At 40.9% G+C, this 60,948-nt stretch overlaps 1 protein-coding gene across 4 annotated transcripts; it reads left to right on the top strand.

Moving 5' to 3' along the window:
• The first annotated feature begins 18,229 nt into the window (after positions 1-18,229).
• Positions 18,230-59,836, top strand: NOCT (nocturnin). Of its 4 annotated transcripts, XM_043973448.1 has the most exons (4): positions 18,763-18,889; positions 44,262-45,774; positions 55,388-55,657; positions 57,756-59,836. In XM_043973448.1, the coding sequence occupies exons 3-4, from the start codon at positions 55,396-55,398 to the stop codon at positions 58,589-58,591; spliced, it is 1,098 nt and encodes a 365-aa protein (XP_043829383.1). In that variant the 5' UTR covers positions 18,763-18,889; positions 44,262-45,774; positions 55,388-55,395; the 3' UTR covers positions 58,592-59,836. The 4 variants fall into 4 exon arrangements, with proteins under 4 accessions (XP_043829380.1, XP_043829383.1, XP_043829382.1 ...); XM_043973445.1 differs by lacking the exon at positions 44,262-45,774 and having other exon boundaries at positions 18,230-18,889; XM_043973447.1 differs by lacking the exon at positions 18,763-18,889 and having other exon boundaries at positions 42,836-46,389.
• The last annotated feature ends 1,112 nt before the right edge of the window (positions 59,837-60,948 follow it).

A 60,948-nucleotide genomic window follows, 5' to 3' on the forward strand; every position in this document is an offset into this window, starting at 1 on the left:
AGGGAATTTCCCTTTTCAAGTTTCCCTGAGTTTTCATTTGTTGCCTGGGCCAACTTCCTTCTCTCAATTCTCCTCCTACATGTTCACTATTCTTCGGATCATTCAAGTTTACAACCTCAGAGGCATCCTCAACTCTCCCCTCCCTCCCCCTTCCCCCATACTGATTAAGTTGCCAAGTGTTATTGATTCTATCCCAGCTATTTCCTTCTCTCTACTCATATTGCCACCATCATCGAGGCCCTCATTATCTCACTGCCATCGCAATAGCCTCCTAATTGATCTCTGCCTTTTCTCTCCTGTTTCCAGTTTATTCTACACACAGCTGCCAAACTGACACCCTTAAAATATCATGTGTATCCTGTCACTCCCCTAATAAACACCATGGTTCTCCATTGTCTCTGGCATAAAATGCAATCTCCTCTGTGTGACATTTGAAACCCTTCCCAAACTGGATCTATCCAGATGATTTCACTTTACTCCCCAAACTGCACTACCTACTATTCCCATCCATGACAATGCAATGTCTGGCTCTATTCATTCGCACAGATTGACCCCTGTGCCTGAAGTAAACTCCCTTTTCCCCTTGGCTTCTTAGATTCCCTAGCTTCCTTCAAGGGTGAGTTCAACTGCTCCCTCCTACATTCCCCATCCCAACTTGCACTCTGCCCCACCCAAAAAAATTTCCATTTACTTTCTATATACTTCATATTTACTTATCTGTGTACAAGTTGTTTTCCCCTCCCCAGAAAAATGCAAGCTTCTTGAGGACAGAGACAGTTTTGTTTTTTGCTTTGTATCCACAGTGCCTGGTACAGTTTCTAGCATGTGGCAGCTACTTCATCATGCTTTATGACTGAATGAATGAAAAGTGATTTCTCTCACCTGACCTCATTTCCTTTTATACATGTATTTCACATTTATTTGGTTTTTAGTCTACAAATCAGTGTAGGAGGCACGTGTTCCTGGAAGCGCCCCTGAAATACACAAGCATAGGCAGGTCCTGGGAAGCTGGGAAGGCTGTGAGTGCTGGCCCAGAGATGCGCTACATGTCTGTTGTCCAAGGATCAACCTAGCTGTGTTTGGAAGGGGTCGTCACCGGGTTGGCTGCATGGTGATGAATTTTGAGGTCACAGCAACTTATGAAACTCCCTTTTAGGTCATTTGTGGTTGTGACCTTTATTGATGGATAGAGGACCCATAGGGATGAAATCATGGACTTTCTGGGATGGCGGCACGGAAGTATGCCCCCCCCCCCCAATTTGGGCAAAAGGAACAGTGTGTGTCAGCACCACGGAGAGAGACACGGTAGGATTTGTATCACTTGGCTAGGTCAGCACTATATTCTGTACAATGGCAGAGCTGGCCATATGGCTGCACTTTATTTCTACTATGGGTGTCAGGAGACAGAGAAATTAAACGAAGCAAAAGAAAATTGTTTGCTGTTTTGTGGTAATTGGACTGGTGGCAACTATGAAGTTCTTAGGCCAATGAGTTTGTTTGCAGGAAGATTCAGACCCAGGTAAACCTTTGTATAAACCTCTCCATTCTCTAGTGGGCTCAGGAAGGACATGACTGCCTTGTTTACAATGCCCAGGAGACCCTCTTGACATCAGCGTATCCCCTGTGGCTCTCTCTTAATACCGGTGGGAAGGCACAACAGGAGAGTTGTATTCTAACTTAAATTCTCCCTTTCTTTAGAGAACACTGTTGCTGTGCCTAAAAACTTCCCAGTGTGGGGCAGCTAGATGACACAGTGGATAAAGCACCGGCTCTGGATTCAGGAGTACCTGAGTTTGAATCCGGCCTCAGACACTTGACACTTACTAGCTGTGTGACCCTGGGCAAGTCACTTAATCCTCATTGTCCCTCAAAAAAAAAAAGAGAGAGAATTTCAAATCTTCTCAGTGTCTGAAGGTTCAACCTAGTACAGATGAGTATAATACAATGGTCTGGCCTGCATCTCGGGACGTTTATCTGAGATTCTACCTCATTAATCTAGGGGTATATTGAGAACTCAAATTCATAGATTTTCAGGATGCCTGAAAAAGAGTCCCCTGTGTGTCGTACTGGATAAGGAATCATTCTGACTGAAGAATTCCAGTGAGGGGAAACTCCTGGCCCCTGGAGAAAGCCCCATTATATTTGTTATTAGTTCTAATCATTAGAAAGCTTTTCCTTTTCTCTCTCTCTCTCTCTCTCTCTCTCTCTCTCTCACACACACACACACACACACACACACACACTTACTTTCTTTGCAACTTCCATACATATCTCCCCATTCTGCCCTCTCACCCTAAGCAGAGAAGATAACAATTCCTCTTTCACCTGAGGGAAAGTTCTAGCCAAAGCAGGAAGATAAGGGCCAAGAGTGCAATGAGGAGCAAGGGAAGCAGAAGAAGAGCAAGGTTGGGAACTCATCCCAGAAATCACAGTCCTGTGTTGTGCCTGATTAGACTACATGGATTTTTATATTTTTTGCTCAGAGCTCCAGCAACATTCCATGTCCCCCTGCACAGCTCCTGTCCCAACCCAAATTATCTGCTCAATGAAACACTGTCACTGATGGTCACAGTTCCAAGTCCTAGTATTTAGACCACATTTTATATGTGAAGAAATTGAGGTGAGAGACAAAAATAAAACCATCTTAGAGTCTCTCAGAGAACTTACTTGTTAACATGGAAACAGCAGAAGATGGACAGATGTACCTTACAGATTTTTTTAATGTTCATTTTGGTTATTTGGAGAATAAAATAAATTAGGCTGCAGAAAATAAAAAAAATAATAAAGATATAAAATACAACTTAGCATTTCTTTGTACTACCACTAGTTACCATCATGATGATAGATGACCTGAAGCATGGAAACAATGGTGGAAATTTTGTTAGAGGAAAAATATCCAAACATCAATTTTTCTTTCTTTTTTTGTTTTTGTCTTTGTTTTTTTTTAGTGAGGCAATTGGGATTAAGTGACTTGCCCAGGGTCACATAGCTAGTAAGTGTTAAGTGTCTGAGGCCGGATTTAAACTCAGGTAGTCCTGAATCCAGGGCCGGTGCTCTATGCACTGTGCCACCTAGCTGCCCCCCATCAATTTTTCTTTCTAAACCTATAAGGTGTATTTGTCCTTTTATATCACACCATTCTAATACCATTTATTTTTTGACTCTGTGTCCCCATCGCCTAGCGAAGAGCCTTGCACATAGTAGGCACTTAAATGCTGGTTGGATCCAATTGAATTAAATGCTTGGTTGCTAGATAGTCAACTTTCTTTTTGCTAACTAAAAAGCATGGCCTCAGCTAGAAGTTACTAAAGCCACAACACTAACCTCACATGAGTTCCCAGCAGTCAATTTGTGCTTTTTAAAATTATTACTGTCATCTATTCAAACACAAAACAAAACAAAGCTCTGACACAAGGCTCTGAATACAGCTCTCACTGTAATTGGTATGTATGTATGTCAAGAAGCAACATTCCAACCACCTCCTTGTATAATCCCCTCCCCTTCCTAGAGATGAAAATACTTGGCAACATGGACTGGATCCTGGGTGAGGAGATGGTAGACCTGACTTTGAAAGCCTTCTGTATCACTCTAGACCTTAACCCCTTAATGTCTTCTCATCAGGTAAAAAGGGAGACTTAGGGCACTAAGATCATGTGATTTGGGGGTCATAGTTTTAAAGTCAGAAGAGATTTTAAATTCCATCTAGTCTCAGAAGAAGAAACAAATTTCAAAGTGGCTAAATGACTACCTGTGGTCACAGAGCTAGTAAGCATCAAAGGCAGGATTTGAACCCAGGTCTTCTAGCACTCTCCACCATGGTATGGAAATGCAAGTTTGCCTAAAAATACCATCATAGTAAAAGGACAATATTTCAAAAGTAAATTAATGCTATGGAAATTTGTCATTCTAGCAATGAAACAAAATTATATTCATAATATCCTATTATGAAATAAAACTATTATGAAACAAAACTTTCTCAAGCACCTATCCATGAAAAGATGCACAAAATCAGCATCCTATTTGAATACTGATGCATGGAAACTTGAAATCCTTGTAAAGCTGACCAAGAAAAAACACAATAGGAAACTTGACTTTTAATGACCACACCTTTATTACAGTGTGTAATACTTCAATAGGATGTACTTCGTTTGCCTTTAGATTAACAAACTACTGAATAGAGCTATTGAGAAAAACTTTCCAATTCAGTGCCAAGTACGAAGTTGGTAAAGGCTTTGTTGGTGGTGTGCCCCCAGGACACCACTAGTGGGGCATTGGATAGGGCACTGGCTCTGAAGTGCAGATGACCTCAGTTCAAATCTGCCTCTGGAGCCTTGCTATCTTTCAACATTCAGAGACATCTCCAGTCCTTTTGCTACTTGACCCAGGTAGTTCTGCAAGGAGACTAAGGTTGGTAACCTTGCATAGCCCTGCCTGATGTCATGGTCCTTTTTGAGAAGGAAGGAAACAGCAACAGCAACAGTGTTTCCTAATAAATGCACATATCTATTATCCAAGAAACACATTGATTCAGTTCAATAGCAAAACAGAAATAAGAGAAAGAATACCTAGGATAATATATAGCAGACAATACAAAATGAAGGAGCTCTCCTATTGGTCACCAATAGGAAGACTCATCTTCCTGAGATCCAATCTGGTCTCTGACATTTACTAGCTGTGTGACCCTGGGCAAGTCACTTAACCAGGTTTGTTTCAGTTTCCTCATCTGTCAAATGAATTGGAGAAGGAAATGGCAAACCACCCCAGTATCTGTGCCAAGAAAACCCCAAATGGGGTCTTGAAGGACATAACTGAAAAGTTACTAAACACAAGCTCCTTAAAGGCAACGACTGTCTTTCTTTGTGCTTGCATTTGTATTCCCAGCATTTAGCCCAGGGACTGGATCTGAGTAAGCCCTTAATAACTGCTTGTCCACGTGAGTAAACATCTTTGTATCTCCAGAACTTAACACAATGCTTGGCCCATGGTTTGTGTTGATTGATGGCTTGTTGATTGACACCTCTTTTGGAGAATGTTCGGGAACTTTTCTTGGAAGAGTTTTGCAGCTCTCTGTCATCCTCAGTTGTGATCCAGCTGTGTTGTAGTGGATAGGGCCCTAGACTTGGTGTCTAAAGACTAGAGTTTGAATCTTGATTTAGAAACTTCTAACTTTGTGACTGAACAACCTCTCAGTCTCAGTCTTTCCATCTGTAGAGCAGGGACAATAATAACATATATCTCGCAGAGTTGTGAGGACCACATTAGATAACATATGTGCATTTCAAACCACAATTTCATTGTTAGTTCTTTTTATTAATATGAGCTTGGGACTTTTTCTTTTTTTTTTGCAGGGCAATGAGGGTTAAGTGACTTGCCAAGGTCACACAGCTAGTAAGTGTCAAGTGTCTGAGGCCGGATTTGAACTCAGGTCCTCCTGAATCCAGGGCCAGTGCTCTATCCACTGCGCCACCTCGCTGCCCCCAGCTTCACAGGGATTTCAAGTTTCCACGCCCCTAAACATTGGAATAGGATGATGATTTTGTGCATCTTTTCATGGATAGGTGCTTGAGTAAGTTTTATTTCATAACAGGATATTCAAGTGGAATTTTTTTTTTAACTAGCTGGTGTTTCTGTTAAAGCACGTTGATGCCATTTTAACCTTTTTCCTTCCCTTAACATCATTTTGTTTCATTGCCAGAATGATAAACTTCCAGAGCACTCATCTACTTTTAAAATATTGTCCTGTTCCCAAATAAATAGATAGATAGATAGATAGATAGATAGATAGATAGATAGATAGATAGATATTGTCCTGTTACTATGATGGTATTTTTAGGCGAACTGCATTTTCATACCAAGTGTGACTTCTATCAGAGCCCACCTTAACCTTCTGTCTTTTTTTTTCCTTCCTGAAGGGTATGATTACTGTTACAGTAATCCCAGCCATATCCCTCCAATCCCAGCCAAAGATAGGGTCACAGAAACCCCAAATCACAACCAATTCCTTACACAAGTAATCCACTTCGGCTGAAGCATAAAAGGAAATTAGGCTGATCCCTAGTGTCATTTGCATGATAGGCAAGAGAGGCATAACAGGTAAACAACCAGTGTTCCACTCGTATGCTGAAGATTTTGAAAGAAACTGAGCAAATCCACCCACTGTGGACACAGAATGATCTTTTGGGAAAACACAGAAAAGGGTCACCTTGAATGGGCAATCATGGACGGACTGAAATCTTCATTGTTGGAGGGAGTTCCCAAAAGGATGAGATCATAGATCCATTTGAGAGGTTCTGCTGCCATTAGTTGTGTTACTGTGGGCATCACTTAACCTCAAAGGATGTTAGTTTCCTTATTTGGGCAATAAAGTAGCCAGACTAGAACATTTCCAAGATCCTTTCCAACTCTGAAATTCTTCTAAGTGTAATTCCCAATGACTGGTCTTGAGCCCAGATTTAACATTCTGAATTTCAAATTGAGTTGCTTTCCTATAAAACTAAACCTGCCTAAATCTAATCCACTGCTTGTGGAGCTGTGAATTCATTCACCATTCTGGAAAACAACTTAGAATGATGCAAGAAAAAATACTAAATTCTTTCTACCCTTTGACACAGAGATTCTACCATGAGCACTATATATACCCCAACAAGTTAGCAACTGAAAAGAAAAACATAGATGTATAAAAATGTTTATAGCAGCATTATTTATGTTCACAAAAAGCCAGAAACAGAATGTTTCCAGTGAGGGATATGTGCCCACATTATGAAATATGAATGTAACAGAGAGAACTATAACTAGAGCAGAGTGACAGGAGCCTTGCCCCAGGGCACTATAATTTAAAGGGCATAATATTTAATGCATTTGAAATATTTCAGCAGCATAGAAGGCATAGACTATGGTAAGTAAATTACTTTTCCTCTCAACTAAATTTGCCTTAATTAATCCTTAAATTACTTTCCCATCATGTAATGCAAAACACCATGTGTGGTATTTACCCCAGGCACATTTCTTGCTAGTTGCCTTGGGTGCCAAAATTACTAATTATAACTCTACTAATGAAACATTACTGTGCCATAAGGAATTATGAATATGAAAAAGAGAAATATGGAAAGACGTGTACGAATAATACACAATCAAGAAAATAATCAAAAGAACACTGTGACGATGTCTACAACAATCTAGATGAAGACAACAGAAAGAAGTAAAAAAAAAACCTGGTTAAACACAAAGATTAGCATCTAACCATAAAAGCTGAAAGACACATCACTTTTCTCTATAAACAACTGATAAAACTGTTTTGAGAGAGAATGCACTTTGTTGATTTGAAACAGGGTCAAGTGCCATTATGAGACGTTTGTCATAAAGGGTCTGTTGTGTTAAAAACAAAATGTGTTGGCAATTTTTTTTTGGTGGGGCAATGAGGGTTAAGTGACTTGCCCAGGGTCACACAGCTAGTTAAGTGTCAAGTGTTTGAGGCCGGATTTGAACTCAGGTCCTCCTGAATCTAGGGTCCGTGCTTTATCCACTGTGCCACCTAGCTGCCCCCTGTTGGCAATTTTTAATGTTAAACATGTTTGTGCTCTTATAGATCAACTCTTATTAAAGACTGTTTGCTTAAATCTCATTATTGACAGACTATACTCTGCTTCATACATCTTTCATCTCTGATCTAAAATGTGCTGCTTTTGCTTGTGTCAGTTGCCTGGTGTAGATATATCACTCACTCTAACCTTACTTGTAGGATTGGAGAGAATATATTTGTTCCCCAAAGTCCAGGTCTGAATTCCTTTCTATAATCTTCAAATTGCATGGGCAATTCTGATTGATGTCTAACAGGTAATGAAGAGAATGACCAGACTAGAGTAGAAAGTTACTAATAAATGCCACAAAGAGTAAGTGAAATGGAAAGAGAATATTATATACATTAACAGCAATATAGTTTTAAGAATAGTTATGGGTGACTAAGTCATTTTGACTATTATAAATACCCAAATTTACAACAAAGGACATGTGAAGGAAGACATTCTCTGCAACCGGAGAAAGAACTGATAAATAAAAGTATGTACAGAATGTTTTATATATATATATATATGCATGCATGCATGTATACATACATACAAATGTTTTTAAAGGTTTGAGAGACATAGTTTCTGGGTAATTTAATAATCTTATTAATAAAGACAGCAGATTATCAATAAAAGAATGGTCATTTGGACATATCTCTTAGACCAAAGACCAACATGGTGGACTCACAGTTTATTTACCCTTCAAAACAGTAGGTGTTCCATCAAACAACAATTAAATCTAATTGATTAATGTGATTGGAGGTAGGCTATATTAAAATAAAGGGCTGAGGGGGCAGCTAGGTGGTGCAGTGGATAGAGCATCAGCCCTGGATTCAGGAGGACCTGAGTTCAAATCCAGCCTCAGACCCTTGACACTTACTAGCTGTGTGACCCTGGGCAAGTCACTTAACCCCAATTGCCTCACCAAAAAAAAATTTAAAAATAAAAAATAAAGGGCTGAGTATCTGTTGGATAGGGAAGGTATCTCTATACCAGACCACCCATAGCTTTATGCTACCAATTCAAAGAATATACACCCCACCCGAGCTTGAATAGAACACAATGGGCTTCCCCGCCTTAGATTAAATTCCTTGTAAATTTGGGGAGGGTCTGACAAAGATCAAGGAGAGTTAATACAACCTCATTATCAATAATGTCCTTCAGACTGAACTTTTAAAGGACCTAAGAAGAAGGAGAGAGCTCTGAATCTCTCCCCCAAATTGTTGTTATTAATAATCATTTCTCACTATATATGTGTATATACATATATATGGATGTGTATGTATATAAACACATCTATGCATGTATGCACTATATAAATGTATACATATGTGTGTGTATGTATATGTATACCTTTGTGTCCAGTGGTAGCCATCTCAAGGAGGAGGAAGGAAGGAAAAAAGAGGGTAAAAAAAGTTACATGATAACTTTATTATATATTTAAAAGAAATAGCAAGCTATACATAATAGATTTACAGTTTCACATATAATCATATTTTTTTCTATTCTACTATGTCATGAAAATACTTGTTTTGTTTCTTAAGTTCAGAATAAAATATATATTTTTTTTATCAAAGTGAAATGGATGCAAAGAAGATAGTAGTGGACTGGTATATGAGTCATAAAGTCTGTAAAGTGTATTGCAAACCATAAGTACTATGTGAGTGTGAACTACTCTTATAATTATTATCCCCTCTCAGGAATTTACTATATGATACTGTATATTTAAGTCACTTAACCTCTCAGAACCTCAGGTTCCCTATCTGTAGAATGGGGATAATAATACTTATACTACCTAACAGGATTGTTGTGAAGAGATCAAGCTCCAGTCCTTGAGGTCTTACCATTCTCCATCTTCTGCCTCAGTGTCTCAATGTGGACCCTCCCAGATGTCTGTGATGATCTCCCATTTCACCTCTGCCTTTTGGAATCCCTCGATCCCTTCAACATACAGATCGGCAACATATCCTACCTTAGACTCTTCCTGATTCTCCTAGTTGTTCATCCCTCTTGAACTTATTTATATTTACTCATCTGTGTATATGTTGAGCCCCTCAAATAAAATGTAAACTCTGAGGATAGAGACTGTTCCATTTTTATCTCTATATCCCCAACACCTAGCACAATGCCGCGGACCAATTTTACAGTCAAAAACAGGATCATATCCAGAGTGACATGGTGAATGAAGAAGGCAAGCATGATAATGGTTGGTGTACATAGAATGCTTTAAGTTTTGCAAAGATGATGACATCCCAACCCAAAAATCTAACAAGCTCTTGAGCTATTTACCCTTTATTTGTTTTGGTTTTTTGATTTTGGTTTTGTTTTTTTTAGTGAGGCAATTGGGGTTAAGTGACTTGCCCAGGGTCACACAGCTAGTAAGTGTTAAGTGTCTGAGGCTGGATTTGAACTCAGGTACTTCTAACTCCAGGGCCGGTGCTCTATCCTCTGCGCCACCTAGCTGCCCCTTTTTTTGGGGGGGAGGGGGGAGGGGGTTGTTATTTGTTTTGTATAGTTGCATCAAGAGCAAATAAAATTCTGTCCATTAGTAAATCACAATACAGTGTTTTTTTTTAAGTTTCCTAGTAATTTCACAGTTCCAAGATCACTCTTTCATACCTACTGCCATTTAAATGGGATTTGATCTTCCATGGCAACTTCCTCTCTAGTCCAACAAGATAAAGTATGTACTGGTTTAACCTGCCTAGTCCATTATGCAAGATTACATATGAGTGGACTCCTTTCAGGCTTGTACATAAATGAAAAAATATATATATATGTGTGTGTGTGTCCCTAATAATTAAGTATCTGAGTGATTTATACATGAAAGATTATAAGCTTCTTCACAGCCAACCAAACAATTTATCATCACCAAGAATGTTGAGCACTTGCTTCAAAAGACATTTGTTAAGCTAGAAGCCATGTCATGTCACTCTTCCAAGAAACAGGTTAAAAAAGAGAGCTGACTGATTCCTGGCATGAAACCTAGCTTTGAATTTCAGCTCTGAAGTATACTAACTAGCTGTCACATCTGTGAGCCTCAGTTTCCTCATGTGTCAAATGAGGATGGTAAGGGAGGTACCAGCCTTTTATCATGAGGCTATTGAGGGGAAATTTCTTGGTAGAACTTAGATATTTAGATATGAGTAAATATGATACATTTTAATTTATAGCAAAACCTTCTTAATGTACCAGCTATTAGTCTTTTTCTTACTGAAATCTTTAAGTCATTTTGTAAGATTTTAATATTCATAACAAGGTAAGTCAAGTCCATATGGAGCTCTATTTTCCCAGAAACCCTAAGTTCCTTTGCAATAGTATGTTAAATGCTGCTGGAGCTGCACGAATTTTTATATTCTGGCTATGAGGGTAACATTTAGTCCTTTACAAGGAGTGACTTAAGTAATATAGCCTAATATTTTGCAAGAACCCAAGTGGGAGAAAAGTTCTTTCCCCTTGTCATCAGTGCCAATTGTCACATGGAGATAATAACGCTGAGAAACATGAAATGACTTACCCAGGGTCACATAAATCAGTGGAAGAATCCTCTCCATAGGACTTACATTGGTTTCCAATCACTGGCATCACAACCATCACACTATAACTGATCATTGAATCTTTCTTTCATTCTAAGATATTTTGAGATTGAAGCAGAAAAAAGGTGGAGAGAAGGAGAGAACTTCCTGACCTTTGTTTTCCAGTTAAAGCTAATTGTTCCTATGTTTGTCATTTGTAAATCGTGTTGTAATGATGGGGACACGAGGAATTAATAGTGAGAGCTAGCATATATACATATAGTGTTTTATAGTTTACAAAGGGGTTTACATACATGATCTCATTGAATCCTAATTGAAGTAGTTTAACTTTATTTGTATATAGTCTGTCTGTGCTGATTTATATACAACTGTCTCCTCTAATGGCATGTAAACTCCTTGAGGTCAGGAACTGTTTTATTTTTGTCTCTGTAACCTCAGTACATTGCACAGAGCTTAGTAGGTGCTTTTAAAATACTTGTTTGATTAGTTGTTTGATTACCCTGAAACAAAGGTCAATCTTTTTTTTTTTTTTTTTTGGTGAGGTAATTGGGGTTAAGTGACTTACCTAGGGTCACACAGCTAGTAAGTGTTAAGTGTCTGAGGTCGGATTTGAACTCAGGTCCTCCTGACTTCAGGGCTGGTGTTCTATTCACTGCACCACCTAGCTGCTCCAAAGGTCAATCTTTTTAACACCCAATTTGTTTTAGTCATACCATACTACTGCTAGTCATGGGATACTCATGTTTACAAAGAATAGAAGTTATATATTGAATTGCTTGCATTCTTAAGGGGGTTGGGGAGAGAGGGAGGAGGAGAATTTGGAACACAAAGTTTTAAAAATCGACGTTAAAAATTGTTTTTACATGTAATTTGGGAAAAATAAAATTCTAAGTAAATGGGGAAAAAAAATAGAAGTTATAGATTACCTTTAGGGCAAAAGAGAATCATGTGGTGGGTGAAGGCAAGAGTGACCCATTAGAAAAAGAAAAAGGCATTATGTGGGAAAATTGAGATAAAATACATCATTGGAGAAACGTATGACTAGAAAAAAAAAAAGATAGGCCAATCACATAGTAAGAGCAAGGGATAGCCAGCTGATGGACATCTAGTGTGCTCCACTGTTATCCTCGAAATGTCAAGAGAATGAAAAGAATGTCCATGGCACACTGGGTGCACTCTCCTTGGGGCAAACTTAGGGGAGGATGGATAGGCAAAGGATCATAGATTTAGATCTGGTTAGAAGTCATCTAGTTAAACCCACTCATTGTATAGCTAAGGTAATAGAGTGACTGAAACTTAAGTGATTGCCCAACATGGGTACAGAAGTTAGAAACAGCTGTCTTTTAAACATGGGTCACATTCATTCTACTTATATTTACAATTAATCACATTTTTTGAAAATAGGCCTTCAAGACTCGATCTGGTTTTAATCCCTTATTAATCTCAATCTCTTTTTTAAGTCTCGAAACTAACTGATACTATGAATGATATAAAAAAACATAAGAAACAGGAAATATTTTTGCTTTTGCCCTTTTATATCTATTTCCATCCCGGTTTTATTGATATGTTTTGTTTTTACATTAATTCATTTCTAAATACATTCCTTCTCCCCAGTACTACATTCCTTGTTTAAAACAACAACAACGAAAAATCTGAAGTTTTGTTTTTTGACTGTTTTCTCTCATAACCTAGCTAATGTGGGAACGTTTTCCATGACTACTCATGTGTAACTTGTTTTGAATTGCTTGAGTTCCTGTGGGTGGGGGGTGGGAAGGAAGGGAGGAAGAGAAGTTGGAACACAAATTTTTTAAAAATTGATGTCAAAATTTGTTTTTACATATATTTTGGAAAATAAAATTCTATTCAAAGAAAAAATTTAATAAAAAGTTAAAAAAAATTAAGAGAAAGAAAGCAGTTCAGCAAAACTGAAATATCAACTATGTCTGATAATATTCTACACCCATAGCTGCTTTTGTCTTTTTAATGACCTCTCAAATAAGTGAGATATACATTTGTTTATTCCAGGGTGAGTACTATCCATTCTTTTAGTCTCCTAGAGGATTTTCCATCCCTATTCATCTGAACAAAATAGGAAAACATAAAAAAGACTAATTTTCCAAGAATTAGAATGAATAATACTATGACCTTGAAAGATTTCTTGACATAGTATGATATATTCAGGAAGGGTGGAGAGGGGAAAAGGAAGTTTTGTGGTCTTTTTAACTCATCTGAATGAAACTCAAAAATAGAACCTAAAATTTTTACTTCTACCCTGATACAAATTACCTCTAAATTATATAGACTAGAGTTTGGGTGTCTATTATTTCTTCAAAGAAAACAAAACAAAACAAAAAAGCTAAAGATCTTATAGATGCTAGAATACAAAATACCTGCTGCAAGGATCCTAAAAAAAAAAAAGGAGGTCTTTGAATTAAAAGGATGTGAGAAGAGAGAGAGTCTCAGAGGGATTCTAATGCAGATATTTGCAGACCATTTCTACTAGTTTCCTTTTCTTTTTTTTTCTTTTTTTAGTGAGGCAATTGGGGTTAAGTGACTTGCCCAGGGTCACACAGCTAGTAAGTGTTAAGTGTCTGAGGCCAGATTTGAACTCAGGTACTTCTGACTCCAGGGCTGGTGCTCTATCCACTTCGACACCTAGCTGCCCCTAGTTTCCTTTTCAAATCCAAAATAGACTCTCCTAGGACTCCAGTTTTCTTGGGCTCCACCCGGCATAGGTGCACACCAAACTCTTCCAGCTAAGGTCAACTGAACCCCAAATTCACAGGAAACTGAGAGCAAGACCCTTCTCCCAGGCCCTTCAGAATGACAGATTTCATCCTTACTCTTTGATGTCACAATTTTTCGATCTGTCATTGGTGCATCCCTTTCCCACGCCCACTCCCTCCCCCCAAAAAGTAAAAGGAAATCCTTGAATTTTCTGGATAATGTTCAAGATGTTTGTAATCGTGTCTTGCTTTAGTTGGCACATTTGAAACAGGAATAAGTTGAGTAGTAGCATATAGCATCCAATTTTTGGAACCACAATTTTAAACTTCACCTCCTGATTTTTTGGTCTGTTTTCTTTCACAACCTTACTAATATGGAAATGTTTTACATGACTACACATGTATAACCTATATTTAATTGCTTGCCTTCTTAAAGGAGGGGCGGGGAGGGAGGGGAGGGAGGAAGGGTGAGAATTTGGAACGCAGTTTTTTTAAAAATTGGATGTTAAACCATACTATTTCTTTTGTTTTTGATGCTGTTGGTTTTTTTTTCTATTTTGAGGTTTTCCATCATTGCTCTGATTTTTTTCTCTTATAACATGACTAATGCAGAAATAGGATTAATGTTATTGTGTGTGTGTGTGTGTGTGTGTGTGTGTGTGTGTGTGTGTGTGTGTGTATAACCTATATCAGATTACCTGCTGTCTAGGGGAGGGGGGAGGGAGGGGAGGGAGGGAGAAAAATCTGAAATTGTAAAGCTTGTATAAACAAAGGTTGAGAACTATCTTTACATGTAACGGAAAAAAAAAATAAAATACTTTATTAATTAAAAAAAAAAACTATACCACATCCGGAATTGAATGTGGTGGGGCAGATATTTGTAGCAGCTGCTCTAAGTTGAAACCCACTTACCCCAGGGACAGAGATGAGAGAGTGCATACTCCCAGTTTGCAGGGCAGGGAGGGGTGGGGTGAGGTGTCCAGGATGGGAAACGGGAGTATTTTTGTTTCTGTTTTTACTATCTTCTCAGTAACTATCCCCTTGTGAAAGCAAACTGATGTTAATTCATTAATCAATTTTGAGGAGAAATAGATTGGTTAAATTGATAGTGGAAATCACTGAAACAAATTATAATAAGCAGTATTAGCTAACATAAGGCAGGTAGGTGCTACTGGAATTCGACATCTGGAGTTAGGAAGACCTGAGTTCAAATCTGTGCCCAGACTTTACTAGTTGGATGGTCCTGGCTAAAACACTGAACCTTTGTTTGCCTCAATTTCCTCATTTGCAAAATATTCTAGGGTCATTGTAAGAATAAAAGGAAAGCATATCTGTAAACTGCTTTGCAAACCTTATAGTATTATCCTGGTCCTAATTGCTGCTGCTGCTAGTATCATTATTACTGATAATGGGGGAATTTGTACTAAAATGTTAGCAGAAGGACCTCACTGTCCTTCAAGGGTACTACTACCTTGAAGGGGAGATAAGAATACCCAAGCTTTGGGGAGGCAACCCGATAGTAAGAGTGAGACTTGGAATAAGGACCCTTCCCCCCCAAAAAAACTTACTACATTTTTTGTGTGTGTTTAAGTTTGTGTTTGTTAAGTTTATAATTAAAACAAAGTAGGAATAAAGTGATCTATCCTTCAAAAAAATGGATGTTAAAATTGTTTTTACATGTAATTAGGGAAAAATAAATTTCTAAATAAAATATATATTAAAAATAAAATAAACCCTAACTCCTTCATGGGTTTTGTGTGTGTGTGTGTGTGTGTGTGTGTGTGTGTGTGTGTGTGTGTGTGAGGAAAGTGCTTTGAAAACCTTAAAGGAATAGAGAAATGGGAGTGGATCAGGTGTCATGGGCAGACTCCAGCTCAGTAACTTCTTCCTCAAGAATCTGGGTTTTCACAGATGTGGCTGCTTCCTTCATCTATGCAAATTGCAACTCCCTTTCAACATGAGAGAACATTTTGCTAGCTGGCCCAAAATGCCATTAACCTGTGAGCAACCCCATGATAAGTCTTTCAAAACAGAACATCATGGTTTGACTAGTCCTCAGAGGGAAGTGCATCAACCACTCAGCCCACATTCAAATGCTTTTTAGCTTAGTAATAATATTAATATTTAAAACAATCACAGATATTTAAATAGCCCTTTAAAGTCTGCAAAGTGCTTTTATATACATGATCTCATTCGAGCCTCACAATGAGGCTGCTATTATAGATACTATTATTCCCATTCTATAGATGAAGAAACTGAGGTTAAATGATGGTAAGTGAACTTGCTCAGAGTCACAACCAGTAAGTGTCAGATTTGAACATAAGTTTTACTGAGTCCAAGTTTAGTTATTTTATATCTGCTACACCATGTCACTAGGGCCTACAGGATGGCAGCATAGATTTCAAGAACCCAGGATCATCTCCAAGCCATAATGAGGCTTCAAAGGAGAATTCTGGTGGCAGATTCCAGTAACTTTAAAATCCATAAATCTTGATAAAAGCGTTACCCACTACAAGAGAAAACAAATGCTCCAATTTTTCATGTTTCTGCATGAAAAAACATAGCATGCTTCCTATATGTGTATGTATGTGTGTATAACAATCTCCTAAGGAAAGCATATTTCTTGAGATGCTTTTAATAATAACTGCACTTTGAAAGAATACTAGGAGAAACTTTTTGAAAATTTGTGTCAATTTGACCCCAAAAAATCTACTTGGTCCCTTGAGGTATTCTTCAATTTCATTTTTTTCTTAATTTTTCAAAGATCTTATTACACACATTATCCTATATAAAGCATAACTGACAGAGCAGTCATTATTCCCATATTACAGATTGGGAAATCCAAGCACTCAAAGGTGATGTGATTTATCATCTCTTTAGACTCCCAGGCTCAGGTGCTGGGTTTATAGTGATCTACCTACACACTCCCTTTAGTATTCAGCTATTATTAGAAGCTTCCAGTTCATGTATACCTTAAGACCCTGTAAGATTTTATTTTTTATAGACAGAAGAACAGAGATAACTTTGTTTGATAATCCTCTCTGGTTACTAATATCAACGGAGGCATAAAACAGAAAGACACAGGCTTGCCAAGGGTCTCTGCTGCTGTCATAAAGGAGGCCCAGCACTAAGTTCAAATAGAAGGATTTTTCCTAGAGATCATAGAATTCAGAGCTAGAAGAGATCTCAGAAGTCATCTTGTCCAAACCTCTCATGGTGCAGAGGAGGAAATGAAGGCCTAGAGAGGTTAAATGATTTGCACAAAATCTCACAGGTAACACATGTGACAGAGTTGTGACTGGAATCCAAGTCCTCTGATTACAGAATCAGTGCTTTTCCACTTTACCCGGGTTTTTTTTTTCTCCTGTGGGAATGGGGATGGAGTCTCTCTAAAATGCTCCCATTTTCAAACGGTTTTGTGTTGCTTGCCTTATAGCCTCCTCAGCTTGGTTCTGGTCTACTTTCCCAGAAATTTGACATTATTCTCCTTCATTCAATTTATCAATCCAACTATCTGCATTCAGGAGTTAGCACTCACTATAAGTTCCAACAAACTAGACTACTTGGAATTCCATCTCCCAAGTTTAACTTAACTATCCACAGGAGAAAAATCAAGTGGGTGATGGGCAATCAACAGACTGCAGTATATTACCAGTGATGATTTGGAGGACAAAGACAGGGAAGGGGGGTAAAATACTTCATCCAAGGGATTTATAAAGAAAAAATGAGGAATATCAGACAGCCCTAGGGCTACACTGGTACTCTAGAAGAATCGAGGAGCCCAGTACGTTGTCTGGAAAGATTTGGGGGGGAAAGGATAGACGGGTTACTCTGCATCAATGAGATCACAGATCCATCAAAGTATTAAAGTATTAAGGTGCTTAGAAAAGCATTCCGGAGAGTTTATGGCAAGGATGACCCGTCGGCAACTTAATAGAAAGGCCACGGACATGTAATGCGTGCCCCGGGGCTGGGTGACCTTTGCTCTAGTTCACGCTCAGACACACAGAGACCCACACAGACACACGCACGCACTTTCTCTGGGCCCCTGCTGCAGAACCAGCTTGGGACACCCGGCCTGGGGAGAGCACTTCCATTCCAGCGACCGGAAGGGGGGAGGCGTCACTTTGCAAACCCCGAAACCTGCCCTTTATACTCCCAGAAACCTAGTAGCCCGTCAGACTTAATCAGTTAAATATCCTTTCTTGCTAGTACTGTGTAGTTCCCCGCCCGGAAAGCCGAGTCCAGCTGGGGCGTGGAACCCATCTTCCCGGAACACCCCTCCCCTTCCTGCTTGGTAGCAGCCCATTTCGTCAGGGCCCTGCGCTAGCCCTCCCGCTTAGCCTTCTAGCCTTCGAGGTGCGCCAGGCAGACGTTGCTGCTGTCGCCGCCGGTGGTTCTGCTCTCCCTGCTGCCGCTGCTGCTGCGCCCGCTCCAGCTTCTCTCCGTCCTGCTCGGCCTGGAGGAAGAGAGGAGCTTCAGAGGGGAAGAAGAGGGCTCGCCTCCTACGCTCCCCAGCGCAACTTTGCTCCTGCGCTTGCATTCCCGGCCCCGGCTCCATTGTGCGGGCGTCGGGAGCCGAAGGTGAATGCTGACGGAGGAGGCTGCGGGGGCTGCGGCAGCAGCCCGGCAGCCCTGAGCCCAGCCCCTCCTGCGGCCCCCGCCTCCCCCAGCAGCAGCAGCAGCAGCACTAACAGCCCTCCATCCCTCCATTTTTCCCTCCCTCTCTGGACCCGTGCTCGGTGGTGCCCCGGGTCGTCCGACCGTCCGGTGCCAGCGGCCGGTTCGCGTCCTCGCGGAATGTATCAGAGCCCGACCCGCTTTTGCTCGGCCCTGCTCCAGAGAGACGTGTCCAGCCTCTGCTGCGTATCCTCCTCCCGGCTGCGGAGGCAATCCCCTTCTCCCCCCGCGCCTCCGCGATCCCAGTCCCCTCGGTCCCTGTCTGAGACGGGTGCTCCTCCTCCTCCTCCCCCTCTCCATCCCCCTCTCCATCCCCCTCTTCCACCACCTCACCTGGCGGCGACCGAGCTGGCTTCTGGTCCCGGGAGTGCATCCTCCAGGACAGGTGAGTGCGTGGAACGTTCGCGGCGGCAGGGTTCCTTTTGTGGAACTCAGCCAGCCCGCGAGTAGAACCCCCGGGACAGAATGGAACGCGCGTTCTTGCCCTGGCGACTGGGAGACGCCGGGGAATGAATGGGAAGCCCCTGTCTGCCTGCCAGTCAGCCAGCCTGGCTAACCAGGCTGAATGGGAGTCAGATTCTCTCTTGGAGAAGTCCGAAATCACATAATCAAAGCTTGTTTGTTGTTGGACCCTACCTACCTTTGCTTAGGTCTTACTTCACACATGGTAAGAACAGGAACAGGGTGTCCCTTATTCGGTACTTGGACACAGTGGTTTCAGCAATGGGTTTGCTCTGGGACCTTTCTTAAATTTCCTCTTTGAGAGAAGACAGTGTATTTCTCAAAACTGTGTTGGTTAGCTCTTCTATACATCCATAGCTGTAATTTAGTGTTTAATATCTTTTCTGCGGTGATTGCTCTGAGGGTAAGTTAAGGCTAGCGTGTTTGATTCTGAAACAATCATTTATCCTACTTTTCCCTGATTTAGTCTCAGTAGCATGATCCCATTTATATGACAAATATTGGCCGTGTCACCCTAGGCAAGTCATTTAACCTCCATGCTCTGGGCAACAGAGACTATAAATTGCAGAGAAGGTGCCTTATTAGAGGGAGTCTCATTACTTGGGAGTTCCCCCTATGCCAGTGAAATCACATGTCCAGTCTCAATCCCTAATTTTTAAACAATGAGTTTCTTTTGACTACTATTTAGTTACTACCCTACTTACTGATGTGTATCTAGTTTAGACTAAGTCATTTTGCTGGTGTTGGATTAGTGAGTATTTCTGATGATCTTCCTCTTCATTCAGATCATTGTTCTTGGTTGTTCATAGTTCCCTGATTAAGAATTTGTAAAGGTTGAAATGTCTATATCCTGAGAAATTTTTTCACAGTTATCTTAATAAAACCAGGAACTTCCCTTTCCTTTTGTCTCATTCCACCTGGGGGGAGGAGCACACTGAAGGGTCTACTAGTCCCATACCTAATAAGCATATTTTTTTTTCATTTGAGAGATTGTTTTACTTTATAGGATGGGTCTCATTTGTCATTAACTTTCCTTCCTGTTAAAACTAAGGTATTGGTATGTAAGACTTAAGAAATATGTGAAACAATTCTTTGGAGTTTCATTTCCAGCCTCAGTCCTTAAAAGGGACAAGTCTGCCAAAATTGCAGAACTGGGAAAATGTAGTAAAATAAATGTAGCTTCCTTTTAGTAACTAAAAATTATCGTCTTAGGTTGGATGTAGCAAATGCTATTTAAATGTGTTCTGAAATTGTTGATAAATGTTGGGGGAGAATATAACATTTCAGGGTAAGAATCTCATTCAGCAGTAACTTTAAGAATGAAGCTGTTGAAAACCTTAAATGGACACCAATGTTGCGTTGTTGTTCTGAAGGAAGCTTGTGACGTCTGTAAATTATAGTTGAGCTACTCACACTTAGTGTTTCTTTCCTGGCATTGTGGCAAACAAACCTCTTAACACCTTTTTGTAGCCCACTAGGAGAAGCCTGCACTTTAGGCCAACTTGATGCTGTAGAAGAGGATGCTTGTCTAGTCATTCCCTAGGAGGCAGAGACAGCCTTACCCCACACACACCCACACCCCCTACCCCCCACCCAGCATTGGGTGAAGGGCAGGAGAGACAGAGTAACAGTTATTAAAGAGGCATCCTGCTTATGAAAGGAGAGTTAATTAAGACATCCAATGTTGTCTTTTTGTTAGTGTGGGATGCTTTTCCCTGGGAAATTGAAAGGAGTCTTTACTGTGGAAAAGATCTGAGGTCAGGAAAAGGAAAAGAAGGAATCTTGAAACTAGAAGAGACCTCCATGCTTAGACTCATGTGGAGGGCTGCCCTAAACAGTGAGCAACTATGAAGAAGAAAGAACTGTTTAATCAGTGTGCCAGACCGTTAAACAAGGACGAGCTTTGATGGACTCGTGGAGGGTTGCAGCTTGAAGGGACCTGAGAAATCATGCAGTCTAGCCCCCCTTCATTTTACAGAAGAGAGAATTGAGGACTAGAGAAGGGAAAATTACTTAAAAGGCCTGATGAAGCAGCACAACTGTAACTTGAATCCACATCCCCAGACTGCTGAGTCCAGTCACTGACTTTGTTAGGTGTAAAAGATACAAAGACCCCTCCTCCTCCCCCCCACCAAAAAAGGGAACAGTCTATACTGGAACTATTAGAAAGCAAGCCTTGCAGCTTCCAGTTATTTTTTACATGTTGATTTTTCTTTAAATAGTCATTTCCTTGTTTGAAATCTCTCTAAAGGGAACGGTTTGTACCATGTATATTACACTAGTTAGATTCCCCTCCCCCCTCAAGCTATTGATCCCATCCTTGTCTGTTAAGTCCCATTAAGATGGTACATCGTGGAACCCCGAATTCCACAAGGCTCTGGAGCCCAAGCTCTGTCAGCAGATTCTATCCACCTGGAAAGGCTTTAAGTATGAGGTCTGAAGAGGAAGTGAATGTCTCTTGACAAGCCTAGCTAAAACTCAAGAGGATGGTTGAAGATTCATGGATGTTTTACCCTCAACATCTCTTGAAATTCATCCACTAAGTTATAAAGTAAAGGTACCAGCCCTGATGACATCACCCTTCCTTGAAGGATGAACTCAAAATGCTTGTCAATTCCATTTTACCTCCATCTGGTGTTGGGATTAACATCCATTCATTCATTTATTCACCCACAACTGTGCAGCACCTGAAGTATATAAAAACACATTGAGGGCTGTGGGCTTAAGTTATATAAGATAAAACCCCCACTCCAAGGAACCTCAGCCAAGGTAAGCTCAGAAAAAAGGGACACAAACAAGAAACATATACAAAGGTGTCACAAAATGATTGCTGTGGGGTGGGGCCAGGCCAGGCTCCATTCAGGAAAAGACTTCATATAAGGGATGACTTTTGAGCTGGGCAGGGAAGGATGAATAGTGTGTCAATAGATATAGACTGGGGGAAGGTGATTTTTTTTTTTTTTTTTGGTGAGGCAGTTGGGGTTAAGTGACTTGCCCAGGGTCACACAGCTAGTGTTAACAGTCTGAAGTCAGATTTGAACTCAGGTCCTCCTGAATCGGGGGGGGGGGGGGGACTGAAAAACAACAAAAAACAAAACTATATTTTCATAAGTATTTCAATATAATTGATTTCTTGGTTGTCCTATGTATTTTATTTATGCATTTAAGCACATTCTCATGAGGGGTTCATAGGTTTCACTAGACTGCCGGAAGATTCCATAACACAAAAAAAGTCAGTCAAACTTTTATTAAATGCCTGCTAGGAGCCTTGCACCATTCTTAGTACTGGTGATACAAAAAGAAGCAAAAGACAATCCCTCCCCTCAAGGATCTCACTCCTCAGTGCATCAGAATCAGATTAAACTGTAATTGGGAACACCTTAAAATAAAAATACGATGCAATCTAGATAATGTTAATTTATGGTTTTCTAAGGGGGGGGCCTGCGGCTGGGATCTTTGTCTGGAGTTGTGGCCCACCTTTTTATTTGAGTTTGACCCAACTGCTCTAGGGATCCAACTGAACCTCATACTACCCACTTCCGTGGACTCTTTGTTCCCACCAAACTGGTCTTCTACACACACACCCTAATGATCTGTATCCCCATCTGCCATTCCCCATCACTAGACCTTCTTCTGTTAAATTCTTCTCAAGCTTTTAAAGCCAAATGAAAATTCTTTCTTTTCATCTCACCATGACCATTTCCCCTATTTGGACCCCACCGAGCACTTTGTTATACACCTCTCTGATAACAATTATTTATGCTCCTTGTTCATTATCTGTGTGTCTATCCTACTGAGTTCTATGAGGACTGGGACCGTATTTCATCGAAATCTTGTGTCTTCCTCAGCCACTAGTGCTGCACACAGTAGGAATTCAACGTTTGGATTGTCAGATGGGCCTAATAGTAGAATAGAATGGAAGTTCTTTGAGGTTAGGGGCAGTTTCCAGTCTTTCTTTGTACCTCCCCTCCCCTTTCCCCCTACAGCCCACTTAACAGGGGCTTAATAAATGTTTGTTGAATTCTATTGATGTTGATACCGTGAATGACGCATCTGTGAACAAGCAATCATTGGAAAGAACAAGACATTTTGCAACCTTAGAGAACTCTATAAATGTGAGCTTGCATTATTACTTCCTCTTGTTGATAACCATTTTCTCTTCACCTTCCTGCATTACAGTCATGATTTACAGACTATAAACCCCAGGATTGTCACCTTTGACAGAACTCGAGGTCAATAAGCAGTTTGCCTAAAAAGCAGATTACTTCAAGAGTGCTGGACAAAATGCAGATTAGAGAAAAACTTTGGCCTTCATATAGTGCTCTTGCCATACTTCCTCCTCCTCCTCTTTCTCATCCTCTTCCTTCTCCTTCCTTCTTCTCCTCTTCTTCCTCCTCCTCCTCTCCACCCATGACAAAGGCATTGGCTGCATTATTCCTCTTGTCACTTTCTTAGTACGAACCTAAAGGCAAATAATGTCTTGGTTAAGCAGCCAAACTTAGTTTGTGTGAGTCAGCAACTTGGGAGGGAGGGGGAGGTGATGGACAAGGTTGTGATTTATCCCTAGTTTTGTTGAGAGTAAATTGTTCTGGCCTGTGGGAGGACTGTGTCCCTAGCCTGCAAGCATTATTCATGAGCTCTCTGGCTGGATAAGCTTTTAAGTTGGGTTCTTTGTTTTATAAAAGGATAAACACTCTGTGAACCTCTGAAACATCTGGGAGGTGATGTGGTGTGAATGCCTGGAGATGAGAAGAGTAGAAAGATAGCTTGATAGACCAAGGTTACAGATAGAGACCTGGAATATGGTTCAACCTTACCCCCCCACCTCTGATTTTACAGAGGAGGAAACTGAGGAAATGAGTCACTTACCACTAGTAAGAAACAGAAGCAGGATCCAAACCCAGGTCTCCTGACTCTGGCATCCACATTCACTTCACCACACAGTAGTCCACCAGAGTTGGTTCTAGAACCAGACAGCACCCTGTGTGACCTTGCTTCAATTTGCCTGCCTCCAGATTTTCTAGAAAAACATATAGAGATTATAACACCTACAGGACTCTTTATCCTCATCACAAGAAAATGAAAAGAGTGAGAGAAATGGTTATCAGCCAATCTACAAACATTCCTTGGTCACGAGCAGGTCTTTCCAAACTTTTCCTTTAGAGAAAATTTCCCTAAAATAAGAACGGGGAGGAGTGGGGAGCCTAAGCTTGGAGATCTCCTTCCCATGCTATTCACTCCCATTAATGATCCTTCCAGGAATCAAAAGGGGAGGAAAAATTGTCCAAATGGTAACAGGTCTTTGGGGGGAGAAGGATGTCAGCCCTTGGAAGTCTTCAATAACTAACTATACCTTCCTTAGCAGCACATGATCCTAGATTTAGAGCTGAAAGAGACCTTAAGGAATAATCAATTCTAGTGCCTTGGGTTATTTATCGCATTATCGATACTTCTTTAGAAAAAAAAAAGTTATTCTCTACCCCATAGGATACTTAAGCAAAACAATTGACCCTGTTGGATTATATGAGCCTCATTCCACAAATGTCGTACACCCACTCGTTTAAAGGAGAGAGACACCTTTTTTTCATCAGTCCCCAGAGTTGAGAGCTCTCATTTTACAGATGAGAAGATTGAAGTTGAGATAGATGAAATAACTTAGGGAAGGATGCACAAAAAGTAAGTGGCAGAGCTGGGATTTGAACCCAGGTTTTCTGACTCCTAATGCAGTGCTCTTTTAGTTGGTCAATTAACTAGCAATTATTAAGCATGTGCATTTACCAGGCACTAAGCACTATGCCTTGCAATCTATTCCAATATACCTGGGGAAAGAGATGGGGGGGAGTGATGATGAGGAGAGGGGCCCTTCTGTGGGCATAAAGATATGGTCCCTACCTCCGAAAAGTCCATATTCCATGGGGAGAAGGAGTAATAACAGAAATGAAATACTAATCAGGCATTCCATTTTGTGATTCAAAGAGAAGAAAGGAGTAGGGGTTGCCTAGAGTAGCTAGGGAAAGCTTCCGGAGAAGCTTGGAGATAGACGAATTCCAGGTATTGAAACAGCATAAAACATCAGCACAAAGATGGAAAAGAACATGGGAGAGGGTGTGGAGCAGATCATTTTGACTGGGGAGAGTGTGATGTTAGTTTCTGGCTAATCATGGTACCGATAAAATGGATCAGTGACACTCTTGAATGCCAAAGACCAATCATGGCCGTGGGCTCACAGTTGATATGCCCTTGGAAGAGTGGGTGTTCATGGGGGTGGCAATCAACTCTGATTGGTTAACAATGAGAGAATGAATGGGGGAATGTAACTTTGTCGTTTACTTCTAAATGCTCAGCCAAAGCAATCTAATCAAAGAATTTATTCCCACCCAAACCTGTGTAGAGCACAGTGGGCTTCCCCACCTAGGTAGGCTCTGTACAAGATTGAGAAGAAAGTTAATTCAGTCTCATTATCAGCAAGGTCCTTCAGAGACTGAACAACCTAGAGGCTCCTGAAAAAATCCTGCTCCTAATTCAATAATTGATGATTAATATGAGAGAGAAATAATCGTTTCTCTCAAGAAGAACGTGCCTCCTGGGGAGCCTTGTCCAAGGTTGGGAAGGTGTGATCTGACCTCATTTGGGAATGCATTGAAAGACAGGCAAAAAAATTTGGACTTGATGAGGTAAGGATTGGGAGGCATGAAGGGTCTTGAGCAGGGGGTGTGGCATTCAAGTTCACTCAAACCTTACGTGCTTTCTGTGTTCAAAGGCAGAGGCATTGTGGACTAGTGGACATAATATTGTCCCAAGAGTTAGAAAAACCTGGGTTCAAATCATGCCTCTAACATAAACTGTGGGACCCTGGACCAGTCATTTTACTGCTCTCAAACAAGTTTCTTCATTCATAAAATGAGGGCTTTGAACATGAGGACCTCTAAGGTTCGTTCCAGCTCCAAATTTGTGTTTGTCTCATCCTATGAAATGGAGTTAAGTAGGGAGTGCATTCCAGGCATAGACAACAGACTTGTGCAGGTGTGCTCAGACGAGTTGTCAGAGGGAAGTATCTGGTATAGCCGAGTTTGCTAGAAGTTAAGTATAGAATGTATTTCAGGGTGCACAGGTGTACTGAGACAAAAGTTGGTGTATCAGATAAAGGGGAACACCTGTTATATTCCAGTGTGCCTGGAGGTAGAGAATTTGAAGGGGATTAATGTAAAATTAGGCTAGAAAGAACTAAATAGGGGCAGCTAGGTGGCACAGTGGATAAAGCACCGGTCCTGAATTCAGGAGGACCTGAGTTCAAATCTGGACTCAGACACTTGACACTAGCTGTGTGACCCTGGGCAAGTCACTTAACCCTCATTGCCCTGCAAAAAGACCAAACACACACACACACACACACACACACACACACACACACGACAAAGAAAGAGCTAAATAGTGCAGTGGATAGAGGGATAGAGTGCCAGGGCTGGTGTCAGGAAGGCTCTTTTTCATGAGTTCAAATCCAGCCTGAAACACATTAACTAGCCGTGTGACCCTGGGCAAGTCACTTCACCATGTTTGCCTCAGTTTCCTCATTTATAAAATGAGCTGGAGAAGGAAATGGCAAACCACTCCAGGATCTTTGCCAAGAAAACCCCAAATGGGATCACTGAGTCACACACGACTGAGTCTTCTTGAAACTACAAAGGATGTAAGTGGGCGATGGGATCCACACATAAAGGATTTGCCCTAGGCAAGGAGAACACATTAGAGATTGGTAGATTGTGGAGGAAAGATGTGTGAGGGATATGAGGTAAGGAGGAGGGGAGAAAAGGGAATCCTCAGGGAATGGCTGGATTTCTTTCCAGAAGTATACATCCTTAGAGCTGGAGGGTTGAGTTTTGGGAAGCATTTAGAATAGAATAGAATAAGATTTAGAATAACTACGTGCAGATCCAGTCATAATTGACTGGAATTAGGGAAGAACCATTGCTCTCATTGCCTTGTCCCTGGGAGGGCCAAGTTGAGATTAGATAATAGTGTCTCCAGAGCCAAAAGAGGAGAGAATACCCAGGAGGAGAAGACAGGTGTCAAGCTTAGAGACAGATGTTCAGCAGGATGAGAATGGAGGCGGTGGATTTAGCTGCTGACAAGTTTCAATGGAGTGAGTCGGTGGTGAGAAAGTAAAGGCCACTATCTATACGCCAGGCCTTCTTAAACTTTTTCCGCTTTCCCTTTTTGCCCAAGAAATTTTTACAGGACCCCTGGGCATATAGGTATATAAAATAGACATCCATAATCTTTTACTGTTGCCAAATTTTTCACGACCCCTACAGTTATTCAACCCTATGTTGGGTCACGACCCACAGTTTAGGAAGCTTTGCTATTGACCACTCTTCCTTCTTGGAGTATGGCAGCAAAAAGGGAAGAAGAAATGCAGGACTATAGCTTGAGCAGGGTCAAATGAAGGGTGTTTTCTGTGGGGATTTTAAAATTAGAGTTGGGAGAGACCTGGACTTGTTTGTAGACAGCAGGAAGCGAGTTAGTATGTAGGAAGAGATTTTAAAATGATAAAAGGGATAATCTATAGGACAGGTTCCTGGAAGAGAAGTTAATTGATGATAGAGGAGAAGGAGGATTATTTAGTTTCAGAGGTAGAATTGGATCCCTCATCTTCCTGACTCCCAAGGGCAGTTTTCTATCTACCATGACAAGGTGCCTCTTAACAAAGCAAGGAAAATTCAGTATCAGTATCTCTCTTTTTAATTCCTTTCAACCATTCATTAAAGCGCTGGCCCTTTGCCGACAGGGATAAAAAGGGGATGCTGTCCTTTGCTTTCAAAGATCTTACAAAGTCAAGGGACCGGTTCCGGTCTCTGCTCCTCTCTGCTCTGCTATATGCTTCCTGGTTTTTTTGTTTGTTTTGTTTTATTTTGGTGAGGCAATTGGGGCTAAGTGACTTGCCTGGGGTCACACAGCTAGTAAGTGTTAAGTGTCTGAGGTCGGATTTGAACTCGGGTACTCCTGACTCCAGGGCCAGTGCTCTATCCACTGGGCCACCTAGCCGCCCCCTATTTGCTTCCTGTTTAACCTTGGGTAAGTTACTTCTGAGGGTCAATTTCCTTATCTGTAAAATGAGAGGGTTGGACTAGTTGACCTCTGAGTTTCCTTCAGCTCCAGGTCTATGATCATAGGGTTGAATATTAAAAGAGAAACTTGCTCAGTGATAAGGGTTTAAACACACACACACACACACACACATTAAATTGTTCAGTTTTCAAGAATATCATCCTCTGTAAGAGACCCTCATTGCAAAGTGAGATAGAATAAATGGATAAATATCATTATGACATGAAACTTGTAAGTTGCAAGGTCAAAAGAGGGCTGGGATTTGGAGTCCCAGTTTCCCTCAGCATGATTCTTTAGAAGTGTCTTTGCAGGGGCAGCTAGGTGGCGCAGTGGATAGAGCACCAGCCCTGGATTCAGGAGGACCTGAGTTTAAATCTGGCCTCAGACACTTGACACTTACTAGCTGTGTGACCCTGGGCAAGTCACTTAACCCCAATTGCCTCACCCCCCCCCAAAAAAAAAGTGTCTTTGTGGTGAATTCAAATTGAATCAGGAACAATGGCAGGACAGGGCCTATTTTGGACCATTTAGGAAAGATTCAGTAGCTGGATTTGGGAAAGGCCCTAGGAAGTAAAGATCTAGTTTTTCCCCCTTTACAAAACAAGGGCAGTTGATTGATGGGTAGTACAGATGGAAAATTCTATTTTATAAATTGTTAAACAATCTTCCCTTGTGATTTAAGAATGCTGCTGGATTATGGGTGCCATTCATTCATTCAACAGTCATTAAGTATTAAATGCTTCCTATCTGTCAGGCACTGTGTTTAGGTTCAGTAGATACAAAGAGAGAAACAGTCATTCCTACGCTCAGAGGACACTTTTTAACCGTGGAAAAGAACAAGCGCCCAGATAAGTAACCTCTGTGTGTGTGTGTGTGTGTGTGTGTGTGTGTGTGTGTGTGTGTGTGAGAGAGAGAGAGAGAGAGAGAGAGAGAGAGAGAGAGAGAGAGAGAGAGAAAGAGGGTGTGGAAAGAAGGGAGGAGGGGTTCAGGAGAGGCCTTTTGTAGGAGCTGAGCCTTAAAAGAAACTAGGGATTCCACGAGGTAAAAGGGCCCATATTCCAGACATGAGAGACAGCCTACACAAAGCTCCAGAGGTGGGAAATAAAATGTACAGGGAATAGCACTTAGACCACTTTGGCTGAACTGTAGAGAACACGAAGGGGAACAAAGCCTGAAAAAAGGTAGGGCTGCAAACAGCCGAACATAAGATATTATATTTTACCCCAGAAGCTGTGGGGGACTGGCAGAGCTTCTTGAGCAGAAGATTACAATGGTCAACAGACATGCACAAAAGAAAACAAATTAGAACCCAACCACCACCACATCCATTTCCTTAGAATTGGTGTAAATGGAGTGGCCTGGCTCTGGCTCTTCTTTCCTGCGTGGTCTTGGGCAGGTTGCTTCACTTGACTCATCTGGATGATGAAGAACTTTGACCAGATGGCCTCTGTGCCCCTTTCCATTTCTAAGTCCTGTGATTCCAAGTTATGAAATTTCAAAATCATGTGAGAACCTTTGTCCAACTTCCTGAAACGCCCTCCGTCTAAGTCAGTGCTTCATTCTCCCCCTTCCTTTCCCCTTAGCAGCATTCATGACTCATTTTCTCATTCTCTTTGTCTTCAAGATGGTGAGATGCCCAGATAGGAATGAAAGCTGCCGAAAGGAAGCCTCATTTGGGACTTTAAAAAAAAATGATATCTTACCCCCTCTCTATGGCATTTTAAGTTTGTGAAGGACTTTGTATGGGATATCTTCTAACCCTCACAATTTTTGTGAAGTCGGTGCTATAATATCACCCCCGTTTTATAGCAGAGGAAATCGAGGCTGAGATCCAGAATCCAAAGTGGGGTTTGAACCAGACCTTTCTGGCTCCCAAGTCCAGTGCTTTGTCACCTCTGCCAAGTTGTCTCTTAGAAGTGACATATTTTAATCCCCTGAGAGCTACGTCCCCTTCTGGTCCTTTTGCTTTTTTTTACTGAGACTGGTTGAAACATCTTCCGTGGTTTCGTTGCTTGCTGTGGCCAAAGAATCACTTACCTGGTGGCCTGTCTGGTGAGAAGCTTGTTGGAACTGTTGCCAGGAGTACTTAGAGCCTTTCCAGCCTGATAAGACTTAGCTTTTGCTAACTTGGCCTTTGAGATCTTACATGGGAACCCATCTCACAGATGGGACACTGAACGGAGGAATTTGAAAAAATGGTGCAACTTGTATTAACTAGTTTTTGGAGGGGCTCACATTAGTCTATGAGCTCCTGGGAGGGCAGGGACTGCCTTTTTTTTCCCTTTCATTTCTTTGTGTCACCATACTAGGCATGTATTAAAAGCCTGTAGTTAAAAAGTTAAGTGTATATATTGAAGTACTGAGTTAAATCTTTCTCTGTCTGTGGTTGGATCCCATCTACTTTTTTATCTTGTTTTTTGTGGGGGGGGTAAGGCAATTAGGGTTAAATGACTTGCCCAGGGTCACACAACTAGTGTCTGAGGCTGGATTTGAACTCAGGTCCTCCTGAATCCAGGGCCAGTGCTCTATCTACTGCGCCACCTACCTGCCCCCTCCATCTACTTTTTCAAACCAATATCCACCTACCCCACCACCATAGCATTCCGCTCACTATCGATATGATCTACATGTGTTACCAACAGTTTATAAATGGGTTCATGTCTGCCCAGTTTCCCTAAGACCTTGTATTATCATTCTGCCTCACTTAAATCCAATTCACATGCAAGTCATCACGTCACTCCATGAAGTCATTGGTCTTCTTCAAAAACAAACAACTAGTTAAAGTAACTGTCTTTGCAAGAGGCAGTGTGGCATAGTGAATAGAGAGCTTGCCATGGCTTCAGGAGGACTCAGGTTCAAGTCCCAGCTTGGTGTCACATACACACTAGCTCTGTGACCCGGCCAAGTCACTTAACCAATACTCTAGGCAACTCTCTTAAGATTTGGTGGCAGTGACAACCTGCATTTGTATAGAGAGCCTTTCTTCATCTGGAAGATTCTATACTGACAAAATCAGATCCAGGTCTTATCCTAAATTATTTTGCAATGGGCAACTAATCAGCTGGGTTGCTGCACTGACCCCTTTAACATGCATCCCTAAAGCAGCATTATTCCTGATGTAAAAGAACCATTAGTTCTCTTAGTGTACGGCGAGTCTCATGAGGAAAGGAAAAAAAAAACCTCAGAAGTCCTGGCTTTGCCCCCTACCTCAGTTAGAGCTGGTAGGGTCTTAGCCTCAGAGATTACCTTCCAGCTCCTCTGTAGATATCTGAATATTTGTTGTTATTCAGTTGTTTCAGGCATGTCCAACTCTCCACAGTCCCATCTGGAGTTTTCTTAGCAAAGATACCGAAGTGGTTTGCCATTTCCTTCTCTAGTTCCTTTTATGTTTTTTGTTTTGTTTTTGTTTTTGTTTGCTGGGCAGTGAGGGTTAAGTGACTTGCCCAGGGTCACACAGCTAGTAAGTGTCAAGTGTCTGAGGCTGGATTTGAACTCAGGTCCTCCTGACTCCAGGGCCGGTGCTCTATCCACTGTGCCACCTAGCCGCCCCTAGGTATTTGTTTTGTGACAGCCTCTCTTTGTATCAAGGTGTTCTTAGCCTAGTGTCTAGCACAGTACTACATAAATGCTTGTCAACTAACCCTTACTAGCTATGTGACCAACACTAAGTCATGTAAATCTAACCCTAATTTCCTCATCTGTAAAAGAGGCATAATGATACTTGAACAACTACCTCCTGAAAACTGTCATTGTAAGGAAGGAGATTTACATAGTGGAGCTATAAATTTGTTCAAATAGTCTTGAAAACGATTTGGAATTATACACAAAAAGATATTCATCTGTACATACCCTTTGACCTAACTATGTCACCACTACTATGCACATACTGCAAAGGAGTCCATATAAAAATATTGATAGCAGCACTTTTTATATTAGCAAAGACCCAAAAACAATCAGGACTGAGCAAATCATATAAGAATGTAAAGGGGGGGGGGTCAGCTAGGTGGTGCAGTGGATGAAGCACCGGCCCTGGATTCAGGAGGACCTGAGTTCAAATCTGGCCTCAGACACTTGACACTTAACTAGCTGTGTGACCTTGGGCAAGTCACTTAACCCTCATTGCCCCACCAAAAAAAAAGTTTTTAAAAAAAAGAATGTAAAGGAATTATTGGACCATTAAAAAATATGAACATGGGGGCTCAGTGGATAGAGCACCGGCCCTGGAGTCAGGAGGACCTGAGTTCAAATCCCGCCTCGGACACTTAACACTTACTAGCTGTATGACCCTGGGCAAGTCACTTAACCCCAATTGCCTCACTAAAAAAAAAAAATATGGACATGAAGATTTCAGAGTTTATTTGATCTAATGCAATAAAACTCACAAAACAAGGAAAAGAATTTATATTCCTATGAGCTTTAGAATATAAAGGAAGAAAAGCATTTAAAGATTTCAGAGCCCTGTCCAATGCAGTGACCAATAATGTCTTGAAAAGAATGATGATGAACAAAGTCTAATTCCCATTTCTCAAGAAGGAGGTATTAGTGGACTAGAGGTATGCAATGAGACCTATATTTTCCTACATGGCCAATGTGTTAATGTTTTTTGTTTGACTCTACTTTTTTGATATAAGGGCAGGCTCCCAGTGGGGGCTCATTAGTCAATGGGAAGCATCAGTAACTTTTAGAAGCAATTTTTAGAAATGTGAGGAGGCAACTAGGTGGCTTAATGGATAGAGTTCTGGGCTTGGAGTCAGGAAGACCTGAGTTCAAATTCAGCCTCAGACACTTACTAGCTATGTGACCTGGGCAAGTCACTTAACCCTGTTTGCCTCAGTTTCTCATCGATAAAATGAGCTGGAGAAGGAAGGCAAACCACACCAGTATCTTTGCCAAGAAAACCCCATGGGCAGGGAGGTTGTTTACAGCTGAACAACAACAAAAAGAGATGTGAGCTGTCATTTTGGTGAAGTATCAGCACAGCTCAAAGTGTCTGCAATAGGATGTGTGGGGCTTCCTTAACCAGGTAAAATAAGCCAAGGCAGATTTTGTTGGCCAAATGAGATTTTGAGCAGAATTTCTTTTGGTGTCTTAAGATTTTTAATGACTTGCTCAAAATAATTCCAAGCTGTATACATTCACTGTTGCCATCCTTATCTTTCAAGTGAGCATTGTGAGGGTGAATATCTCATTGATGTTAGGAACGCTGCTTTAAAAACTGTTTTGAGATTAATTTGAGCTTGTCTTCCTTTCTGTCTCCTGCCCCAGTTGATAGCAGTTCCTTTCCCCTTATTTTCCCTAATTATCATAGCCAAGTGATGCAGTGGAAATTTGTATGAAAAGGCAGACTTTCTTAGAAAAGGGGTAGCAGTGACCTGTTGTAACATTTTAAGAATAAATACATCACTGTCTTTTGAAATGATTTTGTGTCATATTTGGACATCAAAAAGTCATTTGAATTCAATCCACTGATGAGAAATTTCTGCTTTTAGAGCAATACCCTGATGGGCTTTAAGCCTCTCCCGTTGTACCTGCTGTGCTCAGTGACCCATGTGTTCCACCAATATGCATGATATAAATACTTAACTCTTAGAATGCAGAACTACAGTTATAGTTAAACTTTTCAGTACACAAATGGGGAGGGGACAGTGAACAATGGCCCTTCAATTCACTCCCCCCTTTTTTTCCCAAATAACTCACATTTATATAAGGCTTTACCCATGACAAAGCACTTCCCTTGCAACAAAGCCCTGTGAGAGAGGTGATGTTTGAGTATTATCATCCTCATTTTACAGTTGAGAAAACAAAGGTTCTCCGAGGTTGTAACTTGCCCATGGTCATATAACTAACTAGTGTTGCAGCCTGGATTTCCTTTAACTACATAGTAATGCCTTTTGTTTTTACATCACAATCATTTCCAGATATAACATCTCCCCCACCCCCCACCCCCCACCCCCCGCCCCCACCCAGTGAGCTTTCCTTGTAACTAAGAAAAGGGGTTAAGTAAAACTAGCCCAGCAATCACACCTGATGGACTATGTAACATTCCCCACCCATGTTCCCCCCTCCCCCACCCCCCTCCAGGAAAGAAAAGAGGTAAGTTCCTTTATTTCTTCTCAGGGACAAAGAATGGCATAGCCTTGTTTTGAATTCCAAGTTTCCTGACACTTGCACAAGTATTGCCATTCTTTTTAGGGCATCATCCTATCTCTCTTAAAAAGGAGAGGCCTTCTAGGATGTCCTCCAGAATCCAGAAGATGGAAATTGGGGAAAGGCAGAAAATGGAATGGGAAGGAAGGAAAAAGGAAAGAAATGTGCTTTCAAAATTTTCCCTCAAAAAAAAAAATCCCTTTCCTAGAACAACCTGATTCTCCCTTTGGTGCACTACTAAGTTGCCTAAGACTTTCTTGATGCAATGTTAGAGGATGGCCCCCTCCTCTTCTTTAATCTTTGAAACTCTAGAATGCAGCTAGCACCGTCACTACTTGGTGGTTAGGGTTTTTGTTTTCTGACCATAGATGGGAAAAGGGCAATGAGGAAGAGAAGGGGGAAGTAGCCTTATGTTTATGAATGCTGATCAAGCTAACCCACCAATTAGGAGCTTTTGAGCATTCTCACGGAGAGCTCCAGGTTTTAAAATGGTGCTAAGTGGCGGGGCAGCTAGGTGGCACAGTGGATAAAGCACTGGCCCTGGATTCAGGAGGGCCTGAGTTCATATCTGGCCTCAGGCACTTGACACTAGCTGTGTGACCCTGGGCAAGTCACTTAACCCTTATTGTCCCACAAAAAATTTTTAAATAAAAAAAAATAAAATAATAAAAATAAAATGTTGCTAAGTAATATAGAATGTTTGCATGTCACCATGTAACAGGGCAGAGTCATCCATCCTCCAAGGTCTTAGTTTCAGCTTTAAAAAATTTTTTTTATTAACTTCTCAAATATCAAGGAACATTAGCATTTCTATCTACAAAGAACAGGAAAAGAAAATTGTGGCTGAAACTATGAATCTTTTACTATATACAGCTTGAGGGGTTTGGGGGGGGTATATGTTTGTTTTTGCAGGGCAGTGAGGGTTAAGTGACTTGCCCAGGGTCACATAGCTAGTAAGTGTCAAGTGTCTGAGGCTGGATTTGAAATCAGGTCCTCCTGAATCCAGGGCTGGTGCTTTATCCACTGCCCCCTTGAGGGGTTTTTAAAGTGTACATTTAAGACCACAGGACCAGCACTGCTTTGCTTGCCTGTGTCACCTGAACTTCCTTCTCTCTTCTTTGTACTTCTAAAATGTTATTTTCTTTATTCTTTTTTTTTTTTTTTGCATCGTTGTTGTCACCTATGCATTCGACTCACGTAGTTCTCCCCCCCCCCCAAATAAAAGCCTTTCCTTTTAATAAACAAGTATAGTCAAATAAAACAAGTTCAGATATTGGCAGTGTCCAGCCATGTCTATCTCATTCTTCACTTAGTCCTTTATCTCGCTTCTAAGAATTGGGAAACATGCTTAATCATCAGTCTCCTTGAAGTCACGAATGGTTGTTGCATTAGTCAGAGTTCTTAAGTTTTTCATAGTTGTTTTGCTTGATTGTAGTAGTCGTTGTATATATTTTTCTCCCTAGTCTCTCTGAACCTTGCTTCTTTTGTCATTTCTTATGGTACTGTGGCACTCTTACACATTCTAACTTGTTCAGCCATTTCCCAATTGAGAGTCAACCACTTTTTTCTCAGTACTTTGCTAATACAAAATATGTTGCCGTACATATCTATCTTTGACCCTTTTGAACTATAGTCATGTAGTGGTATTGTCCCTGGTATGCACAGTTTAGTGACTTTTAAGGCATAGTTTCAAATTACTTTTCCTGAATGGTTGGACCAATTCATAGTTCCACCAACAATGCATTAGTGTGCCAGTACTCCCATGATTCCTCCATCAGTGGTCATTTTCCTTCATTGTTATCTTTTCTAATCTAAAAGATGTGAGGTAGATCAGAGTTTTTTGTTCATTTGTATTCCTCATGTTAGTATTTAGAGAATTTTTTCATATGGTTATTGAAACTGGTCCTTAATGGTTCTTGTTCTTATATATTTGTGTTAATTCCCTATACAACTTGACTATCTTACTTTTATCCAAGAAATTAGCTACAAAGACTTTCTCCCAGATAACTAGTTCCTTCCTAACTCTAACTTCAGTTTGTTTTTTCATTTTTGGAGTGAAAGAAGGTAGTGAGGGGGCAGCTAGGTGGCGCAGTGGATAGAGCACTGGCCCTGGAGTCAGGAGGACCTTAGTCCAAATCCGGCCTCAGACACTTAACACTTACTAGCCGTGTGACCCTAGGCAAGTCACTTAACCCCAATTGCCTCACTAAAAAAAAAAAAAAGGTAGTGAACTTTGATGAATTCATACATCTACGGGGTTGAAGAAATGAGTCATCTTCATTTGGATAAACTTCAACATTCTCCTAGCAGTTTAGTAGAGGGCCTGCTTTAATTGTCTCATTGCCACATGGGCTCTAATATTTTTAGACTTGTCAAGTTGGCTGGCCTGCCTTTCATTTGACCTCTCTTATATTATGCCACATGACTTGTGATGTCATCTTGTAATCTGAAACCAAACGTATGCTGTGACTGCATTCCATATCAAAGGAAGGAGGCATGGTATTGGCTATAAGTATGGATGGGAAGAGAGGAGTAGGTCATGGGGTCTGGGTGGACTGGACCCAGCTAGCAGCTAGCTTTTGCATTTTACCTTTCAAACAGACTGTTGACTCATCTAGTCTCCATCTCAGTTGGCCCACATCAAAATCAGCAGTTCATTGCAATTTCAGAATTTTAAGCATCCTGATCACAGTAAATGAAGAAACTCTCTGTTCATTCTTCACAAGATTTAACATGAGATAGATATACCCAAAAGAAATTAAATTGGGCCATGTTTTTTTTTTTTTAGTTGGGGGGGCGGGGCAATGAGGGTTAAGTGACTTGCTCAGGGTCACACAATAAGTGTTAAGTGTCTGAGGCCAGATTTGAACTCAGGTCCTTCTGAATCCAGGGCTGGTGCTCTATCAACTGCACCACTTAGCTGCTCTAGGCCATGTATTCTTATACCCACCCAATTTTGATTCAACCACTTTTTTTTTTTGCCCAAATACTGAGCTTTAGGCTCCCCAGTCTGATTCTTTTCCAGTAATATTTGGGCAACTTGGAAACAGTGAGGAAGATACAGAAGTAACTTATTTTCCCTTCCATTCCCTCTTTTTCTTTCAATCTTAATAGTATTTTTTCTAGTTACATGTAAAGATGGTTTTCAACATTTGTTTTTATAACATTCCAAATTTTTCTCCCTCCCCCCTCCCAAAGACAGAAAGAAATTTGACATAGGTTATATATGTACAGTCACATTAAACAGATTTCCACATTAGTCATGTTGTAAAAGAAGAATCAGAACAAAAGAGGAAAACCTCAAAAAAAAAAGGTAGAAATAGTATGGTCCAATCTGCATTCAGATTCCACAGTTCTTTTTCCTGGATGTGGAGAGTATTTTCCATCATGAGTCCTTTGGAATTGTCTTGGATCATTGTATTGCTGAGAAGAGCCAAGTCTATCATAGTTAATCATCACACAATGTTGCTATTACTGTATGCACTGTTCTCCTGGTTCTCCTCACTTCACTCAGGATCAGTCCACTTAAGTCTTTCCAGGTTTTTCTAAAATCTGCCTACTCATTTCTTATAGCACAATAGTATTCCATTACATTCATATACCACAATTTGTTCAGCCATTCCCAATTGATGGACATCCCTTCAATTTCCAATCCTTTGCCACCACAAAGAGAGTTACTATAAATATTTTTGTACATGTGGGTCCTTTTCCCTTTTTTATGATCTCTTTGGGATACAGACCTAGTAGCCTCCATTCCCTCTTGAGAGTTAGTAAGTGGCATAAAGATTAGGTTAGTATCTGGCCCAAGTTCATTTCCATCAGAAGAATCTTATATTAAACCTTACAAAGAATTAACATGAAAAGTTGGCTCATTCACTGTCACCAGCATGTTTGAAATAATACATCTGCTCATTTTGGCATGGGGTGGGAACTAGTCCATTGTGTAAACTTGATGTCTTCAAAGCCCTGGGATATTGAGGGAGAATCTTAAGCATGCACAAGATAGGACAGCTCCAAAATCCAAATCTGATAGCATTTCAGTTGTGAATTTACATGTTACTTTACAAGACAATGACAGTCATGAAATAAGGAATTTGCCATTATCATCTACTTGTGAATAGATACTACCTTTTAAGAGCCTTAAAGATGACCCGAGAAAATACAACATTGCCAGAGACAGATGGGAATGTTTGTTGCTCAGCATAGAGAGACCCTATCAAAGTTTTTTGGATTGTAGAAGAAACCGTTTTTTCCCTTTTATCTTATTACCACACATTTTGTAATATTTGAAAAATACCTAGTTCTTCTCTATCTTTTATTGCAAAAAATATTTTTGTTGGAAAATAGCCTTGACATTTTGACCTAGTAAGAGGGCATTGTTTATATGGATTTTTTTCCCTATCAGACTGAGAGACTATGACCAAAAAAAACTGGAATATTAAAGTTATGTTTTTATCTCTTCTCCCTAACAAATACTACAATAACTGTGCATAAGTGTGGGGGGGGTTACCCCTTCTGAAAGTTGACTAATGATGGCATTGGATAATTAAATAAAAGTTTTCCTGGGAGGAAAGGGAAAAAAAGTTAGACTATTTTCCACAGAAATGACATATTCCCTCCAGAGATGGAATTGTGATCACATTGCTCTGGTGCTGTTAACTCAGCCTAATTCAGGCCAGTCTTAAGCTTCATGTTTGGAACTGGAACAAAACAAGACACTCGAATACATTCTGACAGTTAACAAAAAGATATTTGTCTTTAGAAAATGAATGTTGTGAAATTACAGAGAACAAGCTTGTCCCCAAAGAAGAAATATGGGAAAAAACCCAAAACATTGTTCCGTTCCTTTGCAGAGGTGGAAGTCCCCAATTGTGGAACGTTGCCAATGATGACAGATATTTTTTCCAAGATATATATGAGATCAGTTTTGCAGATTTTTTTCTCTTTTGCTTTTTTTCCCAGTCTTTGCTCTGAAGGGATATGGGAGAGTTTAAAAATGGAAGATATCAGTAAAAATTTCTTTAGAAAACAAAGGGAGCCTTGCTTAGCAATAACACAGAAAGGATATTATTCAGCAAGGTACAGCATTGATTGAGTTGAGCCAAATTCTTGGGTGACTGCCTTCCTCCTAAGCATGTCTATAGTCTGAAGGAGGTGCTTCTGACTCCCTTTGCTGGCTTTTGTACTGAGACCAAGTCACATCAAATCAACTGGTTTTTAGTAAGTACCTACTATGTTCCAGGCACTGTGTGAAGCACTGGGGATACCTATGCAAAAAAAGAAAGAGATAATCCCTGCCCTCAAGGAGTTTACATTTTAGTGAAAGGAAAGGACCCATAAAAGATGGCTGAAGTGAAGGAAGAACTCCCAAGAATGAAGACTACCATAGAGAAAGGAAGTGACTGGGATAGAGAGAGCAGGCAGCTGAGGAGGCATCATGAGGTCACATGGTAAAATACAAATTTTACCTGGGCCAATAAGGATGGTTTTAATAGATTGTAAAGGAGCTAGCCTGGGTAGGAAAGAGCCCTCTGTAGACAGCCTTGGGAATTATTACTCTGACCACTTCATTGGTGCAGATTGCAACCTCTCTCAAGCCATGCATACCCCCAGAGTTTTCCTATGGTATATGAAAGTAATTAGGGAACACCCAAGCTCTGGAAGACCTAGAAAATTGGACATGTTTTGAGTGTGAACCCATGAACAGACTATCTCCTAGCTGAGTGCAGAAACTTATCCTTTACAAAAAAGATGGATTCCTGGGTGATTAATTTCATTTTTTTTGTTTGTTTATTAATTTCCTTATTTTGGACATGGTGACCTAGTCCCTTGAGGCTGATAATTGTTTAAAGGGGGGACAAGGGGCTGGATCATATCCTGATAGAGAAAAAAAAGTGCTTTCCCAATCTCTTATCCCAGCTGTTCCTTGAAAGGTGGAAAATGCAGGATCCTCTTTTCCTTTCTACTTACCCTCACCTTCTGCTATAGACCCCATTGAACTATGACTGCATTGATCCATTTCATCGTGTCTGTCTGGTTTGTAGGTTCCATGACCTTTCTTACAATGTATGTAAGGATATGTCTTGCTTCTTAAAAGTTTGTGGGGGCAGCTAGGTGGCGCAGTGGATAAAGCACTGGCCTTGGATTCAGGAGTACCTGAGTTCAAATCCAGCCTCAGACACTTGACAGTTACTAGCTGTGCGACCCTGGGCAAGTCACTTAACCCTCATTGCCTCTCCAAAAAAAAAAAAAGTTTGTGACTAGAAGTGCTATCTCTCCTTTGGGTAATCTAAATGAATTGATACTACTTGCAAGAGAATCTACATACAGGCATACATACGAAGCTATATTGATAATTAAGACCTTTCTTCCCTTATTATGATCTTTCTGTATCAGAAGTTTCTTTCTCCTCCCCTTACAGAGGCTGACTTAGCATTCACATGTAGAATCCCAAGGGGAAAATGTTCTAAGCATCTTTCATCTTCACTTGTGAGAACAACTCAAGGCTATATTCCTGGAACTGGCCAGGCAATTAGAGGCAAAACTCCCTGAGAAGACTAATGCCTAGGGACCACAGATAAGGACTGAATCTATGACTTCACTGATGGACTAATGCCCACATTGATTAGTTACTATCCTAAAAAGCAAGAGTTCTTAACCTAGAGTCAGATAACTTTTTAAAAAATATATATTTGGGTAACTTTCAGCATAATTTTTGATAATCCTATTTATTTAATGCATTTAAAAACATGATCCTTAAAAGGGGTCCATATGCTCTACAGACTGCCAAAGGGGGGGAGGGGCACATGACACAAAAAAGGTTACTAACCCCTGTTCTGTTAGATATGTGGTTTTAATTGGTTTGCAATTTCTTTTGCTTTACCAATAAAAATAAGTGAGAGAGTCTCCCTGTTTCCTCCATTTTAACTTAATAGATAAATGACCACTCTGGCCCAAATGGCACCGATCTTGATAAAATTGGGGAACATCCCAATTTCATATTTTTATCCTTCCTCCACCAGTTACTTTGCTTAAAGATCCCAAAGTGTAAATCTGGGAGCCGAAATTTGCTTCCCACCCATCACCATTCTGGAGGGCCCTATACAAGAGAGTTGACACACCACTATCCCTACCTGGATGCACATTTGGAATACCAAAGCACCCTGGCCCCTCCTCCCTACAGCACACATTAAAGAACATCCTCTAATAAATTTCATCTGGACACTTAAGCCTTGTGCTTGGACTTTCTCCTTTTTCCTCTCTTGTTCAGACACCATATAATCACTGTTTTGTAGAATCCTTTTCCACCAAATGTAGTAAGCAGGAAAAACTGATAAAGTCTCATTTTAAAACTCCTCAAGGGGCAGCTAGATGGTGCAGTGGATAGAGCATCAGCCCTGGAGTCAGGAGGACCCGAGTTCAAATCCAGCCTCAGCCACTTAACACTTACTGGCTGTGTGACCCTGGGCAAGTCACTTAACCCCAATTGCCTCACCAAAAATACATACATACATACATACATACATACATACATATATATACATACAAGATAATTGTGGGGAAGGAGGAAGAGTGTGTGACTAAATTATTGCATTTCAGTTACTGAAGCAATACATTAATTTGCTAATATTTTATGGACACTAAATATAAGAATTATTTTTAACTTTTTGGTGCTGCTTCTTTGGTACAATTTGTTTAGTTTACTTAGGGGTTGTCATTTTCCTTGAAGGTTTTTTATGATGTCTCAACCACTTCTCAAGTTTGGCCATTGCTTCCATATAAGTTATACTCTAAAATTATGGGTTACTGCCATCTTGATGGTGGATATTATAGGAATTTGTTGCTATTACTACCCTTTAAAAATTAACCTAGGAATTATGTATCTCCATGTTGATATGTTCTGCAACTAAAAAATGCTAAGCTTTATTAAACAGTGCCCATGGTCCTTGTGAAACTTCCTAAATAGTCTTCTTTGAACTTTCACCACATATTTGGCATTTACCATCTGAGAATGTCTTATTCATTACCTCACCAACAAGAGCTAGGTTTGAATGTGTTGTTGTCCGTGACATAAGGACAATGTTATGACTTGCAGTGAATTGGATTTAAGTGAGGGAGGGCTGTACAAGGTCACCATCCTCACTCTCTCCTCCAGAGCCATCTGGGTCCGGAGATATAGATCAGGATGAGGTTTGAGTTTAAAATGCACATGGAGGGAAGGAGTATGCCGTGTGCCTGTGTGTGTGTGTGTGTGTGTGTGTGTGTGTGTGTGTGTGTGTGTGTGTGTGTGTTCGAGCGTGCGCACACCTACATGCCCCCAATATCAAAGGCAACTGGGTGGTGCAGTGGATAGAATGCTGAGTCAGGAAGACCTGATTCAAATCCAACCTAAGACACTTAACTGAGTGACCCTGGGCAAGTCATTTATTTCACCCTGTTGACCTCAGTTTCCTCATCTGTAAAATGAACTGGAGGGGCAGCTAGGTGGCGCAGTGGATAGAGTCCTGGCCCTGGAGTCAGGAGAACCTGAGTTCAAATCCAGCCTCAGACACTTGACACTTAACTACCTGTGTGACCCTGGGCAAGTCACTTAAGCCCCATTGCCCACACATACACACACACACACAAAACTGGAGAAGGAAATAGCAAAACATTTTGCTGAGAAAACCCCAAATGGAATCACAGAGAGTCAGCTACAACTGAAACAACTGAACAACCACCAATATGTGATATGTATGTGCGATATGTATACATATACACACATATTTACATACATATACATATATACATGCCTAGAGAGAAAGAGAGAGACAAGCAGTGTTTCCCCATCCAAACCACATCTATAGCAATCCTGAGAACTGGAGTGGGAAGAATAAGATGTCCTCTTGTAGACAGGAAAGAGAGATGAACTAGGAGTCAGGTCGCCTGGGTTCAAGTTGCTGTTGTTGCAACAGGTGCAGTATCCAAATCCCTTTCCCCAAAAGGTGACTGGTCCCAAGCTCTGCTTTCTTCTTTGTTTTCTAACTCTTTACTGCTCCAGAGGGTTTAAAAACAGTGGAAGCATTCTGCTACTGTCTAGCCCTCTACTGGACTCCCTGTGACATTTGAAAAGAAGTCAATTTAGGTTCTGATGTCCAAACCTTCCAATCATTTAGAGCTTTCCAGAAGTAAAATGGGAGGAAACAGGGTCTCTCAAGCAAAGACTGATTACTTGCAGGGTTTTTGTTTTGTTAAGAGGATATACTTGTGCTACATCCTTGCCTGAGATGAGTGGCTGAGAATTACTCCAAAATCTCCATCCTTAAGTGGTGCTTGAGCTGGTTCAAGATATGACCAGTAGATGGCAGCATTGGACTTACCTATTTCCAAGAGCCTTCCTTTTCTATTGTTGTTTAACCTTTCTTTTCTCCCTCCCACCCACTCAGAATTTTCTTGAGTCCTCAGGCAGCCTCCTGACAGGTGTGCAGCCTGGTAATCCTAGCCTTTGTGCATTGTTCAGCTTTTAATTGGCACATGTGCAAAGCTGGAGGACTGCAGCCCAGGGTAACAGCTGGGGAAGATTATTCACAATCTCCCCAACCTGCTGTGCTTATCAGCAAAGAAAATATTCTGTAAACAGATGACTAGGGCAGACACTCGATGCTGCTGGAGCAGGATTTTTTAAAAAATGGATTAGTGTTTGTCATTATCTCGAAGAGCTTATTAAAGGAGCTTTGTCTGGTTTGGGTTAAGTTTAGGGTGTGGCAAAAATAAATAAATAAAAATTCCAAGATTTTAAAGCATATACTTTAATAGCCCAGTGAAAGAAACCACCGTACCACCCACCCCACCCAACCCCACCCCCATCACCGCCTTATTCTCATAATGAGCAGGAATACAGATGAAGAAACAAGTAGAGCCAAATGTGGATATAAACTTTAATGCCTGTGTCTGTGTGGCCTGATTAAATTAAGCCCTTTGTCTTCTTTTCTTAATTTTTAAAAAATTGAGTAAGCATTTCTTTTCTCTCCTCCCTTCTTCCCCAACCCCCCTTTCCGGAAAAGAAACAAGAAAAGCAAAACTTTTGTAATTAAAGGACTCAAGCCCAAGTCTTTGATTTCAAATCCAGCACTCTACCCACTCTCTCTGACTCCCTCAATTGTGAATGAGACAGTGTACAGCAGACATCTGGCTCTGCCAATAGGCTTCCTTATTTGGGGTCTGAAACTGAGTTGTCTTTTACAGAATTCTACATTACGTGATTGAAAAAAAAAAAGATAGGGGGCAGCTAGATGGCACAGTGGATAAAGCTCTAGCCTCAGATTCAGGAGGACCTGAGTTCAAATCCGGCCGCAGACGCTTGACACTAGCTGTGTGACCCTGGGCAAGTCACTTAACCCTCATTGCCCCGCAAAAAAAGAAAAAGAAAAAAAAAGATACCAAGAAGAGACTTGAGTACATTTGAAGCTTCTTGGATGAGAAAGAAATAAACAAGGACTGGTATGGATTTGAGGTAGCAGTAGCAGGTGATTCAGTGGATAGAGCACGCTGGGCCTGGAGCCATGAAGGCCTGAGTTCAAATCCAGCCTCACACAAGTCCTAACTGTGTGACCCTCAGCAAGTCACTTAACCTCTGATTGCCTGACACAATGGATCTAATGGAAAAGGAAATGGCAAACCACTCTAGTATCTTTACCAAGAAAACCCCATATGGGGTCACAAAGAGTTGGACATGACTGGAAAACTACTGAACAATGGATTGGAGGACTTCTAAAGGGCCTGGTCACTTTTCTGACTTAAGCTTTTAAATACCAGGATACTCTACCACCCACCAGAGGCATTTTTAAACTATAGTCTGTACATTTTGGATGGGGGGGAAATTGTACATCTTTAGTTTGACTAGCCTCTTTTTTTCCCCTTTGTAATCTTGTGAGTTTTATGCATTTCAGTACTTCATCGTGAGGAGGAGAAGAAGGGGTCCGTAGCCATCCCCAAGACTGCCAGAGGGGTCCAGGGGTACCAAGTGCTTGCTCAGCACTTACTGTGTGCCAAGCACTGTGCAGATTGGTGTTGTTTTTTTTTTAATAAAAGTATTTTATTATTTTCCTGTTACATGTAGAAATAGTTTTCAACATTTGTTTAAGATTTCCAATTTCAAATTTTTGTCCCTCCCCCTCTCCCCTGGACAGAAGATTAAGTTTTTGGGATGCAAATCCAAGCAGAAAGAAAAAGCTGGTCCCTGACTTCCAAGGGCTCACATTCTAATGAGAAAAAACAACCCACAGAAGAGGTGGCGAAGAATGATCCAGAAAAGGTTAAGACTGTCTGCTCTGCAGAGACGCTGCATTTGGAGTCAGGCTGAAAAGTAGGGTGGGTGTTTAAGAATTGAGAAGAGCTGTGGGTTTGCCAAGGAAAGAAGGAAAACCTCACTCCCAAGAAGTGGGTGGTATTAGACAGATGCTTTGTGAGGAAAGAGCATCATCCGTTGGTGCATTGCCAGGAGTCAGGAGATGTGCTATAACCACAAGTCCCTCCTGACTCAGATGATCCTGCCGTGTCGATTTCATGACATATAAGGTAAAAATAATTAATGCCTTCCTTTCATGGTAAGACTTATGGAAGTGGAAATCCTTTTGCAGAAATTGGTGTTATCTTTTGTTTACCCCCCCATCTGCCCTTTACTCCTGTTTGGTTTCTGTGTGTGTGTGTTTTAAATAGAACTGAGTTTTATTTATAAAGTATTTATCTAGTTGCATTGTACAGGACAATGTTTTCCTTCCCTTCCCTTCTTCCCACCCCTCCTGCTTTTATGACTTACAGGGAGGCACATTTTGGGTCATTGGGAGGGAAGGACTTCCTAGCAGTCTGAGCTATCATCCCAAATGGGAATGGGGGCCTTGCTCCCCCAGCAGACAGTCAGGCAGCAGCTGCTCTCTCTGAGTACTGAAGCAGAAACTGGATCACCATCTGCCATGGTCTGTGTGTAGGAAGGGATTTTTTTTCCATTGGGTGGGAGGCGGAGCTGGGTGACCTCTAAGGGTCCCTTCCAACTCGGATCGTGTGTCACTTCCCTGCTTAAGAACCTGTCATGGCTCCCTGGTACAAAGCCAGAGAAATGTCACCAGCAGTAAGTGCCCGTTCACAGGAGGAAGAGCTCGCTGTGTTTGGGGGAAGGAAGGCTTCATGGAAGAGGTAGGACTTCATGTGTTGTGTAATTTGTACAGACTCCAGCTTTGGCTACCTGCTTTGATCCTCACAACAACCTTGAGAAGTAGGGATTTATTTCTGTCTTAGAAAAAAACTAGAAAACAGGTGACTGGGTATTGTGGAACTCGGGTTTAGGAGGGATCTGGAATCAAATGCTGCTTCTAGCTAGCTCTGTGACCCTGGGCAAATCACTCGATTCCCCTGTACCTTAGTTGCCCTGGTTGTAAAATGGGAATGATTACTAATACCTAAAGCACCCATCTGGCAGAGTGGTTGTGAGAATCAAACCGAGAGAATGCATGTAAAATAGTCTGCAAAAATGCTATCTAAATGTCAGCTCTGGGTGTTGTTGCTGTGTTTGAGGAAACAGGTCCAGGAAAGTGGAAAACTTGATCCAAGGCCACACAGGTGGTTGTGGCTCTGCTGAGATTGGCGATTGTCCATTTAATTGTTTTCTTGTTGTTTCCTTGTGTGTTACTCATATGTCCCTAGTTAAAATATCTCCTGACCCACCTTATACTGACAAAGAGTCAAGTGCTCAGGTAATAGAGATTGTCTTTTTGTACTTATTTCTCGGGTGGGTTTTTGTATGAGATCATTCTCAAAGCAATGATCTTATAAAAACTTATCTCAGCTGAGCAGGGTGGTGCATACCTGAAATCCTTGCTCCTGGGGAAGTTGAGGGTAGTGGATCTATTTCTTGAGCTCAGGAGTTCTGAGCTACAGTGGGTTGATCTGATTGGGCAAAGGCAGACACCACCAGTATAATGAGCTCCTTGGGAATGGGAGCTAGCTCCTAGGCTACCGAGAAGGGGCAAAGGGGCCCAAATTGGAAATGAGGCCGGTCTGAGCTCCTGCTGATGGTTGGTGGGATTGGGACCCACTGCGCTTTCAGCCTATTCAAGACAGGAGACTGAGTCTCTCCCTAGAAAGTATCCCCTTGAGCCTCCTTTTGTAGCACTTTTATTTACACTTCCTTGGGAGCCTTATCATGAATTACTTTGTATTTATATGTATCACATCCTCTTCCTAGGCTCCTGGAGGACAGAGATGATATCTAACTGTGCTTTGCCCCAGATGCTTAATAGTGTTTATTGAGGATTGTTGAAAGGGTTTTGGTTATTTCTTTTATTAGCTGAAAATGTGGGTGTTTAATAAATTTTGGTTAAACTAGGTGTTCAGGGTCTGTTCACTACTCACATTCCCCTCTGGTTTAGTAATAGGGGCATAGTTTAGCCCCTGGACTTTGCTCCCACAACCTTAGCAGTACTTTGTTCTAATGGCTCATTCTTCTAGGGGAAATCTAACTGAGCCCCAAGTTCAGGTTTTAAGGCACTGCCTGGGAGAGTTATAAGATCATTCATAAAACAATTTACTTCATTGCACCCCACCCTCAGATCTTTGAACTCCAACTAGAATATCTGGGTTTTCACATAGGAAAATACAAAACAAAAGTCTTAGGGCTGTCTCTTCATGCTCTCTCTGATCTCAAGTAACAACATGCCCATAGACAATAGGAATGAAATAATTTATTTAAAAAATCAGGCTTGCAAAATACCACCAGCAGCGATAAATAGCAAAATAGGACAAAAGTTGGAGAATTTTCTGCTCTGCCCTGCCTAAATGGCCAAAGGGAAGGGAGAGACAAAGAAAATGAGATGCTCATTAGCCACTGGGCTTTGCAGCCCAGGACTGGGAATCCATTACCAATTGGACCATTCTTCCTGTGAAGCCCCAGTCTCGTTTGCCCACTGTGGAGACGCCAGCCACTTCAGGGGAGAACCTGGTTGTTTTCCAATCAATTAGTTTCATCCTTGCTGCCTAGTCTTAGCAGGTGGACTGATACTTCCTAACTTTGTGCCATGACATCCCCTCTCTTTTCTTCCATAATTAAAAGGATATTTTATCTATTCTTTTATCCTTCTGAGTTGGAATTTCCCTCATCCCCCTCCACTCTCTGGTCCTGGAGGGAGAAGAAGAATCAGTTTCTTGTAGCCTCTTCCAGACTCTGCCTCTATCATCACCTCCTTTGAGGCTCACTCAGTCCAAATCTGTCACCCAATAAAGATCATCCTCTTGGGTTGCTGTGTACTGACTCCCCAGACATTCTCCTTCCTGTCTTAATGAATTCAATGATCTTGTGATCTCTTCGTTATGGAAATGTCATAGTCTCTTCTCTGGCTTCTGCATTCTTGACTTCTGAAACATGACAGGGGTGAATGAGCACCCTCTGCCCCCTGGACATTCCCTTCTCTCTGGTCATCAGGACACTTTTTCTGTCTCCATTCTCTTCTTACATGTCTTGACTGTTCCTAGGTCTCCTGGTAGATCAGTATCTATGTCAGTCCACTAACTGTGGCCCAGAGCTTTGTCCTGGGCTGCACACTGTCCCCTCTCAACAGAACTCCGTGCAGCCATGCTAGTTAGCCAGGAGCCACCTCTTTCTTTAATGGAAGCTTATCGGAAGTGCTCTTCCCTCAGGGTTGAAATTGCATGGTACCTTGAAGAACCAGCAGTCCTATGATTGTAATCTGGAATGATACAGACTAGCATCGAATATATATTTGTATATAATGTAACGAGGTAATTAATTCAGTGTACCAGGTGATCACTCTAGGTTGTCAAGTACAGCAGATAGACAAATACAATCTGTGTAGGAGATAAAGCACAATGCAAAACTTCACGTGACATGTGGTGACTACAGGTGACAAGAGGTTTCACTTATAAGCAGAACACATTGAATGCACACTATCATCTCAGTATACCCATAGCTGTATACCAAAATCAGTTATGGATGTCAAGAAAATAACGAAACAGGGAGCCTTCTTAGCATGTAGTAATTACTGCTTATATCAACTAACATGGAAGTTACATGTAAAACACATAAGCATAGGTAAGCATTCACATTTTAGGCTGGCTACATATGCAACTTTCACCCTGGGACATCATCAGCTAGTGTGTTCACTTGTCACAGAATACAGATCTCCTTCATCTGGTGACCCATCTGCCCTCATGCTTGTGCTAGTTGATGGCAGGGACTCATGCCCCCCCCCCCCATATTAGAACTTTTGTCTTATCCACTTACTCCTGAACTTTGCTTTGGACAATCTGCACCAGCACAAAGTTAAGGGATATCAGAAGAATTGAGGAGGAGTTATAATGAGTTAATAATGTTTCAGGGAATTTTTTGAGTTTATGTTCTTGTTGATTTTGACTGTATTTGATTTTGATTTTTCAAAACTAAATATGTATAAAATACATACATTTATATATATATATATATATATATATACACACACACACACACATATAATTGTGTGTGTGTGTGTGTGTGTGTGTGTGTGTATAATTCACCCAAACCAGAAGGGATGTGATAAGAGGCTTTCAAAATTGTAATGTCGGCCCAAAACAATACCAAATACCTTATCTGTTGCTATGGGGACCCATTATGTGTGTACACATGCACATATATACATATATTCATCAAGAATTGACATCAGGTCACAACCCATCCATAATTTTGAATCTTTTAGATATCTATTTGTCTATTTAAATATACATCTAAATATATCTTCTAAAACATTTTATCCAGATAGAAATCTCAGGCTCAGAGAGTTAAATGATTGTTCCAAGTCACATGGCTCGCCATTGTTACAGGTAAAATATGAATCCAGGTCTTCCTGACTCCACTATGAACTCTCAGGAAAATCACAGCACCAGGCACTTTATCCCCTATGCCTATAGTGTGTGCGTGTCTGCGCGTGTGCTCGGGTGTGTGTGCGTGTGTGTATCCAGATTTGCCAAATAGGCCAGTAAGAACGACATTTAGACACATAAGATGCAGTTAAATTTTTACTCTTTGAATGCAGTTTGAGGAATTTGAAAGTCATGGAAGAAATAATTTTATTATTTCTCCCCCCTAAAACCCAATCTTTCTTCTTGCTGTGTTACTTCCCATTCCACAGTAAAAACAAAGAGCTAGCAAAGCTAGCACACTTTTTATAGGCTTGTCATTTGGGGAGCATTCATCATGGTAGGTGTTTGACTTTGCTTTGGTAACCCCCCAGAGTCAATCTGATCCACCTGGTTTCAGATTCCATCAGTAAAGTCTGCCAAATGAGCATGACACTTTATGAATAAAGCCTTTGTGTTTTTTCACTGGAGGTAAGAAAGTGGGTGTGGGGAATACCTGTAACCTGGTGCCACAGAACCATGACCCATCATGCCCAAAAGGGAAGAGCTGCTTCTACTCTATTTTTCTAAAGTCTGAGGTGAGAGTCATGTGGAACAGTCCTATTGCTAGACAAAGAATGAGGGATTTGGGAGTTCTAGACCCCTCCCAGCAAAGAATCTGACATTGAAGCAGAGGTTCTTAACCTGAGGCCTTTTATTGATATCTCAACATAACTGGGGGGAGGGGGTTGTGTGTGTAATCCTAAGTATTTTGTTTTATACATTTCAAAACGTCCTTCTGAAAAAGGATCTCAGAATTCACTAGCCCGCCAAAGGGGTCCATGACACACCAAAAAACAGGCCAAGAACTCTTACACTAAAGGAAGTGATTAATCTTAACTCAATTATTTCATTACAAAACTTGGAAAGTAGGAAAGTATTTCAGTAGGCATTAGGTGAATAGCTGTTGACTCTTTTAAAGTATTTTTTTATTGCTCTTTCATGGATTTTTTTTTTACATTACCAGAGTTTTTCCCAGTATCCCTCCCCACTCCTCCTCCCAGAGATCCATCCCATATAATACATTCAGTTGGGGTTTTTTGTTTGTTTATTTGCTATTGACTCTGAATCTCAACTTTTGTATACTTCAAGGGTCTATAATTTAGTACATGTGAGTATTCCTTCCACAATGTAGATCACCACCCCTCTATAACTTCCAGATAGTCTTCCAGAATTGTTGGAGCTGAAAGATCCATCCCTTTTGACCAGCCTGATAAGGAGTTTCCCCTACTCCCTTCTCACTTCCAGATTTATTTGGGATCATACTTAGAAAACAGATATATACTTCATCACTTGGTCCTTTCTCAAAATCTGTTGAGCTTGGTTGAACTCACAAGAACTTGTGTTCTGATGGTATCCAACTTCAGGAACTTAGAGTCATCTCTCTATCTCAGGATAAACCATCTGAGGAATGTAAATTCATCCTCAGCTGGACCCCAGAAAATCTGTTCTAATGTAGTGGTTCTCACAGTATCAGCTGAAGACCCCTGGAGGTCCCCAAGACCCTTTTTTATTAAGGGGGGAAAATCTGCACAGTCAAAACTATTTTTGTAATAGTAAGATTCTATTTGCTTATTCAAGTATTCCTCCCTTTTCTAAATACACATCTGTGTGAGGCTGGATTTCTTCCTATACTTCAACCAAAAAAAATCACAACAGATTGGATATAGAAGCAGATAGGAGAAGCCAGTTGTCTTCTCTTAAGACAGTCATGAAAGAATTGCAAAAAAGTAGGTAAAACAGTGACCACTCCACATTAATTTTTTTTGGTTGGGGAAAGTTATTTATGTAATATATTATTGTTATTTTTAGATAAATTAATAAATCACTATTTCAAAAGTGTATCCATTTCAATTTCTGTAAAGTAAATATGGATAGATGTAACACACACACAAAAGCTCTTTGGGGGGAGAGGTCTTTATTTCTTAAGAGTTTACAAGCTGGGGGTGGCTAGGTGGCGCAGTGGATAAGCACCGGCCCTGGATTCAGGAGGACCTGAGTTCAAATCTGGCTTCAGACACTTGACAATTACTAGCTGTGTGACCCTGGGCAAGTCACTTAACCCCCATTGCCCTGCCAAAAAAAAAAAAAAAAAAGAGTTTACAAGCTGTGTGACCCTGGGCAAGTCATTTAACCATCATTGCTCAGCCCCCCCACCCCCCCAAAAAAAAGAGTCTATAGGGGTCTTGAGACCAAAAAGTTTGAGAACTGCTTCTGTAATCCATCCTTGGAGAAATGGGTTTTGTCTCTGAAGAAAAGCCTTGGACCTAGCTCTCAAACTTGTGTACCCCAAGGGTAGTAAACGTGCTATATCTTAAAATAAAATGGGATGACCCTTAAGCAATAGAGTCATAGAATCATAAATTTAAACCTGGAAAGGACTTGAGAGGAAGGCTCACTGGTAAGAGCATTTTAAGAGATTGAATTGTGAATTTGGCTCCTGCCTTTCCAGGAGCCCTCTGGCAGGAGAATAGATACCCATTAATCTACAAACTTTGAATATGTTAAATAAACAGGAAATACATAACTCCTCGAAGATAGGCTAGGCATAGTTGCATAAGTGCTAGACTTGGAATAGAGTCTGAACTGTATACCCATGAGCAAGTCATTCCTCAGTTTCCTCATCTGTAAAACAGTGATGATAATATCTGTAGTGTCTACATCTAAAGATTGTCTGATGCTCCAATGAAATAACAGATTGATGTAAGGCATTAAGTACTATATAAACTTGTCAGCTATTATTAACCTTTGGGGGGGGGTGGAGTATGGGAAATGAAAGGAAGTATAACAGTTGTTGCCATGGTCAGAATGCCATCACTCCCTGCCCCAAGCCTATGTAATACATTTTCCATTTTAATTTTAACAAGATGGGGTGGCACCCCTGTCATCATTCATTGCATGTGGAACAGTTTCTGATGATACTTTCTGGAGTGAGTGGGCCACCTTTTGTGACCAGATCTGTCTCCAGCAAAGTCAGAACATCAAGTTAGAATTGTTATATGTATGCATTCAAACCTTAAGTCATTGGATGATGACCTGAAGGTTCAGATTACAAACACAATCCTTTGAGTCACTGAGCAGCAGCTGATGAGCGTTGTTACAATGTTCAAAAATCAGCTAGAATGGTAGATAGCACAAGATGGTGATTGTTGGATTTTAATAAGAACATTAAAGTTTTATGTGATTAATCTTTCAAGTGGTGATTTTTTTATAAGTTGTTATCATTTATAATTCTGAAGTTATTAAGGTTTAAATTGCACTCAGACTTTTGGAGCGTTGTGTATGCTCACTGTACACACCCTAATGTGCACGTGCTCGATCGCGCGCTCTCTCTCTCTCTCTCTCTCTCTCTCTCTCACACACACACACACACACACACACACATCTTACTTGGACTTTGTTATAACAACTCCCTCAAGAGTCCCAGGAACTAGTTATTAACTAATGCTAAATAGCATTCCTTAGGGAACTAAAGTGTAGTCAACCAAGAAATGATAGTAATTGAATCTGGTTGTTATTCTTAGAGGCAGCATAGCATAGTAGATAAAACACTGAGTTGAACTTGAAAAGACCTGGATTCAAATTCTGCCTCAGACACTAGCTATGTGTTGTTCCTCTGGGCAAGTCATTTAACTTCTCACTGTGCCTCAGTTTACTTATCTGTAAAAAAAAAGACAATAATAGCACCTATTTCATGAAGTTATGAGGATCAAATGAGATGATGTATATAAAGTAAATCACACAACTTAAAGTGCTATGTACATGTCAGTTATTGTAGGAGTAGAGTTCATATAAGGATGACGTTGCTAGAGAAAAATAGCCTAGGCCCTTTTTTAGTTTCATTGTGGGCTTCTTTTTTTTTTTAAACTGAAGATTTCTAATTTAAGTTTTTACTAAGTTACATATTTGTGAATTTATTCTTGCTTAGGTGAGAATGAACCATGGCGAATTTATGAAGTCATCCTAGATTAGAAGATCCCTATACATTAAAAATGAGGCTGCTAAGTGGCCCAGGCCTGGAATCAAGAAGACTTATCTCCTTGAGTTCAAATCCATCCTCAGACTGTGTGACTCTGGGCAAATCACTTCACCCTGTTTGTCTCAGTTTCCTCATCCATAAAAATTACCTGGAGAAGGAGATGGCAAACCCACTCCAGTCTCTTTGCCAAGAAAACCCCAAATGGGGTCATGAAGAATCAGACATGACTGAACAACAACAAATAAATTAATGCAGATAATTCCCCCTTTTTAATTGGTGGTAGTAGCTGAACAGATACTGCTGCTAATAAGAGTCCATTTACACAGACCTTTAAAACTTTCAAAGTGCGGTAGATCTATTTTTATTTTTTACTCCTCACAATTTGCCTGTGATACATGTACCCATTTTATATTTAGGCAGAGAGAGTTTAAGGGACTGGCCCATAACTGTTTAATTAAGGGTCTAACATGGGATTTGAGCCCATCCAGGACTTTGTGGCCTCAAGTTCAGCTCTTTATCCACTACACTAGTGGCTTCATAATCTTATTTCTTATTCTAAACACTCTTGCTCACATAAGTTTATGTATACATGTGTGTGTATATATAAACACACACAAACTTATATGGTTCAGGCTCTGGACATTTTCTCTGGCTCTCAATACTCTGCTCTGACTACTAACCTCCCTGCCTTTCTTTGAGTCCCAACTAAAATCCCAGCCTTACAGGAAGCCTTCCCCAACCCGTTTTTATTCCAGTGACTTCCCCCTGCTATTTCTTACCTATCCTGTGTGCCATTTGCTTTGTGTATATTTGTTTACATATTGGCTCCTCGATTAGATTGTACGCTCCTTGAGGGCAGGAATTAGCTTTTGCCTCTTTTTATATTCCCAGTGCTTAGCATAGTGACTGGCACATAGTATTTAATAAATGCTTATTGATTGATTATATACACATAAGTACTTCCTGTTTTTGGTGTCATTAAATTCCTTAAACCTTTTGGTTTATAAGAATAGTTCCTTCATCTAGAAGTTCATTTAAGAGTATAAATTAGCCTTTTATGGCATCAAACTAGTCCCTCCCTTCCCAATCCGGAAAATATCTTTCCATCTGCCCCTAGAAAAATAGATTATTGTCGATGAAGGTGGCAGCGCATCAGCTTCTGTGCCATGGGGGCAGTCAGAGGTCTCTCTGATGCTGAATGGGATGGGTTTGCAGAAGAAGGAAGGGCAGACTCAGGAGCCCTCTGTGTAACTGTGCTTTCCTTTCCTGTAGCGTGTTCCATGGGAAACGGAACGAGCAGGCTCTATGGTGCTATCGCCCAGACCCTGAACGGCTCTGCAGCCCCCCAGCATGCAGAGTGTTTGGTGCCTCCTGACTCAGAACAGCTGGATCCCATAGATCCCAAAGAGCTGCTTGAGGAATGCAGGGCAGTCCTGCACACGCGGCCTCCCCGGTTCCAGAGGGATTTTGTGGACTTGAGGACGGACTCAACAAGTAGCCACCCACCCATTAGGGTCATGCAGTGGAACATCCTTGCTCAAGGTATGTTCGATAACTACTGCCCCCAGTGCAGCTAATTTCACTATGCCAGGGAGTAGTAAATGTTTGTTGAATTGTATACCATCCATCCACTCCTTCTTACACACACACACACACCCTACCAGCTTTGATTTTTAAAAATTTATATGAAATCTAGTGTACATTTATCTTTGCCTAACTCATTGATCATTAGAGATATAATGAGCTTTAAACTCATTTCTATACTAAATGAAGACCATGGATTTAAATCATGAAAATATGAAATAGAAGTGTTCAGGGTTTAAAGAACCCCACCTCAGGGCCATTGGTGAATTATACAGATAAAGTAAAAGGCTGTTATAGCCTGGGACCTAACCAAAAGAATTTAAAAGAGGATCCACCAATGTTTCCTCTGCCTTTACTTTCTTCTAATACACAGGGCTGCTTCCTAGCAAGCAGTGCACTGAGGTCCCTGAAGGCAAATGAGGCAGGCTTCTATAGTACAGGGTAGGGTGGGAATCTTAGCATTCCTACCTCCTTCTCACATCTCTCCACCAGTTAATTGACAATTCCAGGATCATAGATGCACTAAGGTATTAGAATGCATATATGGTACAGATAAACTTCTGTGTATATAAATTTACAGTGCTGCCTTGCAAATAAATGATTAGAATAAAGCAGATGGACAGTGCACTCCTTGGAAAGGTTGTATTAATAAAGGGTTGCTAGCACTTGTTAAATTTTTTTGCCTTTTCCTTAGAATATTAGTCAAAGATAAAATAGCTCTTGTTTACATTTAGGACACTACATCATTATATAAAAAGGAACCCTTTTCCAGATTAAAAAATATGTGCAAGTACATATATAAATATCTTTGTGTATATACATGTGCGCATATGTGTGAACATATATGTATGTGCATGCATGCATACGTGTGTGTGTGCACCCATAATATGTTCACATCTATTTGGGTATGTGTATACACAGAGATATATATTAACACAGAGAAGTGGTGTAAGAGATGTCAGAGAAATATGTGACTAGAAGAAAGAGCAAGAGATAACTATAATGGATAGCCTGTGTGTGTTTCACTGGTATTCATGCAAAGTCAAGAGAAAGACTCCCAGGCATATCAGATGGACACTTTGTAGTGAATTGATGGGAGGACATAGAATGAGCAAGCCTAGGTGATCTATATCACTGGAAGGCAAACACATCCCTTAGATCAAAATCAATGCACTCAAGGATAAAATGTATACTTGCCATAGATTTATATACATATAAATTATATTTCCGTGAAAATTAGTGGTTAGAATAAGAAATAAAATTCGTCTTGATATTAAACCAGCCTTTGGGCTAAGAAGGGGTTTGATCCAGTTGTCACTAAATAGGCAAATTTATTTAGCAAAATATAGAATTCTGAAAGACAAATGCTTTTGAGGTGGCGTAGCATTTGAGGGTTGAGGAAAAAACGCAATTTAGTACAAAAACATGATCGCCATGTTTTTACCCAATATAAATACACCATGTAAAAGAAAACATTTACCCCATTCCCATTTGGAAGAAGTTGCATAATGCTTGTAGAGAGGGACCACCCAAAGCACTTCCAGCTCAGATATCCCAACAGCTTTGTGATCTCCTCAATCCACATACTCTCTCCATCGTAACCCATTCATGCTTTCTTGTCATGACTTTTGTCCATGACCTCTCATGAGCTGATCACAGACGATCCATCCACCGTGTTGGGTAGGTGTCTTTCTCACTTTGTTTCAACAACACAGGGATAGCAAAAAACAAAACAAAACAAAACAGTCCCTCAGTTGTCCCATGCTCTCGCCACCCAGTGACCAGCCCATAATCTGTTTCACTCATTCACATTGATGATGACATCTTCTATTACTATCCTAGTTCCTCCCTAACAACTCCTTTGGTAGGGATTGCTGCTTACTCACACCCACCATGCCCATCCCTGCTGCAGAGACTGTAGCGTCTCTTAGCCACTTAGCAGCGTTGTCACTTTAGAACACAAGGATGGCCAAGCTAGGCCACTGGTCTTTGGCCTCTAGAGTTCATAGAAGCCTCTGTTCCTGTAGCTGACGGGTGACTGACTTCTCTGTTTCAGCTCTTGGGGAAGGCAAAGATAACTTTGTACAGTGCCCTGTTGAGGCACTCAAGTGGGAAGAAAGAAAATGTCTCATCCTGGAAGAGATCCTGGCCTACCAGCCAGACATCCTGTGCCTGCAAGAGGTGGACCACTACTTTGATACTTTCCAGCCACTCCTCGGCAGACTGGGCTACCAGGGTACCTTCTTTCCAAAGCCATGGTCACCCTGCCTGGACGTGGAACACAACAATGGCCCTGATGGTTGTGCTTTGTTTTCCCTTCAGAACAGATTCAAGCTGGTCAACAGCACTAATATCAGATTGACTGCCATGACTCTGAAAACTAACCAGGTAGCCATAGCCCAGACACTGGAGTGCAAGGAGACTGGGAGACTGTTCTGCATTGCTGTCACCCACCTGAAAGCACGTACTGGCTGGGAGCGATTTCGGTCAGCGCAAGGCTGCGACCTCCTCCAGAAACTGCAGAACATCACCCAGGGAGCCAAGATCCCACTTATCGTCTGCGGGGACTTTAATGCAGAGCCCACAGAGGAAGTCTACAAACATTTTGCCTCCTCCAGCCTAAATCTGAACAGTGCCTATAAACTGCTGAGTGCAGATGGACAGTCTGAACCACCATACACGACCTGGAAGATCCGGACATCTGGGGAGTGCCGGCACACACTGGATTATATCTGGTATTCCAAGCATGCTTTAAATGTGCGGTCAGCTCTTGGCTTACTCACCGAGGAACAGATTGGACCCAACCGGCTCCCATCCTTCAATTACCCTTCCGACCACCTGTCTCTAGTGTGTGACTTCAACTTCAGTGAAGACCAGAACCGGCTTTTATAGCTTGTCTGGAGCTCAATTTATAGTCACAGAAGTCGTAACTAGGGGAATGGAAATAATAAGTTGCCTGAAGAAGGATTCACTGTTTCTCAGCCTACCTTTCTGGCATGGCCTTTGGGGAGGGAAAAAAACACAATTTCACAACCTTTTTCATTAAAGTCGCTATCAAAAAAAGGTGTGTGTACCCCAGTTTTGGCTTATGGTGTTTTTCTCTCCCCTTAGCATTAGCTTTTGATGAAGTAAGTGAACCATGTCATTTATTTGGAACCTTTTTCCTTCCTGAGGACTTGGTGCCAATGTGGACTTGCTTCAGTCCTCCCTAACTGAGGGTGGGTGTACATATAAATCATCAGGACAGCACTCCTATTTTTATTTATTTATGGCATTTAAAAAGACATAAACAGGAAAGGACTGTGCATGGCCACATTATTTATTTTTTTTAACATTGCACTGTAAATGACATGAGCAAACATTTAGAAACTTAGCATGAGAGAACCATACAGGATGTTGTGGAGCCAGTAAAGGTTTCATGGCATCCTTCTTAAAAGAGTTGAAACATTTTTACATTTAGTCTTTCTGATAGAACAGTGCTGATACAACAGGTTTAGAAGAGAACATTTGCCCAAGGGTTGTCTTTGTTTTCAAGTGGAAGAGCCATATCACATGGGGAGCCTATTCCCTTCTTCTTCGGGATCATAGGAGACATCGTCTCTCTCCTGTGTCCTTTCCAATCCGTCCCAGCCAGGAAAGACATATCCACGTCTTCTCTATTTATATGTGTGTTTCATGCAAAGATGTGAGTCCATCCAAATTACTCAACCACTATCTTGAGCATTTTTACTTACCTACCAATTTATCGGGGTAGCCTGGTCCTCTTAATTCATTTTACCTAATTCTATTTTATAAATGGCACTGGAATTTTTGAAAAATAGGATTTGTTTGGATTTTAGGAGCTGTTCTAGTGTGGTGCCTGAGAAAATCAGGGGGTCCTTCCTCACAGTCTGGAAATTGGAAGGTCTGTGAGGTCTTAGGCTGTAAATAGATGAGCAACCACCTAGATCCACACTGAAACTTGTGGTTTGCCTAGAAAGAAGACCTGGAACTCTGCACTTGAGATAAGAGTTGGGCAAAATTAATGTGTTGCCCAAAATGTTCCACCCAAGTAACAAAAAATGACCAACTAAGTACTATTGTTGAACCATGAGTTGTAAATGTTCAAGTTATTTAATAAAATTTGTAAAAAGCTAAGCTGCTTCTGAAATGTTAGTCTTTTTTAGTCTTAAAGACAGCCATTGAAAACAAATTGGCTCTTTTATTTATGGTCCAGTTTTCAACACCAGAAATGTTTATTGTCCAGTAACACACAAAACATACTTTAAAATGGGTAAGGTAGGTGACTGCCATATATTTGTCTTCCTTACAGTTGTTGTACCTTTACAAAAAGACAGCATGCCCCAAAATGTGCAAGTCTCTATTGTTACACTTGATTTAGGTGGCTCCTTATCTAAACATCTAAATGTTCAGAATGACTTTGGGGGTTATCTGTAGGTTATAACACAGGAAAACAACAAATTTAGGAGGAGGGTCAAGTAGGAATCACGATCTCAGGAAGAAGTCAGTTAACCATCATGGAACCAAGAAAATGGATTTGTGTGGCTGTATTAGTGTAGGTGTTCAATTATTGTTTGAAGACAGTATGAGTCAGAGGAAGGGTCAGAATAAAGTCTAGGTCAAAGGATCATGGATTTTGAGCTGTAAGGAACCTCAGTACATCTAAACCATTTCTCTCATTTTATAGGCAATAAAATGGAGGCCAACAAAGTCACACAGGTGTAGCATGTTACACTGATAGACTTTGAACTCAAATCACAACCTAAGGATCTCTTCTACTCTACCACAATGCCTGTGAAGTTCAGTCCAACTCAGATTACTTGGGTTCAAATTCTGTCTTTGATACTTAGTAACCTCACTGAGCCTAAGTGTCTTCATCTGTAAAAAATGAAAGGTTTAAACTGGATGGTTTTGGGGTCCTTTCCAAAATCTGTGCCAAAAATCTGTGATGCTATAAAGTTTGAAAGCTTGCTTTGATTCAGAGGAAAGGTTAGAGTAACCTAAAAGAGATGTTAGCTCTGTGTTGATAGAGTATAATAAGGCAGTGGAGTAAAGTGGATAGTGTACTGTATAAGAAGTAAAGATCTGGGTTCAAATCCTGGCTGATACACTAGTTGTCACTTAACTACTCTCAGTCTCAGTTTACTCATCTAATGTTTTGCATGAGTGCACATGTTTAACTTATATTGAATTTTTTGAGAGGAGGGGTGGGGAGGGAGGAAGGAAGAGACTTTGGAACACAAAGTTTC

This window comes from Dromiciops gliroides, chromosome 6, assembly GCF_019393635.1.
Source record: "Dromiciops gliroides isolate mDroGli1 chromosome 6, mDroGli1.pri, whole genome shotgun sequence".
In the NCBI taxonomy this organism is placed as follows: domain Eukaryota; kingdom Metazoa; phylum Chordata; class Mammalia; order Microbiotheria; family Microbiotheriidae; genus Dromiciops; species Dromiciops gliroides.

Coding starts and splice junctions, on each gene's coding strand:
- NOCT (XM_043973445.1), top strand. CDS start 18,625: ATGTATCAGAGCCCGACCCGCTTTTGCTCGGCCCTGCTCCAGAGAGAC. Junction 18,890..55,387: donor GAGTGCATCCTCCAGGACAG/GTGAGTGCGTGG, acceptor CCTTTCCTGTAG/CGTGTTCCATGGGAAACGGA. Junction 55,658..57,755: donor GTGGAACATCCTTGCTCAAG/GTATGTTCGATA, acceptor TCTCTGTTTCAG/CTCTTGGGGAAGGCAAAGAT.